Below are 72,089 nucleotides of genomic sequence, written 5' to 3'. Positions count from 1 at the left end.
AGAAGCTGGGTACACCTCTCAGTGTATATACACCAAGAAGCTGGGTACACCTCTCAGTGTATATACACCAAGAAGCTGGGTACACCTCTCAGTGTATATACACCAAGAAGCTGGGTACACCTCTCAGTGTATATACACCAAGAAGCTGGGTACACCTCTCAGTGTATATACACCAAGAAGCTGGGTACACCTCTCAGTGTATATACACCAAGAAGCAGGATACACCTCTCAGTGTATATACACCAAGAAGCTGGGTACACCTCTCAGTGTATATACACCAAGAAGCTGGGTACACCTCTCAGTGTATATACACCAAGAAGCTGGGTACACCTCTCAGTGTATATACACCAAGAAGCTGGGTACACCTCTCAGTGTATATACACCAAGAAGCAGGATACACCTCTCAGTGTATATACACCAAGAAGCTGGGTACACCTCTCAGTGTATATACACCAAGAAGCAGGGTACACCTCTCAGTGTATATACACCAAGAAGCTGGGTACACCTCTCAGTGTATATACACCAAGAAGCTGGGTACACCTCTCAGTGTATATACACCAAGAAGCTGGGTACACCTCTCAGTGTATATACACCAAGAAGCTGGGTACACCTCTCAGTGTATATACACCAAGAAGCAGGGTACACCTCTCAGTGTATATACACCAAGAAGCTGGGTACACCTCTCAGTGTATATACACCAAGAAGCTGGGTACACCTCTCAGTGTATACACACCAAGAAGCGGGGTACACCTCTCAGTGTATACACACCAAGAAGCTGGGTACACCTCTCAGTGTATACACACCAAGAAGCTGGGTACACCTCTCAGTGTATACACACCAAGAAGCGGGGTACACCTCTCAGTGTATACACACCAAGAAGCTGGGTACACCTCTCAGTGTATACACACCAAGAAGCTGGGTACACCTCTCAGTGTATACACACCAAGAAGCTGGGTACACCTCTCAGTGTATACACACCAAGAAGCGGGCTACACCTCTCAGTGTATACACACCAAGAAGCGGGCTACACCTCTCAGTGTATACACACCAAGAAGCTGGGTACACCTCTCAGTGTATACACACCAAGAAGCGGGCTACACCTCTCAGTGTATACACACCAAGAAGCTGGGTACACCTCTCAGTGTATACACACCAAGAAGCGGGGTACACCTCTCAGTGTATACACACCAAGAAGCTGGGTACACCTCTCAGTGTATACACACCAAGAAGCGGGCTACACCTCTCAGTGTATACACACCAAGAAGCTGGGTACACCTCTCAGTGTATACACACCAAGAAGCTGGGTACACCTCTCAGTGTATACACACCAAGAAGCTGGGTACACCTCTCAGTGTATACACACCAAGAAGCGGGCTACACCTCTCAGTGTATACACACCAAGAAGCTGGGTACACCTCTCAGTGTATATACACCAAGAAGCGGGCTACACCTCTCAGTGTATATACACCAAGAAGCTGGGTACACCTCTCAGTGTATATACACCAAGAAGCTGGGTACACCTCTCAGTGTATATACACCAAGAAGCTGGGTACACCTCTCAGTGTATATACACCAAGAAGCTGGGTACACCTCTCAGTGTATATACACCAAGAAGCTGGGTACACCTCTCAGTGTATATACACCAAGAAGCTGGGTACACCTCTCAGTGTATATACACCAAGAAGCTGGGTACACCTCTCAGTGTATATACACCAAGAAGCTGGGTACACCTCTCAGTGTATATACACCAAGAAGCTGGGTACACCTCTCAGTGTATATACACCAAGAAGCTGGGTACACCTCTCAGTGTATATACACCAAGAAGCTGGGTACACCTCTCAGTGTATATACACCAAGAAGCTGGGTACACCTCTCAGTGTATATACACCAAGAAGCTGGGTACACCTCTCAGTGTATATACACCAAGAAGCTGGGTACACCTCTCAGTGTATATACACCAAGAAGCTGGGTACACCTCTCAGTGTATATACACCAAGAAGCTGGGTACACCTCTCAGTGTATATACACCAAGAAGCTGGGTACACCTCTCAGTGTATATACACCAAGAAGCTGGGTACACCTCTCAGTGTATATACACCAAGAAGCTGGGTACACCTCTCAGTGTATATACACCAAGAAGCTGGGTACACCTCTCAGTGTATATACACCAAGAAGCTGGGTACACCTCTCAGTGTATATACACCAAGAAGCTGGGTACACCTCTCAGTGTATATACACCAAGAAGCTGGGTACACCTCTCAGTGTATATACACCAAGAAGCTGGGTACACCTCTCAGTGTATATACACCAAGAAGCTGGGTACACCTCTCAGTGTATATACACCAAGAAGCTGGGTACACCTCTCAGTGTATATACACCAAGAAGCTGGGTACACCTCTCAGTGTATATACACCAAGAAGCTGGGTACACCTCTCAGTGTATATACACCAAGAAGCTGGGTACACCTCTCAGTGTATACACACCAAGAAGCTGGGTACACCTCTCAGTGTATATACACCAAGAAGCTGGGTACACCTCTCAGTGTATATACACCAAGAAGCTGGGTACACCTCTCAGTGTATATACACCAAGAAGCTGGGTACACCTCTCAGTGTATATACACCAAGAAGCTGGGTACACCTCTCAGTGTATATACACCAAGAAGCGGGCTACACCTCTCAGTGTATACACACCAAGAAGCTGGGTACACCTCTCAGTGTATATACACCAAGAAGCTGGGTACACCTCTCAGTGTATACACACCAAGAAGCGGGCTACACCTCTCAGTGTATACACACCAAGAAGCTGGGTACACCTCTCAGTGTATACACACCAAGAAGCGGGCTACACCTCTCAGTGTATACACACCAAGAAGCGGGCTACACCTCTCAGTGTATACACACCAAGAAGCTGGGTACACCTCTCAGTGTATACACACCAAGAAGCTGGGTACACCTCTCAGTGTATATACACCAAGAAGCGGGCTACACCTCTCAGTGTATACACACCAAGAAGCGGGCTACACCTCTCAGTGTATACACACCAAGAAGCTGGGTACACCTCTCAGTGTATACACACCAAGAAGCGGGCTACACCTCTCAGTGTATATACACCAAGAAGCTGGGTACACCTCTCAGTGTATACACACCAAGAAGCTGGGTACACCTCTCAGTGTATACACACCAAGAAGCGGGCTACACCTCTCAGTGTATATACACCAAGAAGCTGGGTACACCTCTCAGTGTATATACACCAAGAAGCGGGCTACACCTCTCAGTGTATACACACCAAGAAGCGGGCTACACCTCTCAGTGTATACACACCAAGAAGCTGGGTACACCTCTCAGTGTATACACACCAAGAAGCGGGCTACACCTCTCAGTGTATATACACCAAGAAGCTGGGTACACCTCTCAGTGTATACACACCAAGAAGCGGGGTACACCTCTCAGTGTATATACACCAAGAAGCTGGGTACACCTCTCAGTGTATACACACCAAGAAGCGGGGTACACCTCTCAGTGTATATACACCAAGAAGCGGGCTACACCTCTCAGTGTATATACACCAAGAAGCGGGCTACACCTCTCAGTGTATATACACCAAGAAGCGGGCTACACCTCTCAGTGTATACACACCAAGAAGCTGGGTACACCTCTCAGTGTATACACACCAAGAAGCGGGCTACACCTCTCAGTGTATACACACCAAGAAGCGGGCTACACCTCTCAGTGTATATACACCAAGAAGCGGGCTACACCTCTCAGTGTATATACACCAAGAAGCGGGCTACACCTCTCAGTGTATACACACCAAGAAGCTGGGTACACCTCTCAGTGTATACACACCAAGAAGCGGGCTACACCTCTCAGTGTATACACACCAAGAAGCGGGCTACACCTCTCAGTGTATATACACCAAGAAGCGGGCTACACCTCTCAGTGTATACACACCAAGAAGCGGGGTACACCTCTCAGTGTATATACACCAAGAAGCTGGGTACACCTCTCAGTGTATACACACCAAGAAGCGGGGTACACCTCTCAGTGTATATACACCAAGAAGCGGGCTACACCTCTCAGTGTATATACACCAAGAAGCGGGCTACACCTCTCAGTGTATATACACCAAGAAGCGGGCTACACCTCTCAGTGTATACACACCAAGAAGCTGGGTACACCTCTCAGTGTATACACACCAAGAAGCTGGGTACACCTCTCAGTGTATACACACCAAGAAGCTGGGTACACCTCTCAGTGTATACACACCAAGAAGCGGGCTACACCTCTCAGTGTATACACACCAAGAAGCTGGGTACACCTCTCAGTGTATACACACCAAGAAGCTGGGTACACCTCTCAGTGTATACACACCAAGAAGCTGGGTACACCTCTCAGTGTATACACACCAAGAAGCGGGCTACACCTCTCAGTGTATACACACCAAGAAGCGGGCTACACCTCTCAGTGTATACACACCAAGAAGCGGGCTACACCTCTCAGTGTATACACACCAAGAAGCGGGCTACACCTCTCAGTGTATACACACCAAGAAGCGGGCTACACCTCTCAGTGTATACACACCAAGAAGCGGGCTACACCTCTCAGTGTATACACACCAAGAAGCGGGCTACACCTCTCAGTGTATACACACCAAGAAGCGGGCTACACCTCTCAGTGTATACACACCAAGAAGCGGGCTACACCTCTCAGTGTATACACACCAAGAAGCGGGCTACACCTCTCAGTGTATACACACCAAGAAGCGGGCTACACCTCTCAGTGTATACACACCAAGAAGCGGGCTACACCTCTCAGTGTATACACACCAAGAAGCGGGCTACACCTCTCAGTGTATACACACCAAGAAGCGGGCTACACCTCTCAGTGTATACACACCAAGAAGCGGGCTACACCTCTCAGTGTATACACACCAAGAAGCGGGCTACACCTCTCAGTGTATACACACCAAGAAGCTGGGTACACCTCTCAGTGTATACACACCAAGAAGCGGGCTACACCTCTCAGTGTATATACACCAAGAAGCTGGGTACACCTCTCAGTGTATACACACCAAGAAGCTGGGTACACCTCTCAGTGTATACACACCAAGAAGCGGGCTACACCTCTCAGTGTATACACACCAAGAAGCTGGGTACACCTCTCAGTGTATACACACCAAGAAGCTGGGTACACCTCTCAGTGTATACACACCAAGAAGCTGGGTACACCTCTCAGTGTATACACACCAAGAAGCGGGCTACACCTCTCAGTGTATACACACCAAGAAGCGGGCTACACCTCTCAGTGTATACACACCAAGAAGCGGGCTACACCTCTCAGTGTATACACACCAAGAAGCGGGCTACACCTCTCAGTGTATACACACCAAGAAGCGGGCTACACCTCTCAGTGTATACACACCAAGAAGCGGGCTACACCTCTCAGTGTATACACACCAAGAAGCGGGCTACACCTCTCAGTGTATACACACCAAGAAGCGGGCTACACCTCTCAGTGTATACACACCAAGAAGCGGGCTACACCTCTCAGTGTATACACACCAAGAAGCGGGCTACACCTCTCAGTGTATACACACCAAGAAGCGGGCTACACCTCTCAGTGTATACACACCAAGAAGCGGGCTACACCTCTCAGTGTATACACACCAAGAAGCGGGCTACACCTCTCAGTGTATACACACCAAGAAGCGGGCTACACCTCTCAGTGTATACACACCAAGAAGCGGGCTACACCTCTCAGTGTATACACACCAAGAAGCGGGCTACACCTCTCAGTGTATACACACCAAGAAGCGGGCTACACCTCTCAGTGTATACACACCAAGAAGCGGGCTACACCTCTCAGTGTATACACACCAAGAAGCTGGGTACACCTCTCAGTGTATACACACCAAGAAGCGGGCTACACCTCTCAGTGTATATACACCAAGAAGCTGGGTACACCTCTCAGTGTATACACACCAAGAAGCGGGCTACACCTCTCAGTGTATATACACCAAGAAGCTGGGTACACCTCTCAGTGTATACACACCAAGAAGCGGGCTACACCTCTCAGTGTATATACACCAAGAAGCTGGGTACACCTCTCAGTGTATACACACCAAGAAGCAGGGTACACCTCTCAGTGTATACACACCAAGAAGCGGGCTACACCTCTCAGTGTATATACACCAAGAAGCTGGGTACACCTCTCAGTGTATACACACCAAGAAGCTGGGTACACCTCTCAGTGTATATACACCAAGAAGCTGGGTACACCTCTCAGTGTATACACACCAAGAAGCTGGGTACACCTCTCAGTGTATACACACCAAGAAGCGGGCTACACCTCTCAGTGTATATACACCAAGAAGCTGGCTACACCTCTCAGTGTATACACACCAAGAAGCGGGCTACACCTCTCAGTGTATACACACCAAGAAGCGGGCTACACCTCTCAGTGTATACACACCAAGAAGCTGGCTACACCTCTCAGTGTATATACACCAAGAAGCGGGCTACACCTCTCAGTGTATACACACCAAGAAGCGGGCTACACCTCACTGGATAAATTCCATCCTGATATTTAATATTTTATTACTAAAATTTTTCGATATGAATTCCAGTATTCGAAATACGTCTTTGTATATAGTATTGTATACGTCTTATTGCAAACTCATCCAGCTTATCCAACGTTGTCCAGCTTATATCAGGTGACAACCTTATCAGTGTCCAGCTTATATCAGGTGACAACCTCATCAGTGTCCAGCTTATCAGTTGAAAATAATTATGTCATAGGATCGGATCCCTACATGTTTTTCTGTCTTAAACAATTGCTGCCATTAGCACACTTGCACCTTCCTCTGTGTCAGCGTTATTCCCAAAGATCTCTCCACACACTCACAACATGACCAACACAACAACAAGAGTGGAGGAGGAGGTGCAGAAGACCTTGACTGTCTCAGAAGGGTGTCGGGTGGCAGACTTAAAGCGCCAGTGCCTGGCTGGCTAGGGAATGTTTATGTGTATACATCTCACAATAATGAATAGTGTGTGTATGTTTACTCACCTAATTGTGCTTGCGGGGGTTGAGCTCTGGCTCTTTGGTCCCGCCTCTCAACTGTCAATTAACTGATATACAGATTCCTGAGCCTACTGAGTTCTATCATATCTACATTTGAAATTGTGTATGGAGTCAGCCTCCACCACATCACTGCCTAATGCATTTCATCTGTTAACTACTCTGACATTGAAAAAGTTCTTTCTAACGTCCCTGTGGCTCATTTGGGTACTCAGTCTCCACCTGTGTCCCCTTGTTCGCATCCCACCAGTGTTGAATAGTTTGTCCTTGTTTACCCGGTCAATTCCCCTGAGGATTTTGTAGGTTGTGATCATGTCTCCCCTTACTCTTCTGTCTTCCAGAGTCGTAAGGTGCATTTCCCGCAGCGTTTCCTCGTAACTCGTGCCTCTTAGTTCTGGAACTAGTCTAGTGGCATACCTTTGAACTTTTTCCAGCTTCGTCTTGTGCTTGACAAGGTACGGGCTCCATGCTGGGGCCGCATACTTTAGGATTGGTCTTACATATGTGGTGTACAAGATTCTGAATGATTCCTTACACAGGTCCCTGAACGCTGTTCTGATGTTAGTCAGCCTCGCATATGCCGCAGACGTTATTCTTTTTATGTGGGCTTCAGGAGACAGGTTTGGTGTGATATCAACTCCTAGATCTTTCTCTCTGTCTGTTTCATTAAGTACTTCATCTCCTATTCTGTATCCTGTGTCTGGCCTCCTGTTTCCACTGCCTAGTTTCATTACTTTGCATTTACTCGGGTTGAACTTCAACAGCCATTTGTTGGACCATTCACTCAGTCTATCTAGGTCATCTTGTAGCCTCCTACTATCATCCTCAGTTTCAATCCTCCTCTTAATTTTTGCATCATCGGCAAACATTGAGAGAAACGATTCTATACCCTCTGGGAGATCATTATGTGTTAATACATTGTTCACATCATGTGCTGTATAATATCTGCAATTTTGATCATTAAATTGATGATTGTCATAGATACTGGATAAGAGGTTTAGTTCTGGGGCTATACTTGTTTGCATAAAAGGGCTAGTTGCAGGAAAACACACATAGGCAATAAAGGCAATTACAAAATAAACAAATTTTGATATAAAAGGTGGGGAAAAATAAAAATATATACAAGACTATACAAGACAAACTCGAAACGAACAATAAAATGAGGTAGAGTGCCTAGAAGTACTCTCAGGTACACTGTAAGTAATAATTTGCATTTTGAGACACAGGCAAAGCCAGGGGTACAATGGAGTAAGGGAGTATGGCGAGGCTAGGCAACCTAGGTAATAATGAAAGCAAAGAAAAAAATTGAATAATAAACATAGGCAAATTTAATCTTAATGATAATTAACTATAAATAGTTTAGTTATGATCCTATAATTAATAAGAACTAAAACAAATGTTAATATACTCAATAAAGTCCAATAAATGACTAATATAAATTAAATTAAAATTTAAATTAAATAACAGTGTAACAAAGAGACTATGGTTACCTCCCCCGCACTAGGTGACAAGGGGGGTTAATTATGTTGAGTCATTGAGAGGGATAATGAGGTGAGACAAACCCCCATTGGGTGAGGAAAGTGTTGAGGTTATCCTCATTAGCAATTGTAAACATTTTACCTGCAGAAGTCTTTATCAGATAATTGTCTTATTATTTTTTCAAGCACATGCCATTTACACAAAAATTTGATAATTTTGTATTTACTAAATACTACGAAGATAAATTTACCCAAATAAAGAGCAACATTAAAAAACTTGGAGCACAATTTCACAAATATTGGGATCAAAGAAGATTTTAAATAACAAACCAACACTCCCGTCCAATAACGATGGTCAGCTTTCAGCCTCTGATTCTACTATTGAGTTCAATAGGTTCTTCTCTTCCATTGGGTCATCACTTGCAAATGATATTCCATCTTCCAGTACTGATGTTAAGGACTATCTTACAGGTAACTATCCACAGTCTCTGTACCTAAAGCCTAGTAATTCTACTGACGTTAATGAGATAATCCTTTCCCTTAAAACCAAGTCTAGTGCCCTTGAAAAGATACCAACTTTAATTTACAAAAAAAGCCTCCAGATCTTTAGCCCCTGCTATTGCATTGCTCTTCAACAAGTCACTTCAACTCCAAACCTTTCCAGATATTCTAAATAAAAAGTGAGAGTAACCCCTGTCCACAAATGTGGTGATCTCACAGATGTTAACAACTACAGACCTATATCACTCCTGCCTAACTTGTCAAAAATATTTGAAAAACTAATCTACAAGCAGCTTTACTCTTATCTAGCCAAACTCAATATACTTAGCTCGTGTCAATATGGCTTCAGACCCAAAAAAAAGCACTAACGATGCACTTATTAGTATGATTAACTTGATTCATGCAGCTCTTGATAAAAATGAGTTCCCTGTTGGGTTATTTGTGGACCTGCGTAAGGCTTTTGACACTGTCAACCACCAAAACCTTCTTCTTAAATTACATCATTATGGAGTCAGAGGACACTCCCTGCAATACCTCAAATCTTACCTTACTGACAGGCTCCAGTATGTTTCTGTGAATAATTCAATTTCTCCCACCCTACCCATCAACATTGGTGTTCCTCAGGGCAGCATACTTGGCCCTCTCCTCTTTCTCATCTACATTAATGACCTTCCAAATGCCTCCCAACACCTCAAACCAATTCTATTTGCTGACGACACAACCTTCATTTACTCCAGTCCTGACCCCCTTGCTTTAAATGCCACAGTAAATACTGAGCTAAATAAAGTCCATCTTTGGCTAACTGCCAACAAACTCACCCTTAACATTGACAAAACTTTCTATATTCTGTTTGGCAATAAATTCTCTAATCAAATAAATCTCAGAATAAACAATACCCAAATTTGTAACAAAATAGATGGCAAATTCCTTGGCGTTCTCATTGACCCCAAGCTGAATTTCCAGGGACACATTCTAAATATATCAAAAAAACTTTCAAAAACTGTTGGCATTCTTTCTAAGATCAGATATTATGTACCCCGCCCTGCCCTGGTGGCGTTCTATTACTCCCTCATCTATTCATATCTCAACTATAGTATTTGTGCTTTGGGTTCTACTACCCAAAATCATTTACGTCCTCTAATTACTCAACACAAAGCTGATATTAGGACAATATCCACCTCTGGCCCCAGACATCACTCGGTACCCTTACTCAAATCTCTGAATATGTTAGATATTAAGTCACTGCACATTCTCTCATGTGTATTATACATATATAAAATGCTAACTGTAATGCCAATCCTGACCTCAAAAGCTTCATTGAAGGTTGTAACAGAACCCATGAGCACCACACCAGAAACACATACAGTTTCGCACATACAGTTTAATATTGTCATCAAGGCTCGCAGAGGTCAATATTAAAGTCCCCTGCGATAATTAGATGGTTTTTGTTCAGTCTGTTATCTAGAATTAGGTTTCTAAGGGTTGAGTTGAATTCGGACACATCAGTGTTAGGAATTCTATAGACTGCACCCACAGACAGGACAGACTCGGCACCCTTGACTCTGAAACTAGCGAAGATATACTCCCCACAGCAGTCTCTAGTTCTAATTACTTTTAAACATATTAGTTCTTGTTGGTAGTAAAGAGCAGTACCACCACCTCTCTGAATTTGACGACAGTTGTGAATTGCCGAGTAGTTAGGCATGTTAAAGAGTTGAGTAGTATCCTCTTTTAACCACGTTTCAGTAAGTATAATAAAAGAGAATTTGTTGTCAATAGTTTCAATCAAGGCACTAACATCATCGAAGTGTTTACCTAGGGATCTAACGTTCAAGTTGATTACAGAGATATTGTGATTATGTGTTAATACATTATTTACATCATATGCTGTAAAATATCTGCAATTTTGATCATTAAAGTGATGATTGTCATAGATAGTGGATAAGAGGTTTAGTTCTGGGTCTATACTTGTCTGCATAAAAAGGCTGTTTGCAGGAAAACAAGGCAAGAATGGCATTTACAAAATAGAATTTTGATATAAAAGAAGGAAAAAATATATATACAAGATTATACAGAACAAACACAAAATAAACAAAAAAAGAAAAATGAGGAAGCTTACAAGGGGCTTACAAGTACTCTCAGGTACACTGTAAGTAATAATTTGCATTTTGAGACACAGACAAAGCGAGGGAGCCGGTCGGCCGAGCGGATAGCACACTGGACTTGTGATCCTGTGGTCCTGGGTTCGATTCCAGGCGCCGGCGAGAAACAATGGACAAAGTTTCTTTCACCCTATGTCCCTGTTACCTAGCAGTAAAATAGGTACCTGGGTGTTAGTCAGCTGTCACGGGCTGCTTCCTGGGGGTGGAGGCCTGGTCGAAGATCGGGCCGCGGGGGACACTAAAGCCCCGAAATCATCTCAAGATAACTCAAGAAGAAGAAGGGGTACAATGGAGTAAGGGAGTATGGCGAGGCTAGGCAACCTAGGTAATAATGAAATCAAAGAAAAAAGTTGAATAATAAACATAGGCAAATTTAAGCTAAAGATTATTAACTATAAATAGTTTAGTTATGATCGTATAATTAATAAGACCTAAAGAAATATTAAAGCACTCAGTTAATTAAGTCCAATAAATGACTAGTAAAAAGTAAATTAAAAATTAATTTAAAAAGTGTAACAAAGAGACTTAGGATACCTAGCCCGCACTAGGTGACAAGGGGGTTAATTATGTCGACTCATTGAGAGTGGTAATAAGGTGAGACAAACCACATTGGGTGAGCAAAGTGTTGAGGTTATCTTCATTAGCAATTATAAACATTTTACCTACTGAAGTCTTTCTCACTTTAATCAAGCCATCTCTGACGAAGCACTGATGAATCGCATCTGGGGTTTGATGACGGATTTGACGCAGGCGGTAGAGGAGTTGCTGTCTTTTTCTAGTCAATCACTCGTTGATGTAGATTCCCTGTCGTTGACATGCAGCTGTCCGGACAAGATGGGATTTCATGGACTGGGAAGCCAGCTTCAGGCGAATCTTCCGCTGGTTTTGTCCAGATGAAGACATTAACACATAACATTAGTGTTCTTATATAATAACACAAGAATGAAGTTAACTGCAGAATGCCTATTGGCCCATACGAGGCAGCTCTTAGCTATATCCAGCCAATCTCATAAGAACATACATGCTTGCAAAGTTACTACAAGCATAGCGTTTAGTGCAGTCACTGATATATATAAGGCCATACTCAACATACACTGGAATAATATGCCTTACAGCATATATACTGGAATAATATGCTACACAGCATATGGCATAACATGCATATAATATATGCCCATCACTGGCTTAATATACTACACAAACATTCTGTTGAGAAGATTTATTTGCTGCTAAAAATATGGAAAACCCCGTCGCAATAGTGGCGGGAGCCTGGGGCTTCCCGGGTGTGGCGTGACCTCACGGCCAGCACTGCGCGCCAGGAACCATCCCCTTCACTGCACCTCCATCACTGTTTATGTTACACACACCTAAATCTGCGTATTTATGTTTGTAGGTTAAATTAATATTTTAAAAGCACTACAATCATCACCTTCTGTGGTTAATTGTTCAATAAATCACTGAATTATATGTTTAAGTGATCTCTAACCCTGTACATGGAGGACAGAAGGAAATGTATATGGTGGTTAGGATTGTAAATGTGTAGCTACGTTTGTGGTTGAAAAAAAAAACTTCTTCTCACGTTTTCAAATGTGATATAATTGTGATACTGTGATATAACTGCGATAGTATCATATGTGTGATTGAGATTTTCTCACAAAATACCATTACATACAAAAATCTTAAATGGGTGAATATAGTTTACGAACACATATTAATAAAATGTAAATGAATATTAGGATGATGAGCGTCAAGTGGAAGTGTGTGGCATCCTTGTGAGTGGGTGTTGGGACCCACATATAACCACAGCGAGGAGTGATGGTGCCACCACACAGTAACTGGCACCCAGAGCAGGCACACTAGCAACACTCTCCTCCTGCAGGACAACAACAGCAAGATGAACCATCGTGTGGTAGTGAGTCTGGTGGTGGTGGGGCTGCTGGCCGCCTCCTTCACCCCACAGTCCCACGCCCAGGTCCTGGAGGGTCTGGCAGCGGCTGTCACCGGTAAACTTGCTGGGTGAGCAATTATCTTTTATAACTTGGTTTATTTCGTATGAAGAACAAACACACATACACGTGTATATATGTTCTTATATAAAGTGTCAGCGTGCATCACGTGTCAGCATGCATCACGTGTTAGTGTGCATCACGAGTCAGCATGCATCACGTGTCAGCATGCATCACGTGTCAGCATGCATCACGAGTCAGCATGCATCACGTGTCAGCATGCATCACGAGTCAGCATGCATCACGAGTCAGCATGCATCACGTGTCAGCATGCATCACGAGTCAGCATGCATCACGAGTCAGCATGCGTCACGTGTCAGCATGCATCACGAGTCAGCATGCATCACGAGTCAGCATGCATCACGTGTCAGTGTGCATCACGTGTCAGCATGCATCACGAGTTAGTGTGCATCACGAGTCAGTGTGCATCACGAGTCAGCATGCATCACGAGTCAGCATGCGTCACGTGTCAGCATGCATCACGAGTTAGTGTGCATCACGTGTCAGCATGCATCACGAGTTAGTGTGCATCACGTGTCAGTGTGCATCACGTGTTAGTGTGCATCACGTGTCAGTGTGCATCACGTGTCAGTGTGCATCACGTGTCAGTGTGCATCACGTGTCAGTGTGCATCACGTGTCAGCATGCATCACGAGTCAGCATGCATCACGAGTCAGCATGCATCACGTGTCAGTGTGCATCACGAGTCAGCATGCATCACGTGTCAGCATGCATCACGTGTTAGTGTGCATCACGTGTTAGTGTGCATCACGTGTCAGTGTGCATCACGAGTTAGTGTGCATCACGAGTTAGTATGCATCACGTGTCAGTGCATCACGTGTCAGTGTGCATCACGTGTCAGTGTGCATCACGTGTCAGTGTGCATCACGTGTCAGTGTGCATCACGAGTCAGCATGCATCACGTGTCAGTGTGCATCACGTGTCAGCATGCATCACGTGTCAGCATGCATCACGTGTCAGCATGCATCACGTGTCAGTGTGCATCACGTGTCAGCATGCATCACGAGTCAGCATGCATCACGTGTCAGTGTGCATCACGTGTCAGTGTGCATCACGTGTCAGTGTGCATCACGAGTCAGCATGCATCACGTGTCAGTGTGCATCACGTGTCAGCATGCATCACGTGTCAGCATGCATCACGTGTCAGCATGCATCACGTGTCAGTGTGCATCACGTGTCAGCATGCATCACGTGTCAGCATGCATCACGAGTCAGCATGCATCACGTGTCAGTGTGCATCACGTGTCAGCATGCATCACGTGTCAGCATGCATCACGAGTCAGCATGCATCACGTGTCAGTGTGCATCACGTGTTAGTGTGCATCACGTGTCAGCATGCATCACGTGTCAGCATGCATCACGAGTCAGCATGCATCACGTGTCAGTGTGCATCACGTGTCAGCATGCATCACGAGTCAGCATGCATCACGAGTCAGCATGCATCACGTGTCAGTGTGCATCACGTGTCAGTGTGCATCACGTGTCAGCATAAATCACGTGTCAGTGTGCATCACGTGTCAGTGTGCCTCACGTGTCAGTGTGCATCACGTGTCAGCATGCATCACGTGTCAGCATGCATCACGTGTCAGTGTGCATCACGTGTCAGCATGCATCACGAGTCAGCATGCATCACGTGTCAGTGTGCATCATGTGTCAGCATGCATCACGAGTCAGCATGCATCACGAGTCAGCATGCTTCACGTGTCAGTGTGCATCACGTGTCAGTGTGCATCACGTGTCAGCATGCATCACGTGTCAGCATGCATCACGTGTCAGTGTGCATCACGTGTCAGTGTGCATCACGTGTCAGGATGCATCACGTGTCAGTGTGCATCACGTGTCAGTGTGCATCACGTGTTAGTGTGCATCACGTGTCAGTGTGCATCACGTGTCAGTGTGCATCACGTGTCAGTGTGCATCACGTGTTAGTGTGCATCACGTGTCAGCATGCATCACGTGTCAGTGTGCATCACGTGTCAGTGTGCATCACGTGTCAGTGTGCATCACGTGTCAGTGTGCATCACGTGTCAGTGTGCATCACGTGTCAGTGTGCATCACGTGTCAGCATGCATCACGTGTCAGTGTGCATCACGTGTCAGTGTGCATCACGTGTTAGTGTGCATCACGTGTCAGCATGCATCACGTGTCAGTGTGCATCACGTGTCAGTGTGCATCACGTGTCAGTGTGCATCACGTGTCAGCATGCATCACGTGTCAGTGTGCATCACGTGTCAGTGTGCATCACGTGTCAGCATGCATCACGTGTCAGCATGCATCACGAGTCAGCATGCATCACGAGTCAGCATGCATCACGTGTCAGTGTGCATCACGTGTCAGTGTGCATCACGTGTCAGCATGCATCACGTGTCAGTGTGCATCACGTGTCAGTGTGCATCACGTGTCAGCATGCATCACGTGTCAGCATGCATCACGTGTCAGCATGCATCACGAGTCAGCATGCATCACGAGTCAGCATGCATCACGTGTCAGTGTGCATCACGTGTCAGTGTGCATCACGTGTCAGTGTGCATCACGTGTCAGTGTGCATCACGTGTCAGTGTGCATCACGTGTCAGCATGCATCACGTGTCAGTGTGCATCACGTGTCAGTGTGCATCACGTGTTAGTGTGCATCACGTGTCAGCATGCATCACGTGTCAGTGTGCATCACGTGTCAGTGTGCATCACGTGTCAGCATGCATCACGTGTCAGCATGCATCACGTGTCAGCATGCATCACGTATCAGTGTGCATCACGTGTCAGTGTGCATCACGTGTCAGTGTGCATCACGTGTCAGTGTGCATCACGTGTCAGCATGCATCACGTGTCAGCATGCATCACGTGTCAGTGTGCATCACGTGTCAGCATGCATCACGTGTCAGCATGCATCACGTGTCAGCATGCATCACGAGTCAGCATGCATCACGTGTCAGTGTGCATCACGTGTCAATGTGTATCACGTGTCAGCATGCATCACGTGTCAGCATGCATCACATGTCAGCATGCATCACGTGTCAGTGTGCATCACGTGTCAGCATACATCACGTGTCAGTGTGCATCACGTGTCAGCGTGCATCACGTGTCAGCATGCATCACGTGTCAGCATGCATCACGTGTCAGCATGCATCACGTGTCAGCATGCATCACATGTCAGCATGCATCACGTGTCAGTGTGCATCACGTGTCAGCATGCATCACGTGTCAGCATGCATCACGTGTCAGTGTGCATCACGTGTCAGCATGCATCACATGTCAGCATGCATCACGTGTCAGTGTGCATCACGTGTTAGTGTGCATCACGTGTCAGCATGCATCACGTGTCAGTGTGCATCACGTGTCAGCATGCATCACGTGTCAGCATGCATCACGTGTCAGTGTGCATCACGTGTCAGTGTGCATCACGTGTCAGCATGCATCACGTGTCAGTGTGCATCACGTGTCAGTGTGCATCACGTGCCAGCATGCATCACGTGTCAGCATGCATCACGTGTCAGCATGCATCACGAGTCAGCATGCATCACGAGTCAGCATGCATCACGTGTCAGTGTGCATCACGTGTCAGTGTGCATCACGTGTCAGTGTGCATCACGTGTCAGTGTGCATCACGTGTCAGTGTGCATCACGTGTCAGCATGCATCACGTGTCAGTGTGCATCACGTGTCAGTGTGCATCACGTGTTAGTGTGCATCACGTGTCAGCATGCATCACGTGTCAGTGTGCATCACGTGTCAGTGTGCATCACGTGTCAGCATGCATCACGTGTCAGCATGCATCACGTGTCAGCATGCATCACGTATCAGTGTGCATCACGTGTCAGTGTGCATCACGTGTCAGTGTGCATCACGTGTCAGTGTGCATCACGTGTCAGCATGCATCACGTGTCAGCATGCATCACGTGTCAGTGTGCATCACGTGTCAGCATGCATCACGTGTCAGCATGCATCACGTGTCAGCATGCATCACGAGTCAGCATGCATCACGTGTCAGTGTGCATCACGTGTCAATGTGTATCACGTGTCAGCATGCATCACGTGTCAGCATGCATCACATGTCAGCATGCATCACGTGTCAGTGTGCATCACGTGTCAGCATACATCACGTGTCAGTGTGCATCACGTGTCAGCGTGCATCACGTGTCAGCATGCATCACGTGTCAGCATGCATCACGTGTCAGCATGCATCACGTGTCAGCATGCATCACATGTCAGCATGCATCACGTGTCAGTGTGCATCACGTGTCAGCATGCATCACGTGTCAGCATGCATCACGTGTCAGTGTGCATCACGTGTCAGCATGCATCACATGTCAGCATGCATCACGTGTCAGTGTGCATCACGTGTTAGTGTGCATCACGTGTCAGCATGCATCACGTGTCAGTGTGCATCACGTGTCAGCATGCATCACGTGTCAGCATGCATCACGTGTCAGTGTGCATCACGTGTCAGTGTGCATCACGTGTCAGCATGCATCACGTGTCAGTGTGCATCACGTGTCAGTGTGCATCACGTGCCAGCATGCATCACGTGTCAGCATGCATCACGTGTCAGCATGGGCGTAGTGGGTTACCTGGTTTGTGTGTCTTAATACTTCCATAGGCATATCCTAAGCCATATATATATATATATATATATATATATATATATATATATATATATATATATATATATATATATATATATATATATATATATATATATATGTCGTACCTAGTAGCCAGAACGCACTTCTCTGCCTACTATGCAAGGCTCGATTTGCCTAATAAGCCAAGTTTTCATGAATTAATTGTTTTTCGACTACCTAACCTACCTAACCTAACATAACCTAGCTTTTTCGGCTACCTAACCTAACCTAACCTATAGAGATAGGTTAGGTTAGGTTAGGTAGGGTTGGTTAGGTTCGGTCATATATCTACGTTAATTTTAACTCCAATAAAAAAGAATTGACCTCATACATAATGAAATGGGTAGCTTTATCATTTCATAAGAATAAAATTAGAGAAAATATATTAATTCAGTAAAACTTGGCTTATTAGGCAAATCGGGCCTTGCATAGTAGGCCGAGAAGTGCGTTCTGGCTACTAGGTACGACATATATATATATATATATATATATATATATATATATATATATATATATATATATATATATATATATATATATATATATATATATATATATATATTAGTATATTTTGGTAGCAGTCTTTCCTGTAGACATATATTAATAAATATGACCGAAAAAGTAAGATTAATAATTCTAACACGAATTTTCTCAATCTTTCGTACATTTCTTTACACTGCTGGTGGTAATTCAAAAATCAATTCTCCAAAATTCATTTTTATTTCTAGTCTGACGCGACACTTGAGCGCGTTTCGTAAAACTTATTACATTTTCAAAGACTTTAGTTTACACATACACAACTGAATAGAACTTACACATCTCCGATTTGTTTATATCTACATTTGAGTGAGGTGGATGGGGTGAGGTGGTATGAACACGAAACAATGGGTATTGAATGGAAGTGATTGTAGAAAGCTTTCTACAATCACTTCCATTCAATACCCATTGTTTCGTGTTCTGTCTTGTGTTGATGAATTTAATACCCTATTAATACCACCTCACCCCATCCACCTCACTCAAATGTAGATATAAACAAATCGGAGATGTGTAAGTTCTATTCAGTTGTGTATGTGTAAACTAAAGTCTTTGAAAATGTAATAAGTTTTACGAAACGCGCTCAAGTGTCGCGTCAGACTAGAAATAAAAATGAATTTTGGAGAATTGATTTTTGAATTACCACCAGCAGTGAAAAGAAATGTACGAAAGATTGAGAAAATTCGTGTTAGAATTATTAATCTTACGATCATTGGTGCAAGTCAAACACTTCTTCGAATTCCTCTCAAGTTGGACTAGTGCCCAAGACGCAATAGGCATTTCCCCTCTGAATCGCATATATACATACATACATACATACATACATACATACATACATACATACATACATACATACATACATACATACATATAACAATATGAAAAACTATTAACAGACTGTGGCGGAACGGTGAGGTAGAGCTCCTGGGCCACTACTGTAGCTACAGCGTGACGCCCACAATTCGGCGGTGGCAACTGTACTTCAGGGGCAGGATGTGGTGCCCAGGCTGGACCTCCATCAGGGGGGAAGGTACACATTCTCCATTTATTTTATTACACTTGTAAATGAAACTTAACTATGATATTCCTCTTTTGCCATGAAAATCAGATTGTTTTTATTGTTATTATTATTGGTACTTGTGTGATGATTGTGGAATGCAACGATTGCTAAAGATATGTTTTATTATGGAATGAAAAGTGTTCCTTTGCTGCACTGCGAATGCAAAATATATAAGAGTAATGTTATAACAGAAATTAGCATTCTGTAAGCCTAGACAATTTGTTTAATGTATTATGTCTTCGGTTTTTTGGACTTACACAGTATCAATGCAAATAATATTCCTTTTTGTGAAACAAGTGACTGCTTATTAGAGCTAGTATTCAAAATTTCTTATAATGCAATAATAAGCTTATTGGGATGTGGGTAATTCTTTGTCTTATAAGCCAATATGATAAAAATACATGATTGGAATATATCCCTTTGGAAATATATAGTCAACCCAGTCTTAAGATATAGGAAGAGTTTAATTTATAAGTTTTTACCTATAAATTAATAATTTTCTTATCTTAAATGTAGTTACATATAATTATATGCAACGATCATATAATTGTACAAAACGTGTTGAATTTGTCCCTTAACTTTGAAAGGTTTAATTTACAGCATTAAAGTATACTGTTTCATATTTACACATGATTGGTTTGGTATTGCAGCGATGACGAGGAGCAATTCAGGAGTGCAGGGAGACACTACAAGGGACTTCGTCACTAAGGCCCTCAATGCCGGCCTCATCAGTCAACAAGAAGCCCAGGCATGGCTTGATGGGTAGACACCAAGACTGGCCGCAACGAGCTCACACGCTCTTGTGCCAACCCGTCCTCTTAAAAATAACGTCACTTTTGGCTGGTATGCGCACTATGGCCAAATTTAGACGTAATTTGAAATGAAATCGACTCGCAAAAGTGACGTACTGTTCCGTTTTCTGTTTGAGTCGTCCGGCCCTCCTTGGACAGCTTAGAAGAGGAACTTTCAATTTACATTTTTCATAACGTTTTGAAACTTTATGAGAATTTCCTGCCCGCCTAACCTATCAGAGGACCCTTAACTTACTGTTGTTGAAAAAAAAAATCCCAAATTTATTTTCAATTTATTTTCATTTTCAAATTACGTCCATATTCGGCCATACGGGCAAACGGCTAAAAGCTACGTTCTTTTTAAGAGGACAGGTTGAGCTCGTGCAGCACCGAGCTCACACGCTCTCGTCCCACACCCAAGCTCATCGACTCCGCCCACATTCAGAGCGCCGCACTGTAAACACTCACCCCACATCGGAGCTCTCTGCTCGCGGCCTCACTCAGCTCTCTGCCCTGCTCCAGGCTTCGTCTCAGCTTCTACAACACTTCAATCAAACCGACTGCTGTAACCAAGACATAAATAAATATAAAAGAACACTCATCTCTGTGTCTTCCACGCTCTGTGGGCGGCAGTGGACCCCCTACCATTCCAACCCTGTGGGCGGCAGTGGACCCTTACCGACCCTGTGGACGGTAGTGGACCCCCTACCATTCCAACCCTGTGGGCGGCAGTGGACCCTTACCGACCCTGTGGACGGTAGTGGACCCCCTACCATTCCAACCCTGTGGGCGGCAGTGGACCCTTACCGACCCTGTGGACGGTAGTGGACCCCCTACCATTCCAACCCTGTGGGCGGCAGTGGACCCCTACCGACCCTGTGGACGGTAGTGGACCCCCTACCATTCCAACCCTGTGGGCGGCAGTGGACCCCTACCGACCCTGTGGACGGTAGTGGACCCCCTACCATTCCAACCCTGTGGGCGGCAGTGGACCCCTACCGACCCTGTGGACGGTAGTGGACCCCCTACCATTCCAACCCTGTGGGCGGCAGTGGACCCCTACCGACCCTGTGGACGGTAGTGGACCCCCTACCATTCCAACCCTGTGGGCGGCAGTGGACCCCTACCGACCCTGTGGACGGTAGTGGACCCCCTACCATTCCAACCCTGTGGGCGGCAGTGGACCCCTACCGACCCTGTGGACGGTAGTGGACCCCCTACCATTCCAACCCTGTGGGCGGTAGTGGACCCCTACCGACCCTGTGGACGGTAGTGGACCCCCTACCATTCCAACCCTGTGGGCGGCAGTGGACCCCTACCGACCCTGTGGACGGTAGTGGACCCCCTACCATTCCAACCCTGTGGGCGGCAGTGGACCCCTACCGACCCTGTGGACGGTAGTGGACCCCCTACCATTCCAACCCTGTGGGCGGTAGTGGACCCCTACCGACCCTGTGGACGGTAGTGGACCCCCTACCATTCCAACCCTGTGGGCGGTAGTGGACCCCTACCGACCCTGTGGACGGTAGTGGTCGCCCTACCGACCCTGTGGGCGGTAGTGGACCCCCTACCGACCCTGTGGACCCCATATCGACCCTGTGGACGGTAGTGGACCCCCTACCGACCCTGTGGGCGGCAGTGGACCCCCCTACCAACCCTTTGGGCGGCAGTGGACCCCTACCAACCCTGTGGGTGGTAGTGGACCCCTACCGACCCTTGGACGGTAGTTGATGCCCTACCGACCTTGTGGGCGGTCGTGGACCCCATACCGACCCTGTGGGTGGCAGTGGACCCCATACCGACCCTGTGGGCGGCAGTTGACCCTCTACCAACCCTGTGGGCGGCAGTGGACCCCCTACCAACCCTGTGGGCGGCAGTGGACCCCCTACCAACCCTGTGGGTGGTAGTGGACCCCTACCGACCCTTGGACGGTAGTTGATGCCCTACCGACCTTGTGGGCGGTCGTGGACCCCATACCGACCCTGTGGGTGGCAGTGGACCCCATACCGACCCTGTGGGCGGGTGTGAACCCCCTACCGATCCTGTGGGCGGCAGTTGACCCCCTACCAACACTGTGGGCGGTAGTGGACCCCCTACCGACCCTGTGGGCGGCAGTGGACTCTATATACTAATCCTGTGGGCGATACTGGACCCTATACTCATCCTGTGGGCGGCAATGGACGCCATACACATCCAGTGGGTGTTATTTATTTATATATATACAAGAAGGTACATTGGGTTTGTGAGAATACATTGGATAGTACAGTATTTACATTCTTGTAAAGCCACTAGTACGCCCAGCGTTTCGGGCAGGTCCTTAATCTAGCAGATAATTTTAAGTAGGTAATTTCAATCAGAATTGATAAATGATAAAGATACATTACAAGAGAAAAATGAGATGAGAGAGATAAGTAAGTATATTAAAGCACATTGTTATTGGACCCCATATTTTTTCTGTGGGTGGTTGGAGCCCCATACCCATCCTGTGGGTGGTTGTGACCCCCATATGCATCCTGTGGGTGGTAGTGGACGCCATACACATCCGGTGGATGGTATTGGACCCCATACCCTTCCTGTGGGTGGAAGTGATCGCCATACCCATCCTGTAGGTGGATGTGACCCCCATACCTATCCTGCGGGTGGTATTGGACCCCTTACCCACCTAACAGGTGGTATTGGACCCTATACCCATCCAATATTTAATATAGTAGACACCATACCATGCTGTTTGCAGTAGTTTACCCCATAAACATTCCCACGTAATATCGTTTTCTGTTAGCGTTCCTACAAAACATTCTTTAAAGATTTTTAAAGCACAAACTATGGTATAAAATATTGATTGGTGAAGCACTGTTATTCTATGTAATAATTTATAGTGCTTATTATAATTTACTAAGAACAACTAATATTTCTCAAAACAAAACTACGAGTCTTCAATAGGATATAGCTGATCTGTAATATTATAAGAGCATGGACAATAGAAGGTAAATTTCACAACCCATGTGGGACATGAAAACTACAATTTTCATTATAATTGAACCAATCACGACTATTATGCTATCTACGTTGATGGACGGGTACTGTGAGATGTAAATTGGTACGTGAGAAAGAGTTTGGGCCTTGGTAAAAAAGGTAACTGGGAATATATCACATATGTACTAAATCACATTCAACATATTGACTTTAAGCATTAAGTCATATATGTGCTGTCTTGTGTGAGAACGGGTTGCAAGTAGAATGCGCATTTTTAATCAAATCTAACATAACTAGCCAGAAAACGTTAAAGATTTGTAACGGTTCTATTGTTACGTAAAGTATGGTGACAAATAAACACAGACACTAAGATACTATATATATATTTGGTCGAATATACAGAAGTACACAGGTGATACGTTAATGTGAGTTGAGCGCACTGAGCGTTGGTACAGTATCTCGCAAGTGTCTGCTCTAGACCACACTTGAAAGTAGACTCTGGTTAATGTTTGATTGATGATTGATGAAGATTAAGCCACCCAAGAGGTGGCACGGCATGAATAGCCCGTAAGTGGTGGCCCTTTCGAGCCATTACCAGTATCAAAAGATGATACTGGAGATCTGTGGAGGCGCAACTGCACCTTGCGTGACGGGAGATGTCTCCCGGACCAAGTGGTGACCAAATGGTCGATTAATGTTTGCTATCCTGCTGCTTATATGCCCGGGCAACGCCTCACGTACCTTGTTGTCCGGGCAACGCCTCACCTCATTCATCTCCAAAGGTTGACAGGAATATTAACAAAGCATTTGGAGCGAGTATATTATTGGGATAATCTACTCGCTACAGAACTCCCCCTCCCAGGGGATGAAAGGAAAAATACTTGATCAAGGAACTTAGCTGGTCGGTGAATTGTACGCCCTGCTCGCGTCCCATAACCATCAAAGTTAACTTCCTCCTCTTCGCTGATGTCATCTAACTGGGGTCGTAGGGTGGGAGGTCGCACAGGATCGTCCGTCGTCGTAGGATCAGGTTGTGGTGCGGCTGATAACTGGGGTTGTAGGGTGGGAGGTTGTACAGGATCATCCGTTGTCGTAGGTGGCGGCGCTGCTGGTAACTGTGGTCGAAAAGTGAACTGCGTAGTCGGCGGATGTGTCTCTGGATTTAGCAGTGTCGCAGACGTTTGAGACGAAGCCTGGAGCAGAGCAGAGAGCTGAGTGAGGCCGGAGTCGTGGAGCTCTATGTGGGAGAGCGTGGCGGCTCGATTGAGAATTGTGTGTCTAAACTCGGGGAGCGAGAGCGTGGCGGCTCGATGCGGTCGTAGTCTGCTGTCTGCTCTGTGTCGAAGCTGTAGCATCTTGGGTTGATTAGGACTGTACACGCTGAGTACTACATTGTTGACTGTGGAAATTGTAGTCTGGTACTAAAAGATGTAGGCAGTGTGTGGACAAGCTCGGTGTAGCAGGAGAGAAGAATGTGCATAATTGTTGCGTCCTCGGGTCGCTGGTGGAGCATTTAGATCCGGGGCGGATGGGCTCGGGCACCAGGACATTAGGAGGTAATGTAGGCACGTAATTAGGACAACGAGGTAATCACATCTAGAGCTGAATTGTCCTGAAGGCGACGAAGTGTCGGAAACGCAAGCTGTAAGTCCTGTACTGCGCAAAGGGCTTGAGTCGGCCGAGTATCAAACTGCAGTGAACGTGTAGATGAATCTGATGACAGAGCAGCTGTCGTGGGCGTAGGACAAGCAGTGCCCTGGCAGCGACGGAGAGTCGGCAGGACAAGCTGTAGATCCAACATGATGTAATCATTGATGAGGCTGTCAGATGAGTGAGTAACGATCGTGGAGCAGCAAGCCGTAGTAGATGAAAATGCAGAGATGGACGCGATGAAAATCATAGCTGTGGAGAGGGTGTTGGCAACGTTCCATGACAGGTGGCTGCGGTCCACAGCAAGCAGCAGCAGTGGAGGTCCAGTGAGAGTCCATGTTGTAGTCCATCGTGGCTGGGTATCGTCGAAACTCTCTGGGGTCACCAATGTAACGGTTCTATTGTTACGTAAAGTATGGTGACAAATAAACACAGACACTAAGATACTATATATATATTTGGTCGAATATACAGAAGTACACAGGTGATACGTTGGTGTGAGTTGAGCGCACTGAGCGTCGGTACAGTATCTCGCAAGTGTCTGCTCTAGACCACACTTGAAAGTAGACTCTGGTTAATGTTTGATTGATTGATTGATAAAGATTAAGCCACCCAAGAGGTGGCACGGGCATGAATAGCCCGTAAGTGGTACAATTTTTTTTTTTTCCCCAGTGTTCTGAGGTTGCATTTAACCATCAAGCTGTTATCGTGGGGGAGGATACTGCTTCACAGTCTTTATGAGGTTGTCCAGCTGCTGGACACCTTTGTTGACCAGGAGAGTGGCTGTGTTGATGGCTTCAGGGTGGCCACTGCATGATTCAGGAACTCTTAAAGCTCTTCTAAGGTCATTGGTTGCTTCACATTCCAGAAGATAGTGAAGTAATGGCTTTTCTGTGACAGTTTGGCAGAAGATGCACTCTCTCTGTCGGGGTTCACCAATCTCCCAGTTGCATCTGTAACCTAGACGTAGTCTATATAGCCTAACTGCTATTTCCCTGTGGATTCCTTTTGGGATATTTAACCTTTCTAATTTGGTTGCCTGAAGATACCATGTTGCAGATGGCGAACCTTCAGCTATTCTCTGGTGTAGGTAGGCTTTGTTGAGATGTGAGAGTTTTTTGGTGATGATGTTTTTTATGTTCTCTAGGCTGGGTTGAATTGTTTTATGTATCACTGGATGACGAGTTGCCAATTTAGCAATTTCATCAGCTTTTTCATTTAATGGGATTCCAATATGGGATGGGATCCAGTTTAAAGTTATGTTGAGGCCTTTGCCTTTAGCGACTGCTCCTTGATACAAAATGGTGGTAATTATTTTCACATTATCTTTCCACTGTTTTTGTCCTAGTATTTGAAGTGCAGCTTTTGAGTCTGTGTGTATGATTGCATTTTGAGTGTTTTGTGCAATCACATATGCGAATGCCTGTTGTATGGCGAACAGCTCAGTTTGGGTTGATGATACTAGTCCTCCCAGTCTCCAATATGCCTGAACGCTGGTCGTGCAAAGAGCAGCGCCAGCACTCTCATTTTCTGTGTCCACCGATCCGTCTGTGAAGATGTGGGTGGCTCCTGCTACTGCTATGCTATACATTTGCTCTTCTATTATGCGCTTTAGGATTGTCGGATCATAGGCAGCCTTTTTCATTGGGAGACTTTCTATTACTATTTTGAAAGTAGGCTCTTCCCACGGCGCGAAAGGAGTGTAATTTGGGTGTGGATGATCACCCTCTCTATCAAGAATCATGTTTTTTAAATGTAGTCTGTTTAGGACTTTTCCTGCTCTTGCAACCCAAGAGTTTCCATTGTTTTGGCCTAGTCCAACCACCAAAGCCTGCCGTACTGGGATTGGATCAGAAGAAATAATTATCTTACTGATAATTGTAGCTGTCCTTTGTGATATTCTTTCTTGTAGAGAGGGCAAACCCGTCTCCAGTCTAAGAGTTTCCAGCCTGGTCCACATGGGGGCTCCCAGTGCAGCTCTCATAGCATTGTTTTGGGCAACTTCAAGCTTTTTCCACTGTTGGTGTGATAGATTTGTGAGTGCAGGTGCGGCATAATCGATCACTGATCTGACTGCCTGTACATAGTATGTGCGAAGGACTTGCAGATTGGCTCCTCCAGAAAGGGAGGTTAGCGACCTGAGGATTGCCGTCCGGGCCGCAGTTCGCTCTCTCAAGTATGTGACCTCAGCATTAAAATTCATGTGTGTGTCCAGGATGATTCCTAGATACTGATAGGTGTCGACCCATTCTATTGGTTGACCCTGTACTGTGAGTTGGATGTTGGGCTTCGCTATTTTTATGGGCATGGCCTTTGACTTTGAGGGGTTGAGTTTGATCCCAATCTGTTTTGCCTCTTTACTGATGCAGTCTAAGCATTTGGGTGCAAGGCGCGCCGCATCCCTTCCTTTTATGATGATGACAAAGTCGTCCGCGTAGTTTAGCAGCCTGCAGTGATGTGGGAGTTTCAACCTCATTATTCTTTCCATTAAACAGTTGAAGAGAAGAGGGCTAAGAATACCTCCTTGCGGTGTACCATTTTCATGTCTTTTGTACTCAGAGACTGTGCCATGAAGTTTTACTCTTGCTTCTCTGTTTATGAGACAGTTTTTGGTCCAGGAGAGCAGGTTGCCTCTGACCTCTTTGTCAATTTATTTATTTATTTATTTATTTATGCATATACAAGAATGTACATAAGGAATGTGAGGATACAAATATGGTAATTACAGTCTTGTAAAGCCACTAGCACGCGCAGCGTTTCGGGCAGGTCCTTAATCTAAGAAAATTTTAAGGAGGTAAATACTTGCAAAGTTTATAGACAAAAAAATGAAAACAGCTAAATAGAAAATAGAAAAACTAAATACTATAGAAATACTAAATACATAGAAAACTAAATACTATGAAGATAAATTTACCCAAATAAAGAGCAACATTAAACAAACTTGGAGAACAATTTCTCAAATATTGGGATCAAAGAAGTCTTTAAATAACAAACCGACTCTCCTGTCTAATAACGATGGTCAGCTTTCAGCCTCTGATTCTGCTACTGAGTTCAATAGGTTCTTCTCTTCCATTGGTTCATCCCTTGCAAATGATATTCCATCTTCCAGTACAGACATTAATGACTATCTTTCAGGTAACTATCCACAGTCTCTGTACCTAAAGCCTATTAATTCCACTGACGTCAATGAGATAATCCTTTCCCTTAAAACCAAGTCTGGTGCCCTTGAGGAGATACCAACTTTAATTTACAAAAAAGCCTCCAGATCTTTAGCCCCTGCTATTGCTTTGCTCTTCAACAAGTCACTTGAACTCCAAACCTTCCCAGATATTCTAAAAAAAGCGAGAGTAACGCCTGTCCACAAATGTGGTAATCTCACAGATGTTAACAACTACAGACCTATATCTATCCTGCCAAACTTGTCAACAATTTTTGAAAAACTAATCTATAAGCAGCTTTACTCATATCTAGCCAAACTCAATATACTTAGCCCTTGCCAATATGGCTTCAGACCCAAAAAAAGCACTAACGATGCACTTATTAGTATGCTTAACTCGATTCATACAGCTCTTGATAAAAATGAGTTCTCTGTTGGGTTGTTTGTGGACCTGCGTAAAGCTTTTGACACTGTCAACCACCAAAACCTTCTTCTTAAATTACATCATTATGGAGTCAGAGGACACTCCCTACAATACCTCAAATCCTACCTTACTGACAGGCTCCAATATGTTTCTGTGAATAATACAATTTCTCCCACCCTACCCATCAACATTGGTGTTCCCCAGGGCAGCATACTTGGACCTCTCCTCTTTCTCATCTACATTAATGACCTTCCAAATGCCTCCCAACACCTCAAACCAATTATATTTGCTGACGACACAACCTTCATTTACTCCAGTCCTGATCCCCTTGCTCTAAATGCCACAGTAAATACTGAGCTAAATAAAGTCCATCTGTGGCTAACTGCCAACAAACTCACCCTTAACATTGACAAAACCTTCTATATTCTGTTTGGCAATAAATCCTCTAATCAAATAAATCTCTAAATAAACAATACCCAAATTTGTAACAAATTAGATGGCAAATTCCTTGGCATTCTCAGTGACCACAAGCTTAATTTCCAGGGACACATTCTAAACATATCAAAAAAAGTTTCAAAAACTGTGGGCATTCTTTCTAAGATCAGATATTATGTACCACGCCCTGCCCTGGTGACTCTCTATTACTCCCTTATCTATCCATATCTCAACTATGGTATTTGTGCTTGGGGCTCTACTACCCAAAATCACTTACGTCCTCTAATTACTCAACACAAAGCTGCTATTAGGACAGTATCCAATTCTGGCCCCAGACACCACTCGGTACCCCTACTTAAATCTCTGAATATGTTAGACATTAAGTCACTGCACATTCTCTCATGTGTATTATACATATATAAAACGCTAAACTATAATGCCAATCCTGATCTCAAAAGCTTCATAGAAGGTTGTATCAGAACCCATGAGCATCACACCAGAAATAAATACAGTTTTGATATTCCTAGAGTACGACTTAATCAAACTAGAAATGCTCTACAAATCAAGGGGCCCAGAATGTGGAATGACCTTCCCAACCATGTTAAAGACTGTACCTCTCTCAACCAGTTTAAGTTAAAAGCGAAGCTATACCTAATAAATTCCCTGTAACCTACCTTACCCTTCTATTGTCAACCAATGTCTGTTTTTTTCTTTAAAGAGCGCTGTTTTTCGACATAATTGTATTTGTGCTGCTTTTTCATCTATGTTTTCATTTCTTGTTTTCATTCTACTCATTATGCTCAATTAGTATTAAGCTTGTCATTTAAGTTTATCATGCCCGAAACGCTTTGCGTAATAGTGGCTTTAGGCATTGTATGTACTAGCTATACCTATAAGTTAAACAATCCTTGTAAATATTTATTGTATGTATGTACCTTACCTAAATAAAATTGTATTGTATTGTATTGTATGACAAAGTCGTCCGCGTAGTTTAGCAGCCTGCAGTGATGTGGGAGTTTCAACCTCATTATTCTTTCCATTAAAAAGTTGAAGAGAAGAGGGCTAAGAATACCTCCTTGCGGTGTACCATTTTCATGTCTTTTGTACTCAGAGACTGTGCCATGAAGTTTTACTCTTGCTTCTCTGTTTATGAGACAGTTTTTGGTCCAGGAGAGCAGGTTGCCTCTGACCTCTTTGTCAATTTATTTATTTATTTATTTATTTATGCATATACAAGAATGTACATAAGGAATGTGAGGATACAAATATGGTAATTACAGTCTTGTAAAGCCACTAGCACGCGCAGCGTTTCGGGCAGGTCCTTAATCTAAGAAAATTTTAAGGAGGTAAATACTTGCAAAGTTTATAGACAAAAAAATGAAAACAGATTACATGGAATGAAAAAAAAAGATGAGAGAAAATTATAGGTACAGTATATTAAAGCACATAGGTAGCTATGATTGATTCCAATGACAGCTTAAAATGGTAGTTGACAACAAATTGGTAGGCACAATACAGCAGAAACAATATAAGATTGATTGCAATGACAGCTTGAATGGTAGTTGACAAAAATTGGTAGTCACAATACAGCATATGGCTAGCACATAAAAGAAGACAGCAATGAACACAATGATAAGGTTGTTTGATATTACATAAAAATTAGGTGATTGGGTAACACTAGGTACAGAGCAAATTTAAAGCTCAGTGTAGGAAACTAAATAGATGAAGTTAGGTACTTTTTGGTTTTGCTTTTAAATAAGGCAAAAGTTTTACAGTTTTTCAATTCACTAGGGAGTGAGTTCCATAGACTAGGTCCCTTAATTTGCATAGAGTGTTTACACAGATTAAGTTTGACCCTGGGGAAATCAAAGAGATATTTATTTCTGGTGTGGTGATAATGGGTCCTATTACATCTGTCCAGGGAGAGTTTCAGAGCATGGTTTGCATTTAAGAACAGGGTTTTGTAAATGTAGTTGACACAAGAGAATGTGTGGAGGGAGTTAATATTTAGCAAGTTTAGGGATTTAAACAAGGGAGCTGAGTGTTGTCTGAAAGCAGAGTTAGTTATTATTCTGATAGCAGATTTTTGCTGTGTGATGATGGGCTTAAGGTGGTTTGCAGTGGTAGACCCCCATGCACAGATACCATAATTAAGATAGGGGTAGATTAGTGCATAATATAGTGAGAGGAGAGCAGAGTTAGGAACATAATATCTGATTTTGGAGAGTATACCAACTGTCTTAGAGACTTTCTTAGTTATGTGTTGAATGTGGGTGCTGAAGTTGAGTCTCTTGTCTAGGAATAGGCCAAGAAACTTGCCATCATTTTTATTACTGATGTTAATGTTGTCTATCTGTAGCTGAATTGCATTTGATGATTTGCTTCCAAATAAGATGTAGTAAGTCTTTTCGATGTTTAATGTTAGTTTGTTCGTTGACATCCATAAGTGGACTTTTTTTAATTCATTATTCACAACATTATTTAGTGTATGTGGGTTGAGGTTTGAGTAGATAAGGGTAGTATCGTCAGCAAACAATATAGGTTTGAGAATATTAGAGACATTAGGCAGATCGTTTATATATATAAGAAATAGAAGAGGTCCTAAGATGCTGCCCTGTGGCACTCCAACGGTAATTGGTAGAGTGGAAGAAGTTGTATCATTGATGGTTACATATTGGTGTCTGTCACTAAGATAGGATCGGATGTAGTCAAGGGCAAGGCCTCGGATTCCATAATGCTGGAGTTTAAGTAAGAGGTAGTTGTGATTAACAGTATCAAAGGCTTTTCTTAGGTCAATGAAGAGTCCAATCGGAAACTCATTTTTGTCAAGGGCTGAGTAGATAATGTCAAGGAGACTAATGATTGCATCATTGGTGCTCTTTTGGGACCGGAAGCCAAACTGGCAGGGGCTGAGTATGTCGAATTTTACGAGGTAGGAATAGAGCTGTTTGTAAATAATTTTTTCAAATATTTTTGATAGAATGGGTAGATTTGATATTGGTCTATAATTGTTTATGTCCGCCGGATTGCCTCCTTTATGGACTGGCGTTACTCTTGCTGTGCAAGTTGCTGTACTCTTGCTCAATGAGGCAGCAGAGAATAGCTGGGGCGCTAGCCAGTTCAAAAGCTTTTTCGAGGTCCAGGAATATCAACATTCCTGGTCTGTCATTCAAGTGGGCTAACAGAGTTGTAATACATTCCACTGTGCCAACCCCTCTTCTATAGGCATACATATCATGGTGCAGTTTAGGCATTTTCCACTCCAGTCTGTTGAGTGCCATTCTGTCAGCCGTCTTGGCTGCACAGCTTTGGAGAGAGATGGGCCTGGGATTAGCTGGATCTTTGGGTTTTGAGATCGGCACTATGTCTGCTCTATTCCAAGCAGAAGGTCTAGTTTGAGAAGTCCAGGCTAAATTAATTAACCTTAGGTATGCAGCGTCTCCCTCTGGGCCGAGGTTTCTAATCATTTTATAGGTTATTTTGTCGGCTCCAGGGGATGTATCCTTGGAGTTTTTCTTAGCCCGATTGAGCTCATCCAGTGTGAAGGGGGCATTAGTGTCAGAGACTTCTTCACATGCTGTAAGGATTCTGTGCCACCTTTCTTCCTCTAGTCCGGTCTGTACTGCTAATACATCTGGTGGAAGTTGATTGCTGGCTGCTCTCTCTGCAAACCTGGTTGCCAGTACTTCGGCTTCCTGTTGAGGATCCTTGGGGTGTGGGGCTTTAGGTGTTTTATTCCCTTTGGCCCGGTGAATTTGCTGCCACATCTCTCCGAGAGACGTGTGTTCATTCAGGTGTGAACACCATTCTAGCCACTTTTGTTCTTTTATTTGTCTGGTCTCTCGATGTACATGTTCCTTGACCTCACAAAGTAAGATCCTGTTGCGGTCACTTGGCTGCTTTTTGTATAGCTTTCTTGTTCTATTGAGTCTATGGTTGAGTTCTTTGACACGTTCGCAATAGTACCAATGATCTTTATGGTGTCCGGTGGACTGTTTTTTCAGTGGGATTGAGTGGTTGGCTGCACTTTGAATCGCTTTGACAAATTCTTGTTCTGCCTGATTAATGTCTTCGGGAAGATCATAGTTTCTTTGCCACTCTGAAATGAGGTTTTGAAATCGGTCCCAGTTTGCTAAAGCAAAGTTCCAGGCTTCAGATGGAGGCGGAGGTGGGGTGGGTAAGTCTAAATGAAGATCAATTTGGACCCCATAGTGGTCGCTTGTGAGTGTGGGCTCAACTGACCATGTTGCTGCATCTCTTAGGGATGGCTGAAACGAAGGTTAGGTCTAATCTGCCTCCTTGGATGTGGGTAGGTTCATTCTTGTTTAGGATTTGTATTTCTGGAAGCTGGTCCAGTAGATGTGTAATGTGTATGCCGGCTTCATTTGTTTTGTTCGAGCCCAGTGCCAATCGATGATGGGCATTAAAATCTCCACAAATGATTGTGTTTGTTGTTGTCGCGTGTCCAAATAACACAGAGAGATCCATTTCGGCTTGTGGAGACCTGTACACATTGAACACTTCAAGTTTGTCGTGTCTTAGCTCAATGGTGACTCCCATTACCTCTGTCCCTGCTCCACAATTGGGTGGGCTGGTTATGGATTTGGAGATCAGGTCACATTTTACATAGATTGCACATCCCTTGGATTGCCCATTGATCCATGGAAGGAAGAAGCCTCGATAGCCTGAGATTTTAGGTTCTAATCCGGCTCGAAGCAAGCTCTCCTGTAGAATCAGGATGTCTATGCCTTTGGTTGCTGCTATGCATTGCAAGTGTTGCAATTTAGTGCGCAGTCCTTGCGCATTCCATTGCAGGATCTTTAGAATTCTAGGTTCTTGGAATGTGCTGATAATTCCGTGGTATCCATGGAGTCTGATGAACACGCCATGGAGGTTGCAATTGGGGTATAGGTTCTTAGTGGTCCTGAAATTGCCTCATCAATGTCGCTTTCCGACGACCTGGACTCTATCTGCTTTTTATGGGGGTGCCTCTTGCCCTGCTGTCTTGACGGTGTGGATATTACATCTTCGAATTTTTTGAGCTTGTGCTCAATTGTCTTCCGAGTCTCTGTGGTTTGCTTGATTCCATGTGAAGACAGCAGACTTTCGATTAACTCAGTGACCAAAGTTTTGAGCATTGGCCAGAGAGCGTTCAGTTCAGTGGGAGCACTATTTAATGTTGTGCAGGTTGAGGGCCTAGTGGCTTTTAGACCCTTCTCGGTGGTAACTTTGGCACTGGAATTGCTACTCCTATTGGCCCCAGTGTGCTTGCTGGATGAAATGGGAGGCCGACTGCTTTGAACATGAGTCTTGTGTCCTCCATCTTTCTTTTTGTCCTGTACTGTCTTCTCACCCTTCACCATGGCCGATGGTGAAGGGCCGTGTGCCCCCTCTTCCTGAATGGGTATACCCCACGCGGTTTTAGTGGGCATGGGAGCTGGTATTCGTTTTGGTGGAGGTTTCGGCTCCGCTGTTGGCGTGGTGGGGTTCGTTTGAAGCCTTTTGAGCCTTTCAGGGCATTTCAAGTTCCAGGCATGATGTGCCTTGGAACAATTTGGGCATTTTGCCTGAACAGGGTGGTTTGCCTTGAATTTATCAATACATGTTTTTGTATCATGGGGCTGGCTGCAGACTCCGCACCTCACTGGGCGTTGGCAGCCATCTTTGTGATGCCCAAATCTCTGACATCTAAAGCATCTTAGGGGTTCTGGGGTGTAAGGCCTGTGTTGGAACACGCCCCAGATTCCAAGGTCAAGTTTTTCCGGGATCCGTCCTCTTACTGTGAGAAGGACTTGTCGAGTTTCTTGTTTTGTTCGTACTTGGCATCTCTCTGCTGACACCACATAGTTCAGCTTTTCGAGATGGCCAAGGGCCATATGCAAGGGATAGTGGAGGACAATGACTTTACTTATTTTATCCTCTGGTTTCAGTTCCTCACATTTTGCGTAATTTTTTAGAATCGTAGCGGCCGACTCGTCTTTTGGCCTCAGAATGTATTCTCCTTTGAGATTAGGTTTTGCTCTGACCTGGAGCTGGGGGTACTCTTTTTCCAGGTCCACTACAGTAGCGTAGGAAGACTTACCTTCCGTGTGCTGCACTTTGAAGACCGGAAACGTAGATCTAGTCTGAGGCGCTGGGAGAGCTGGAGAAGCTGGAGAGATTAATGGGCGATGGGTCGTCATGGAGTGGCTTGTCCGGTTAATGTTTGATTGATGAAGATTAAGCCACCCACAAGGTGGCACGGGCATGAATAGCCCGTAAGTGGTGGCCCTTTTAAGCCATTACCAGTATCAAGAGCTGATACTGGAGATCTGTGGAGGTGCGAATGCACCCTGCATGACGGGAGATGTCTCCCTTATGAATGTGTTAAGATGAAGATGAAGCCACCCAAAAGGTGGCACAGGCATGAATAGCTCGTAAGTGGTGGCCCTTTTGAGCCATCACCAGTATCAATAGATGATACTGGAGATCTGTGGAGGTGCGACTGCACCCTGCGTGACGGGAGATGTCTCCCGGACCAAATGGTGACCAGATGGTGGGTTAATGTTTGCTATCCTGCTGATTATATGCCCGGGCAACGCCTCACCGTGTTGTCCGGGCAACGCCTCACGTACCTTGTTGTCCGGGCAACGCCTCACCTCATTCATCTCCAAAGGTTGACAGGAATATTAACAAAGCATTTGGAGCGAGTATATTATTGGGATAATCTACTCGCTACAGATTATTTAAAAATACATGGTTGGAAGTTAAATCAACTCCATAGAACAATATTTTTGTTATAGATACTAATCGTTATTTGTTGGTATGCGTTCGCTACTTAAACTATCATGTACTGTATTTATGTAAAATCTCCCTGTTTCTTCGGACATGGAACACGGAACCTTACACGCTCTCTGATTTACTGTTTAATAGAGATTCACAAATAAGCTTATGATTGTATACGTTATCAAAAAGGCAGTGACAAAGTCAATTTTGCATTTTAATCACAGAGCTTAGATCTTAGTGAGATAGGAAAGATATTCATATTTTAAAGAAGGATTTTTGAACCATCGCTCTCCCTATCGATAGAAACTAACTTTTTTTTTTGTTATTATTAACTAGCTTAGGTATACACAGTAATGTGCTGCTACCCTATTCTATATGAAAGATTACACAGTGTATATCAAAAACTAGCTATAAGTTCATTAAATATTCCCATCTCACAGGATGGTTAGTTATACATGGAATCAGGGGATAAAATACCAGCCTCAATAAAAAAAAATCAACTGTGACTAACAAGAACACCACTTACGGGCTATTCATGCCCATGCTACCTTTTGGGTGGCTTAATCCTCATCAATCAATCACAAGAAACAAGGGATACATCTCCCGTCACGCAGGGTCCAGTCGCACCTCCACAGATCTCCAGTATCATTTATTGATACTGTTAATGGTTCAAGAGGACTACCACTTACGGGCCTACCTCAAGGTAACAATCAGGTGAGAACATAAAATCACATAAAATAGAGCCTGATCTATTAGCCTCCGTTAGCAAAATCCGGGTACAGCATAAGAATATCTTCCAATATTCCTAAGTGTATGAAGTAATTACAGAGTTCAAAGTACCTTATACCATTTGGTCTGAAGTCACTTATAACAGGGCAATCACAGATATAGTGTTGGTGAGTATGTCCCAGCTCTTGTTCACATAGTTTACAATTGGAATATTCACCATTGGGGGCTATTCATTACCTGCAGCCACCTGCGATACATATCGATATCCTAGCCTAATTCTGGCAATTACAATGTCACACTGTCATTGTGACACTAGTGGAAGTTGTTTACTTAGTTTAGTTCATTATTTATGCACCCCATATATCATCTTGTGGGCGGTAGTGGAAAAGGTTACAGAGGCACATAAACATGTCATAACTCTTTATACTCTTGCTTTCTGGCTTTTGTGTGTCAGTGACTGCTCTTCTGTCTTCCCTAATTTCCTAAAATATTGCGGCTTTGACAGAAGAGATTGGAATGCCCATATCCCACTCAACTTCAGGCTTATCACATTCAGTTTTAGCTGCCTTGTTTGTGTCATCATGCTGAACAACACCTATATGAGAAGGTATCCATACAAATGAGACTTTGAAACTCCTACTGTTTGCAATAATAATGTTGTTTATAATGGAAGTTACAACTACAACCTTTTGAAGATCAATGCTAATTTTATTTAGATAATGTAATAAACGAAAGTTTTCTATGTCAACAGAAAGGCAGAAATATAAGCTACACTTTAAATACTTGTCATAAATATAACTGAAGTGAAAGCGAAGATATATGCATTTGATACTGTACAGTTTCTTGATGGCTTGCTCTAAGAGTGTGAAGCCCTTTACACCAGCCTATAAATTGTGTAATTTATTTCCATATATGCTAATTAACCTTAAAATCTATATGTCAGAAGGAAGGAAGATGTAGACGTTAATGTGACAACATTTCAAGAAATATCTCTCTCTTAATTTAAAGTTAAATAATACAATCCTATCGCCGGTGTCCGGACACATGAAAGCTACTTAGGTATCAGTGGCCAGCCAGGTGGAGATCACAGGCTCTACAATACTGATAAATTATGTAATTCACAGAGATACGTTGATAAATATTAATGTTTTATATTTTATTAAAAATACAGATATATACTTTGTTTCATACGTTAAATGCAACAATATTTCAGTATATATTATATAAGCATAGTATATATAATTCAGTATATACAATATATACTGTATGAATTCCTGCCTCCTCAACTGTATGAATTCCTGCCTCCTCATACCCTTAATCACTAGACCTACTAGAATCACTGATAGCACTGCCACGACTCTAGATCACATCTGGACCAACATAACCTCTCCGCTTACTTCAGGTATAATCACCGATAGCACTACAGACCACTACCCCACATTTCTCTTAACTAACATTAGCAAACCACCTCTAGAAACAAGGGAGTTAAGCTTTAGGCTGCACAATGAAACTGCTATAAACAATTTTATAACTGCTGCTGATAATGTCAACTGGGAGTCCGAATTGGGTAACATAGGGGACATCAACCTAGCAGTGCAATCTTTTCTACAAACAACTCTTAGCCTTTATAACACCCACTGTCCTAGGCTTACAAAACAAGTCACAAGCAAAAGGCTTAACAATCCTTGGCTTACAAAGGGAATACTGAAATCCATTAACAAAAAACACGACCTTGAGAAGAAGTATAGGTTAGGAATTGTCTCCAAAGAATTCTCAAAGAATTACTCATTATTGCTAACTAAGATAATTAGACGAGCCAAAACTAATTACTACGAAGATAAATTTACTCAAATAAAGAGCAACATTAAACAAACTTGGAGCACAATTTCACAAATATTGGGATCAAAGAAATCTTTAAATAACAAACCGACTCTCCTGTCTAATAACGATGGTCAGCTTTCAGCCTCTGATTCTGCTATTGAGTTCAATAGGTTCTTCTCTTCCATTGGTTCATCCCTTGCAAATGATATTCCATCTTCCAGTACTGACATTAAGGACTATCTTACAGGTAACTATCCACAGTCTCTGTACCTAAAGCCTATTAACTCCACTGACGTCAATGAGATAATCCTTTCCCTTAAAACCAAGTCTGGTGCCCTTGAGGAGATACCAACTTTAATTTACAAAAAAGCCTCCAGATCTTTAGCCCCTGCTATTGCTTTGCTCTTCAACAAGTCACTTGAACTCCAAACCTTTCCAGATATTCTAAAAAAAGCGAGAGTAACGCCTGTCCACAAATGTGGTGACCCCACAGACGTTAACAACTACAGACCTATATCAATCCTGCCAAACTTGTCAAAAATTTTTGAAAAACTTATATACAAGCAGCTTTACTCATACCTAGCCAAACTCAATATACTTAGCCCTTGCCAATATGGCTTCAGACCCAAAAAAAGCACTAACGATGCACTTATTAGTATGCTTAACTCGATTCATACAGCTCTTGATAAAAAGGAGCTCCCTGTTGGGTTATTTGTGGACCTGCGTAAAGCTTTTGATACTGTCAACCACCAAAACCTTCTTCTTAAATTACATCATTATGGAGTCAGAGGACACTCCCTACAATACCTCGAGTCCTACCTTACTGACAGGCTCCAATATGTTTCTGTGAATAATACAATTTCTCCCACCCTACCCATCAACATTGGTGTTCCTCAGGGCAGCATACTTGGCCCTCTCCTCTTTCTCATCTACATTAATGACCTTCCAAATGCCTCCCAACACCTCAAACCAATTCTATTTGCTGACGACACAACCTTCATTTACTCCAGTCCTGACCCTCTTGCTCTAAATGCCACAGTAAATACTGAGCTAAATAAAGTCCATCTTTGGCTAACTGCCAACAAACTCACCCTTAACATTGACAAAACCTTCTATATTCTGTTTGGCAATAAATCCTCTAGTCTTATAAATCTCAAAATAAACAATACCCAAATTTGTAACAAATTAGATGGCAAATTCCTTGGCATTCTCATTGACCACAAGCTGAATTTCCAGGGACACATTCTAAATATATCAAAAAAAGTTTCAAAAACTGTGGGCATTCTTTCTAAGATCAGATATTATGTACCACGCCCTGCTCTGGTGACTCTCTATTACTCCCTTATCTATCCTTATCTCAACTATGGTATTTGTGCTTGGGGTTCTACTACCCAAAATCACTTACGTCCTCTAATTACCCAACACAAAGCCGCTATTAGAACAATATCCAACTCTGGCCCCAGACATCACTCGGTACCCCTACTCAAATCTCTTAATATGTTAGATATTAAGTCACTGCACATTCTCTCATGTGTATTATACATATATAAAACGCTAAACTATAATGCCAATCCTGATCTTAAAAGCTTCATAGAAGGTTGTAACAGAACCCATGAGCACCACACCAGAAATAAATACAGTTTTGATATTCCTAGAGTACGTCTTAATCAAACTAGAAATGCTCTGCAAATCAAGGGGCCCAGAATGTGGAATGACCTTCCCAACCATGTTAAAGACTGTACCTCTCTCAACCAGTTTAAGATAAAAACTAAACACTACCTAATAAATTCCCTGTAATCTACCTCACTCCTCTATTGTCAACCCATGTCTGTTATTTTCTTTTTTTTTCTTTTTTTTTAATCAACACTGTTTGTCAACCTATTGTATTTGTGCTGCTTTTTCAGTCATGTTCCCCCTTTTTTTTTATCTTTATTTGTATTTGTTCTCAACATCTTTTATTCTTTATGCCCAATTAGTATTAAGTTCTAGATATTAATGTTTTTCTTGCCCGAAACGCATTGCGTAATAGTGGCTTTAGGCATTGTATGTACTAGCTCTATCTATATATCAATCCATTAATGTAACATCACTTGTATGTATATACCTTACCTGAATAAACATCTGAATCTGAATCTGATATAATAAGAGTGTCAGACCACGGAGGAAGAATTGTAACAGGAATTTCCTTTAGTACTTTCTTATATTAATACAGATTCAGATTCAGATTCAGATGTTTATTCAGGTAAGGTATATACATACAAGTGATGTTACATTAATGGATTGATATATAGATAGAGCTAGTACATACAATGCCTAAAGCCACTATTACGCAATGCGTTTCGGGCAAGAAAAACATTAATATCTAGAACTTAATACTAATTGAGCATAAAGAATAAAAGGTGTTGAGAACAAATACAAATAAAGATAAAAAAAAAAAAAAGGGGAACATGACTGAAAAAGCAGCACAAATACAATAGGTTGACAAACAGTGTTGATTAAAAAAAGAAAATAACAGATATGGGTTGACAATAGAGGAGTGAGGTAGATTACAGGGAATTTATTAGGTAGTGTTTAGTTTTTATCTTAAACTGGTTGAGAGAGGTACAGTCTTTAACATGGTTGGGAAGGTCATTCCACATTCTGGGCCCCTTGATTTGCAGAGCATTTCTAGTTTGATTAAGACGTACTCTAGGAATATCAAAACTGTATTTATTTCTGGTGTGGTGCTCATGGGTTCTGTTACAACCTTCTATGAAGCTTTTAAGATCAGGATTGGCATTATAGTTTAGCGTTTTATATATGTATAATACACATGAGAGAATGTGCAGTGACTTAATATCTAACATATTAAGAGATTTGAGTAGGGGTATCGAGTGATGTCTGGGGCCAGAGTTGGATATTGTTCTAATAGCGGCTTTGTGTTGGGTAATAAGAGGACGTAAGTGATTTTGGGTAGTAGAACCCCAAGCACAAATACCATAGTTGAGATAAGGATAGATAAGGGAGTAATAGAGAGTCACCAGGGCAGGGCGTGGTACATAATATCTGATCTTAGAAAGAATGCCCACAGTTTTTGAAACTTTTTTTGATATATTTAGAATGTGTCCCTGGAAATTCAGCTTGTGGTCAATGAGAATGCCAAGGAATTTGCCATCTAATTTGTTACAAATTTGGGTATTGTTTATTTTGAGATTTATAAGACTAGAGGATTTATTGCCAAACAGAATATAGAAGGTTTTGTCAATGTTAAGGGTGAGTTTGTTGGCAGTTAGCCAAAGATGGACTTTATTTAGCTCAGTATTTACTGTGGCATTTAGAGCAAGAGGGTCAGGACTGGAGTAAATGAAGGTTGTGTCGTCAGCAAATAGAATTGGTTTGAGGTGTTGGGAGGCATTTGGAAGGTCATTAATGTAGATGAGAAAGAGGAGAGGGCCAAGTATGCTGCCCTGAGGAACACCAATGTTGATGGGTAGGGTGGGAGAAATTGTATTATTCACAGAAACATATTGGAGCCTGTCAGTAAGGTAGGACTCGAGGTATTGTAGGGAGTGTCCTCTGACTCCATAATGATGTAATTTAAGAAGAAGGTTATGGTGGTTGACAGTATCAAAAGCTTTACGCAGGTCCACAAATAACCCAACAGGGAACTCCTTTTTATCAAGAGCTGTATGAATCGAGTTAAGCATACTAATAAGTGCATCGTTAGTGCTTTTTTTGGGTCTGAAGCCATATTGAACCATTCCATTCCGAACCATTCCTTCTGAAGATGTATTAATATACGAAAGTACTTAGAGCATTCTATTGTGGTTTTAATATTGAACAATTATACATATACGAAACAGACAAATCTGGTGTCCGAAATAGTAAAAATATTAGTGTGCGATGTGATCAATGTAAGGGGGATATTTGGTGTGCCTCGTATCCCCTACAACAACAAGAAGTTCGAGAGCGATGAGGCCGCCACCTACTAGCTTCAGGATGTCGTCGAATCTAAATCAACAATATACTACCGCCGCTACTTTCTCGGAAACGTAAGTACCTGCCGCTTTACTTCTCTCACCCTGCCTAGCCTGGCCTGGCCTGACCTGGCCTAGCCAGACCTGACCAGACCTGACCTGGCCTAGCCTTACCTAGCCTAGTCTGACCTGGCCTAGTCTGACCTGACCTGGCCTAGCCTTACCCAACACTAATCACCACACGTGACAGCCCAAACGAATCGCAAATAAGTACACGTAACAAGTCATATGCCCGGACACTCTTTCACCTTGGGGACTGAGTGGTAACTATTGTATAGAAGAGCCGGCTCCCTGAGAGTGGTAAGAGGGCGTGATAAGAGGCTAACGTGTGGTCTTGAAGGAAGTCGATAAAGCAGGCAATTTTCAAAAGGGCAGCATAACGAGCAGACAGGAATGGACAGACAGTCGGTTATCCCATAATAGCTCTGCCTTTCCTTTCAAAAGGTTTTAACTTTAGTTAAAAAAAAAAAATAATATTGTCATCTTTATTATTGTCTTTTTTTTCTTTTTACTCCCATGTTCCATAGTACACTGGCTTTGCCTGTGTCCTCTAGTATTAACTTTATTATCTAGTGTTCCTGAGTGTATCTCTAATTAAACTACCTCAGTTTGTTTTAGTGTAACTTTAGTATTCAACTATAGTGTACTTATAATAGTATAGTAAGCAAGCTTTTCATCTTATAGATTTCATAATTGCTTTTTTACTTTTTTGGTCATCTATTGTTATTAATTATTCTAGTTAATTTTTTACATTCCTAGTTCCCATTAAGTTTGTTTTTTTCTTTTTACTTAAAATTACCATTAAGTTTATATTACTTTAGAATTTTTATTCTACTTTTTCTTTGTTTTCTATTTTGTAATTTGCCATTCTTGCCTTGTTTTCCTGCAAACAGCCTTTTTATGCAGACAAGTATAGACCCAGAACTAAACCTCTTATCCACTATCTATGACAATCATCACTTCAGTGATCAAAATTGCAGATATTTTACAGCACATGATGTAAACAATGTATTAACAGATAATCACAATATCTCTGTAATCAACTTGAACGTTAGATCCCTAGGTAAACACTTCGATGATGTTAGTGCCTTGATTGAAACTATTGACAACTAATTCTCTTTTATTATACTTACTGAAACGTAGTTGAAAGAGGATACTACTCAACTCTTTAACATGCCTAACTACTCGGCAATTCACAACTGTTGTCAAATGCAGAGAGGTGGTGGTACTGCTCTTTACTACCACCAAGAACTAACATGCTTAAAAATAATTAGAACTGGAGACTGCTGTGGGGAGTATATCTTCGCCAGTTTCAGAGTCAAGGGTGCCGAGTCTGTCCTGTCTGTGGGTGCAGTCTATAGAATTCCTAACACTGATGTGTCAGAATTCAACTCAAACCTTAGAAATCTAATACTAGATAACAGACTGAACAAAAACCATCTAATTATCGCAGGGGACTTTAATATTGACCTCTGCGAGCCTGAACACCCTACTGCTGTTAGCTTCCTCAACTGTATGAATTCCTGCTTCCTCATACCCTTAATCACTAGACCAACTAGAATCACTGATAGTACTGCTACGACTCTAGATCACATCTGGACCAACATAACCTCTCCACTTACTTCAGGTATAATCACCGATAGCACTACAGACCATTACCCCACATTTCTCTTAACTAACATTAGCAAACCACCTCTAGAGACAATTAAGGGAGTTAAGCTTTAGGCTGCACAATGAAACTGCTATAAACAATTTTATAACTGCTGCTGATAATGTCAACTGGGAGTCCGAGTTAGGTAACATAGGGGACATCAACCTAGCAGTGCAATCTTTTCTACAAACAACTCTTAGCCTTTATAACACCCACTGTCCTATGCTTACAAAACAAGTCACAAGCAAAAGGCTTAACAATCCTTGGCTTACAAAGGGAATACTTAAATCCATTAACAAAAAACACGACCTTGAGAAGAAGTATAGGCTAGGAACAGTCTCCAAAGAATTCTCAAAGAATTACTCATTATTGCTATCTAAAATAATTAGACGAGCCAAAACTAAATACTATGAAGATAAATTTACCCAAATAAAGAGCAACATTAAAAAAACTTGGAGCACAATTTCACAAATATTGGGATCAAACAAAATTTTAAATAACAAACCAACACTCCTTTCCAATAACGTTGGTCAGCTTTCAGCCTCTTATTCTGCTATTGAGTTCAATGGGTTCTTCTCTTCCATTGGGTCATCCCTTGCAAATGATATTCCATCTTCCTGTACTGATGTTAAGGACTATCTTACAGGTAACTATCCACAGTCTCTGTACCTAAAGCCTACTAGTTCCACTGATGTCAATGAGATAATCCTTTCCCTTAAAACCAAGTCTAGTGCCCTCGAGGAGATACCAACTTTAATTTACAAAAAAGCCTCCAGATCTTTAGCCCCTGCTATTGCATTGCTCTTCAACAAGTCACTTGAACTCCAAACCTTTCCTGACATTCTAAAAAAAGCAAGAGTAACCCCTGTCCACAAATGTGGTGATCTCACAGATGTTAACAACTACAGACCTATATCAATCCTGCCTAACTTGTCAAAAATATTCAAAAAACTAATCTACAAGCAGCTTTACTCATTTCTAGCCAAACACAATATACTTAGCTCTTGTCAATATGGCTTCAGACCCAAAAAAAGCACTAACGATGCACTTATTAGTATTATTAACTTAATTCACGCAGCTCTTGATAAAAAGGAGTTTCCTGTTGGGTTATTTGTGGACCTGCGTAAGGCTTTTGACACTGTGACACTTTGTCAACCACCAAAACCTTCTTCTTAAATTACATCATTATGGAGTCAGAGGACACTCCCTGCAATACCTCAAATCTTATCTTACTGACAGGCTCTAGTATGTTTCTGTGAATAATACAATTTCTCCCACCCTACCCATCAACATTGGTGTTCCTCAGGACAGCATACTTGGCCCTCTCCTCTTTCTCATCTACATTAATGACCTTCCAAATGCCTCCCAACACCTCAAACAAATTCTATTTGCTGACGACACAACCTTCATTTACTCCAGTCCTGACCCCCTTGCTCTAAATGCCACAGTAAATACTGAGCTAGAGAAAGTCCATCTTTGGCTAACTGCCAACAAACTCACCCTTAACATTGACAAAACGTTTTATATTCTGTTTGGCAATAAATCCTCTAATCAGATAAATCTCAAAATAAACAATACCCAAATTTGTAACAAATTAGATGGCAAATTCCTTGGCGTTCTCATCGATCACAAGCTGAATTTCCAGGGACACATTCTAAATATATCAAAAAAAGTTTCAAAAACTGTTGGCATTCTTTCTAAGATCAGATATTATGTACCCCGCCCTGCCCTGGTTACTCTCTATTACTCCCTCATCTATCCATACCTCAACTATGGTATTTGTGCTTGGGGTTCTACTACCCAAAATCATTTACGTCCTCTAATTACCCAACACAAAGCTGCTATTAGGACAGTATCCAACTCTGGCCCCAGACATCACTCGGTACCCTTACTCAAATCTCTGAATATGTTAGATATTAAGTCACTGCATATTCTCTCTTGTGTATTATACATATATAAAACGCTGAACTGTAATGCCAATCCTGACCTCAAAAGCTTCATTGAAGGTTGTAACAGAACCCATGAGCACCACACCAGAAATAAATACAGTTTTGATATTCCTAGAGTACGACTTAATCAAACTAGAAATGCTCTACAAATCAAGGGACCCAGAATGTGGAATGACCTTCCCAACCATGTTAAAGACTGTACCTCTCTCAACCAGTTTAAGATAAAAACTAAACACTACCTAATAAATTCCCTGTAACCTACCTCACTCCTCTATTGTCAACCCATGTCTTATTTTTTTTTTCTTTTAATCAACACTGTTTGTCAACCTATTGTATTTGTGCTGCTTTTTCAGTCATGTTCCCCTTTTTTTTTTTTTTTTATCTTTATTTGTATTTGTTCTCAACACTTTTTATTCTTTATGCTCAATTAGTATTAAGTTCTAGATATTAATGTTTTTCTTGCCCGAAACGCATTGCGTAATAGTGGCTTTAGGCATTGTATGTACTAGCTCTATCTATATATCAATCCATTAATGTAACATCACTTGTATGTATGTACCTTACCTGAATAAACATATTTATTTATCATTTATTTATTTATAATGTGTAATACGCCCCGCACAGCATGGGTGGAGTGGGGGGGGGGGTTGTAGTAGGGCACAGTATGGTGATGGTGCGGGTGAAGTACACACCCACTGAATTCCTGCCATCAATAATTGTTTTCATAACCATTAGAACAATGGCATCCCTCCAGCCACCATCCTTCCACTGACCCCCTCCTCTGGTCCTCCACCTCAGACAATAACCCCACACACCCCCTCTCCCTTCCAGACATCAGCATGTCAAAATCAGTACCATAATGTGTTTAAACTATTTAAACTAAGTCATTGTGTATCTCAAGGTATCTTAATTCATTTGAAAGTGTACATGTGCATTCGTTCATATACTCGCCTAATTGTGCTTGCTGGGGTTGAGCTCTGGCTCTTTAGTTCCACCTCTCAACCGTCAATCAACAGGTGTACAGGTTTCTGAGCCTATTGGGCTCTATCATATCTACACTTGAACTTGTGTATGGAGTCAGCCTCCACCACATCACTTACTAATGCATTCCATTAGATATAATCATATATGATTACACATAATCATAATCATTCTATACACATAATCATATATGTGTACGTCAACGTATACATACATGCGTATATATACCTCATATTAAAATACTGATAAACGAATGACCATGAACAAATTAATTTATAATTGTAGCATTATATATAATTTTAATAGACTAATTACGTGTTTATACATTTGAATGGTCCAGACAGGTGGCCAGCCTTGGACATATACACTTCTGGTAGGCACAATGACCTCATGTTAGACCCTTGATAGATTATGTGAGAGAGAGAGAGAGCTGGGGCAGGGAGGTGCGTGCCCCAGGGAGATAATCCATGCCCATGCCCCGCCTCGAAGTCAGTTCTCGAGTCACACCAAGAATAACAATCGAGCAAGTTGTCCTGACCAGGATGTGGCATATTAGGGAGGGTTGAGGAATAGGAAGCCTGTCTGGTAGGGCTCTTGGCAAGCAGCTCTCCCTCAGTCTACCTATCTATATGGAAGAAATGTATCTAGGCCCTCCTCCCCCCTGCCTATTCTCTCTACCCCCCACCTTTCTTTCTTCATTTCCTCCCTCCTTCCCTCCCCCTCACTGGTGAGAGAGTAGGAGTGTGAGAGTGGTTAGAGAACTCGTAGTTCTCACGCTCGTGAAATTGTCTGCGACCCTGGAGGAGTAGAGCGGAGGGGGGGTGAAAGTAGGTGACGATGGAGGAGTAGAGGGGAGCATTATATGCAGTGAACGTAGGTGTCTATGGAAGAGTACATCATAGAGGAGGGTGAAAGGAAGGTGACGATGGAGGAGGAGAAAGGAGGGGGGTGTGAAGGTAGGTGATGATGGAGGAGTAGAGGGGAGGAAGGGGGCAAAGGTAGGTGTCTATGGAAGTGTACATCATAGAGGGGGGTGAAGGTAGGTGGCGATGGAGTAGAGCAAAAGGGGTGGGGGTTGAAAGTAATCCTGAGTTTAATTTTTTAGTTATATATAGTGACACCTCGACTTACGAATGAATATTTATGAACTTTTCGGGTTACGAGCCTAATTTCTTCGAAAAATTTGAATCGGGTTACAAACTTTGCCTCGGGAAAGGAGTTTGTTGATATACGTATGGGCTGACCTAGCGCGTGGTGACATGGTGATCGCGCCTCAGTTTACCAGTGTCTCCTGCCTAGTAAGTATTGCGCCTGAATTCTTTGTAAAGCATTTCATTTGTTTTGGGATTTTTGGCTATTTGAACATAAAATTTGTTATGATATATCTTGCCATGAGTCCCAAGAAAGCCAGTGGTAAGGTTCAAGCCAAAAAAACACATGTGAGAATGACCATAGAGGAAAAACAAGAGAGCATTCATAAACATCAAAATGGTGCACAGGTTGTTGAACTAGCTAGGCAGTACAACAAATCTATGTCAACAATATGCACTATACTTGCTAAGAAAAAGGACATTATGAGCATTAAAGTGGCAAAAGGCATATCAACAATCCCGAAACAAAGAACACAAACACTTGAGGATGTTAAAATTTTTTTATTAATTTGGATACACAATAAGGAGTTAGCAGGTGATAGCATTTCAGAGGCCATCATTTGTGAGAAACCAAGGCATTTGCATGAAGACCTTTTAAAGAAAACCCCTGGAACGAGGGGGAAAAAGATGAATCAAGTTTGAAAATGTGAAAAGTTTGTGTGACAATAGAGCCTCGTAGAAAACTTTTGCTGTGGTCATTACCTGGTGGAATGCACCCAGGATGGAGTATTAGGGCTATACATCTTTTAAATCATAAAAGTAATAAACATTTCCCATCAACCTTACAAACAATATTAACCTATTTTCATGTATTTCCCCCATGTGCATTTTAACAAAGTTGCTAAATTGCCTTTATCATTCTGTAAAATTTCAATTACAGTACTGTATGTATAATTTTGTTAGTATAAATGGACTGAATATTCTGAAATTGCTATTAATTTTACAATTTCAGATTCAAAGGTGGCCTGGACACCCAATTTGGTCAGACAGGTGAAGAGAGCATTTAGGATATTTCGAAGAGATGAAGATGGTCGCAATTGTGTTCGAAGAGGCAAACGCCCCCCTTTGCTCCTGACATTATGTTCAACCATTGACCTCTGCACACCTAACACAAGGTAGGTTGAAAACTCCTCCTTTATGTCATTGGTACATTAGCCAGAAACTATGGGCTCATGTAGGAATATCCCTTAAAAAAAAAAAAAGTGGCCCCCAACAATGCATCCTCCAAGTCTGGAGGATGAGCAGGAGCATTGTCGAGAAGCAGGACCTTGAGTGTCAAACTTTTCTCTTGCAGATATTTTTTGATGGCAGGGCAAACCACTCTATATCACAGTTTTTCTGCACGTTATATATTTTTTAAAACTCTTGGATTTTCGGAATGATACACGAGCAAGGGTTTAATTTTCAAATCGCCACACAGCACAAGAGTTAGCCTATCCTGACACAAGTTAGCCCAAGTTAGCTTGTGTCCGGGCAGTGACGTCTCCTCTTGGGTAATGTATGTCCTCTTCGGCAATTTTTTCCAGAATAGCTATGTCTCCTCACAATTAAACACTTGTTGTGGAATATATCCATCAATACAGCACAGTGTACAGTACAACCTCGATTCAACGTACCCCGATTCAACAAATCTCCGGCTAGTTCGCACACTTTTCAGGCCGAATTTACTCACCCGGTTCGACGAACAATGGTTCGCCGAAGCGAGGGATGTTCGGATTTGCTTACGATGTCCAGACAGAGTTCACAGACTGGTGGAAAACTTTCCCATTCTATAACAGATAACAATTAATAATTCTCTCATATGACAAGTTGGATCACACAAGTGGACCACACAAATGGACCACACATGTGGACCACAAGTGGTCCACAAGCTTACGATTTTGGGACAGAGTTCACAGAGTGGTGGAAAACTTTCTCATTCTATCACAGATTACAATTAATAATTCCTTCATAAGAAGTTGGATCACACAAGTGAACCATATGAACCAAACACCAGCCAAAATGGTCCACACAAACACCAGCCAGTGATCCACACAAGTGAACAACTGAGTTTCCATGATTTTCGTTCACTGATTTGGGTCACACGTATCTTTGTACATTAATTTAAAGGATGAAGCGTGATTACCTAGCTACATGTGGTAAAATCTCCTTATAGACATTTTCTGTGATGAAACAAGATGAGTGAGGGTGGACAGATAAGAGAATACTATACTGTAAACCTCACTTTACAGTGAGGTTTCACTCACTTTCGTCTGTGTGTCGTCATAGTTCAGTGACCCATGACTTTTGAAAGTTTCATATTAATAAATAATTTCTAAAACCAGTGTTTTAATAGCTTTTTATTATCCTAATTAAACTAAACTAAATAAAACCAAAAATATGCTGTAACATGATAGACATCTGCTCTTTGAGAAATTACTGTATGTTATTGGAACAACTCTAGCGTGAGTGGACGGGTCTAATCCCTGTACACACACCATGCGTTTCTCGTTTCAATTCGTCGCCACAGTTCAGTGACTACGGCTTCGAAATAATAAAATTAATAAATCATTTAATCAATGGTCATTTAACAGATGATGAGATTATACAAAATGTTACTGGCACTGTTGACGACGACGGAAGGGAAGATGAGGATGAGAATGATAGCAGTTTACAATCTGCTTCGTGTGCTGATGCATTGTTCTATGTTGAAAAACTCCTTGATATTGTTTCACAAACTGACAATCCAGAGCTACCAGGCTTTTATGAACACCTAAGGACGATGAAAGATATTTGTCTCAAGGACATGACACAAAGAAGGAAACAAATGAAAATGAGTCAATATTTTTCACGAACTAGCAGCAAATCAACCAGCACAGCCGTACCCAGCACCAGCACAGCCGTTCCCAGCACCAGCACAGCCGTACCCAGCACCAGCACAGCCGTACCCAGCACCAGCACAGCCGTACCCAGCACCAGCACAGCCGTACCCAGCACCAGCACAGCCGTTCCCAGCACCAGCACAGCCGTACCCAGCACCAGCACAGCCGTACCCAGCACCAGCACAGCCGTACCCAGCACCAGCACAGCCGTACCCAGCACCAGCACAGCCGTACCCAGCACCAGCACAGCCGTTCCCAGCACCAGCACAGCCGTACCCAGCACCAGCACAGCCGTTCCCAGCACCAGCACAGCCGTACCCAGCACCAGCACAGCCGTACCCAGCACCAGCACAGCCGTACCCAGCACCAGCACAGCCGTACCCAGCACCAGCACAGCCGTACCCAGCACCAGCACAGCCGTACCCAGCACCAGCACAGCCGTTCCCAGCACCAGCACAGCCGTACCCAGCACCAGCACAGCCGTACCCAGCACCAGCACAGCCGTACCCAGCACAGCCGTACCCAGCACCAGCACAGCTGTACCCAGCACCAGCACAGCCGTACCCAGCACCAGCACAGCCGTACCCAGCACCAGCACAGCCGTACCCAGCACCAGCACAGCTGTACCCAGCACCAGCACAAAAGCAGCTGAAGCCAACACAGCAGCAGCGAGCACCAGCAAAGCTGATGCAAACATCTAAAAACATCGTGTGTGAAGTGAACAATTAGAATAAGTGTTAAATTTAAGTGTGTACATAGTGTTAAAATTAAAGTTGCAATAATTCTAATGTACAATAGTTTTCAAGAACTGTATTGTAGTACTCAACATACAGCAAAACCACTTTTAATAATACAGTGCTAACGGCTTAATGCACTGCAGTACCTATTTACTGTAGAGCATTCACAACTTCACAAAACTTCAAGATGGACATAACTCTAACAATAAGGTAAATACATGAATTACAGTATTTTTAGTATAGTTAAATATAGGTACAGTAAGTAATATGATACAATGCATTTTTATTGTGTAAAAGAAAAAAAAAAGACACTGACGCAAACGCCTCTTGAAGGTCACCTCTTGCAACGAATCCAACGCTCCAACGAACTGGGGGTGGTCCCATATAGTACGTTGAATCGAGGTTGTACTGTATCTACAAAATTTTATTTTTTTACTTATATATAGTGTCACCTCGGCTTACGAATGAATATTTATGAACTTTTCAGGTTACGAGCCTAATTTCTTCGAAAAATTTGAATCGGGTTACAAACTTTGCCTCGGGAAATGAGTTTGTTGATATGCGTATGGGCTGACCTAGCGCGTGGTGGCATGGTGATCGCACCTCAGTTTACCAGTGTCTCCTGCCTAGTAACTATCGCGCCTGAATTCTTTATAAAGCATTACATTTGTTTTGGGATTTTTGGCTATTTGAACATAAAATTTGTTATTATATATCTTGCCATGAGTCCCAAGAAAGCCAGTGGTAAGGTTCAAGCCAAGAAAACACATGTGAGAATGACCATAGAGGAAAAACAAGAGAGCATTCATAAACGTCAAAACGGTGCACAGGTTGTTGAACTAGCTAGGCAGTACAACAAATCTATGTCAACAATATGCACTATACTTGCTAAGAAAAAGGACATTATGAGCATTAAAGTGGCAAAAGGCATATCAACAATCCCGAAACAAAGAACACAAACACTTGAGGATGTTGAAAAGTTTTTATTAATTTGGATACACAACAAAGAGTTAGCAGGTGATAGCATTTCAGAGGCCATCATTTGTGAGAAACCAAGGCATTTGCATGAAGACCTTTTAAAGAAAACCCCTGGAATGAGGGGGAAAAAGATGAATCAAGTTTGAAAATGTGAAAAGTTTGTGTGACAATAGAGCCTCGTAGAAAACTTTTGCTGTGGTCATTACCTGGTGGAATGCACCCAGGATGGAGTATTAGGGCTATACATCTTTTAAATCATAAAAGTAATAAACATTTCCCATCAACCTTACAAACCATATTAACCTATTTTCATGTATTTCCCCCATGTGCATTTTAACAAAGTTACTAAATTGCCTTTATCATTCTGTAAAATTTCAATTACAGTATACTGTATATAATTTTGTTAGTATAAATGGACTGAATATTCTGAAATCACTATTAATTTTACAATTTCAGATTCAAAGGTGGTCTGGACACCCAATTTGGTCAGACAGGTGAAGAGAGCATTTAGGATAGTTCGAAGAGATGAAGATGGTCACAATTGTGTTTGAAGAGGCAAACGCCCCCCTTTGCTTCTGACATTATGTTCAGCCTATTGACCCCTGCACACCTAACACAAGGTAGGTTGAAAACTCCTCCTTCATGTCATTGGTTCATTAGCCAGAAACTTAGGGCCCATGCAGGAATATCCCTAAAAAAAAAAAAAGTGGCCCCAACAATGCATCCTCCAAGTCTGGAGGATGAGCAGGAGCATTGTCGAGAAGCAGGCCCTTTAGTGTCAAACTTTTCTCTTGCAGATATTTTTTGATGGCAGGGCAAACCACTCTATATCACAGTTTTTCTGCACGTTATATATTTTTTAAAACTCTTGGATTTTCGGAATGATACACGAGCAAGGGTTTAATTTTCAAATCGCCACACAGCACAAGAGTTAGCCTATCCTGACACAAGTTAGCCCAAGTTAGCTTGTGTCCGGGCAGTAACATCTCCTCTTGGGTAATGTATGTCCTTGAAGTAGAGGGGGGTAGAAATAGCCTAAGCTACTCTATCCCTTTGAGATGTATTTATTGCTTATCTCAATAAACATACTTGAACTTGAACTTGAACCAAGGTGATCCTAGAGCACTAAGGGAGAGATTGCCTCTCCAGGGAGGCAGCGCTCTTTATATAGTCCGGCGGTGATGACTCATCCAGTGTCAACACGAGGTGGACATCTGGTCAACTAGCAAACTGCTCGTTGTGGCTGGCGGTGCCTTTGTGTTGAGCTGTACCACTGTCAGTTGAAGGCGGCTAACTGCTTGTTTGTGGGGACAAACTGCCAGTTAGCAGTGGCGCCCGGCTTACCTCTGAGTCGTACCAGGCCGTGCCAGGCCCTGGGGGGCATGGAGAGGTGGCAGGACTGATGACTCTTCTGGGCTGGTGTAGATGTATACTTCCAGTGCAGAGGCATTGAAGGTGAAGGGAAAAGGCAGTTCCACTGCTATGCAGGGGATTCACGTGACACTTGTGAAGCCACAGAAAGTCTGGAGGCCCTACTGAAGCCAGTCCAAGTATTAAATAAAACCCCTGAAGTACGCCGGTGAAGGGTGAAGCAAGACCGTATGCCCCAACTTCAAGCACACACAGAAAATCACGTTTTGGTCCCGCCTCTCAACTGTGTATTTGAAGTTGGGGCGTATGGTGTTGAACTGCTTCAGCCTTCACCCGAGTGCTTGTAGGTCTTACGTAAGACGTTGACTCAAGGAGGGGCCTCAAAACTTGCTGTGATTTATGGGGAAATTCGGTTGTAAGACTTTTACAAAGTCAGTAATATACTGTGGTAGAGTATGCAGCTGCCAGTGCCTTGGGCAAGGGTTTACGTCGCCTCACAGCTCCAGTGGATTTTCTGCTTGGTGTATATCAGGTTGTGATTTTGTGTGTGTACCGTATTGTTATGATCGCCGTCTGGTAAGTCCTTTCTGGCCTCAAGAGTCATTTTTACCCACCTAGAAAGATTGCAGATGGCCAAAGCAGTTATTTAAGTTAAGGGACAAGTCTTAAACAGAATTTTGCATAATATTTGACTGTAAAGGGGTAAATTGAGGTAGATTGAAAAACTATTCTTCTACTCCTTCTACTCTTCGCCATCTTGATGCTTTGCACCATACTGGGTTGCGTCTCGGCTCTGGTGGCTTTCGTTCGACTCCCGCCCTTAGTTTGTATGTTGACACTGGCTTTCTCTCTCTTCAGGACTGCCGTGATCGCTACTGTCTTCGCTATCTTGCGCGGTCCTTCCAACATCCTTCCTCTCGCCTCTTGTGCATTGACTTTTCCTCCTCCTGTGGTTCCTGTTCCTCTTCATTGTCTCCCACTTTCTGTCCAGTTATCTCGCTTACAGGATTCTCTTTCTGTTCATATTTCTAATGTTTCTCCTCGTATTGTTCCTTCATTACCTCCGTGGAGAGTCCCCCTTCCCAAGTTTTGTACGTCCTTGACTTGTATTACTAAAGCCTTTACCCCTCCTACAATTCTGAAAAGCCTCTTCCTTGAGCACTTTTCTTCGCACTCCCACTCTATTTCCATCTTCCCTGATGGGTCTAAGTCTGCGGATGGTGTGGGCTACTCTGTTGTTTTTCCTGACCGTACTTACATGTGTCGCCTCCCTTCGGAGGCTAGCGTCTTTACGGCAGAACTTTATGCTATTCTCTATGCTCTTCGTCTCTTGCTTTCTCATTCTCTTTCCTCCTTTGTGGTTGTAGTTGATTCTCGTAGTGCCCTCTTGGCTCTAGGGTCCTTTAATCCTGTCCATCCGGTGGTCATTGAGATTCAACATTGGCTGTTTCTTATTTCTAGTAAATTTAAATCAGTAGAGTTTTGGTGGGTTCCCAGCCATATTGGTGTTTCAATGAGTGTGCGGATGCTGCCGCTAAGGAAGCTATCCGTTCTTGTCCCATCTCCCGTAAAGGTATTCCTTATTCCGACTTTTATCCTGTTATTCATTCTTCCCCGTTGGCAGGGTTGTTGGTCCTCTGTGGTTGGTAACAAGCTGTGTACTCTCAAACTTAGTGTCCCCCCGTGGCCTTCCTCCTACCACCGTAACCGGCGGTGGGACACTGCTTTGGCACGGCTGTGGGTTGGTCATACCCGCTTAACCCACGGTCACTTAATGGAGCGCCGCCCTGCTCCTTATTGTCCGAATTGCGTTGTCCCTCTTACAGTTGTGCATATCCTTGTTGAATGTCCTGACTTCCAGGATGAGCGTGTGTCTTGCTTTCCGACCATCCCTCGCAGTCACTTGTCCCTCGATAGAATTCTTGGTGATATTTAGCGCCCTCTGATTATTTCGCACTTTGATGGTGCTACATGGCCTTCCCGGTTTGGGGCCTTCTTTTGGTAATTACCTTACCTTCATTGTTGTTTCATTTTAATGTGGTAGTTGTGATATGGATTGTTCTGGCTCACGTGCAAGGTCTTGGATTTTTGTCTGTTTTATATTAAGAAATTGCCAGTCTTGTTACTATTTGTAGAGTTAGAGATCTGCATTAAGGCCTCAATATTATTCTTTATTTTTTTTATAACATGTTATCAGCAATTTTTGTGGTTGGTAATATTTAGATTGTCAGTGATGTATATGACAAGGGTTAAGACCCCTTGTGGTATGACAGCATTTTTCCCAGTCATTTCTTTAACAAATGAAAGGGTCTTCATAACCATTCTTTTGTCCTTTCTACCATGTACCTGTTTGTTGCTTCTTGGTACTTTGGCTATTAAAACAATGGCCTTTGGTAATGTTGCAATTACCATTTCTAAAAAAATGAGCAGGTTCATTAGGCAGGGTTTGTTTTTAGCAAACAAAGTTTTACAAAAAAAAATTCCATTCCTTCAGGACCTTGCAGATGTTAGGTCAAACTAATTGACAGTAATGTTTTGCCCTTTCAAACAATGGTTTTAATCTAGGTAAAATATTTCAGAATATCTGAAGTTTGGCAGACAAATCATTTAAGAGCTTTGATTAAATTTAAGTTACCAGAATTTGTGAAAACCATGTTGTATAGATGCTTAGTGTCACTTTCCTAATGTTTTGTAAATTTAAATGATCTTTAGTTAATTTAATCATAATTTGTACAAAGCTTAGGAGTTGCATAGCTTTAAATTTACTTTAAAATATGGAAACTAAAATATTGACTCAAGTTTCTTCCACTTTAATATTTCAGACTAATTTGCAATATTTGTTAGTTTATGTAAATTGAATAGGTAGTCCACTTTTACATCTCTATGCATTTTGCATGCACCTATGTAACAAGTTACAAATAGGTGTAAATTTTACCAAGTATTTATTTTCAAAGTAAAAAAATTTAAGATGTTTAAACATTGCATCAATAGTAGTAAACAATTTCCAGCATAATTTCAGGATAAGGTATATAAAGTAGTTTCATTAAAATTGTTTTATTAAATAAGTTTTACATATAGTACTTATAATACATCTAATATTTATTACTGTTTCAGGTTGTGGGACAGATGCTCCTAGATGAACAGAAGATCCAAAAGGCCAAGACAACTCCAGGGACAAGCGCCTGTGAAAGAAAAAAACATTAAACAGGGACACTACTTTTATTATCACCAATGCACAATAAGCACAAAAAATCCTAACAGCCTATCTTTTAAGAGGCTCAGCAAGGCCTATCCCTTCCTCTGATTTTAGTGCAGAGCTTGTTCCCTGAATGGGTGCATTACATCCACCACTTTAGTGCCATCAACACATTGTACATATGCTTTACAGAAAGCACTGTACAATGCATGCCAGGCACTAAAGTTTTAGATGCATCCACCCATTCAGCAAACAAGCCCTGTGAGAATTAACAATGTAACCATTGTTAAGGGTCCCTAAACCTATGCAAATCTAGTCCATCTATTAGATGGGTAGTAGAGCAAAGCTCTGAAAAAGCCAAGCCAGGGACATCTGCAGGACTGCCTGGTCCCCTTTTATGAAATGGGGTAGGATCAGTACAAACTGCATCATCCCTGTGGGTTGTAACAGTAGGACACGGTTACACACCTATAAATAGACTAGATAAGAGAATTAAGATTAGGTCATTGATATAGCTAAATCATCAAATTCAAACTCTCCCACTTTTGTAGATTTCCTTTTGCAGAGTAATGGAGCCTCACTCCAAGCCAGTCCATGCATCATAATCACCTTCACCTGAAAAATATTTCAACAAATTAATTTCAGATTTAAAGCCAATCTTGCTTTACTTTACAAATTCAAATGGAAAAAATTTCTTTAAGGAATTTACCTTTCAGAATTTACATTCTGGAAAACTATATAAATTTAAAACCAAGCTAAACTAAACATTGATTATTTTTTTTACTTTCAAGGGAAAAATACCATCACTTAGAACAAAACTTTTCCTGTCATTAACTTTGACTCATGATTACACTTAAGTGTTATACATTTATAGATTAAAGCTTATTTAAAAAACATTTAATGTTAACTAAACAAGATTTATATTTCATTAAAATTATTAATAAAACACCCTCAACTATGCTGTTTAAGATCTAATGCCCCACATTACAATTTTCACAATTTCAACATACCATTCTATTCAATACATTCCTGAAAGGACTAAACTTGCAGATATGGTACCCACTAGCCTAAGCCTAGACTTCCATACCCTAATATTTAATAGGTTTTTAGCAATTAACCTGTACCCTCTAATTCCAATGTACACAACACTACTTACTGTAGATCTGCAAGTATTTTCCTGCAGCTCTTTGTTGCCAGCACCTTCCACAACCTGTCATGTGACCAGTAAATATTACTAAAAAGTTATTTGCATAGCAATGTTATTGTGTTCATACCTGTACCACCAGTTTAACAGTTGCCGTTTTAAATGGCACACTAAGTATCTTGTTGTCCCATCTTTACTACAAACAAAGCTATAGTCATTTCAAGTCAACATCCTATACAAATTTTATTTTCCAACAACTTTAGTCATGAACATTTTTCTGGAACATTGCAAACAAACTAATTTAACAACCATGTATAACATTTGAATAAAAGCAATACAAAATTTATATATACAAATTATTATTCTTTTGCAACCACTGCTTACTACTAGGGGCACAAATTTATTCTGTTGAATTATGTACCAAGCTTTTTAGTCTGAAAATTCATAATTAACCCAACTATACTACCAAGACAATGTGATTTACTAAATTTAGTAATATTTTTACACTAGCAACTATACAAGGCCATATTTTCTCTAGTTATCACCACACTTCTGCAGGTGTAAGGTTCTATCTCCCCCATCTGCAGCACTTATGACCACACTTGGTCTTTATTATAAATTTCTTTATGAACCTGATACAGTACTGTTAATGGATTACATGTTGTGGGAACAATTTAGCTACAGTTCTGCCAAAGGAATGATTAACACACCATGCAAGCCAACTAATATTAAAGTTAGAAGAATGGGTGGTGTGATGGTTATGTTATGGTTGAGTAACATGGTACAAGAGGGCAAGTAGTTGCCGAGCAAGTATGCCAATTTCAATTTCTAGCAAACTGGCAGATACAGCAGAAGTGCACACTTTCTCCATGGATTCTAATGTCACTAAAGTTCCTACTATTGAGTTACTGGCCACCATTCACTAATGACTAGGGGAAGTTAGCTCAGAGCATCTTTGATGTGCTTTGATGGCAACGAAAATGTTGCCCCCCCCCCCCCCCCTTCAAAAGTTAAGCTTGTCTACAGCATTTCTTTTTTAATTAACTATGTAAGGGGGAGATTCTGAATAGCAAGTGCCAATAGGCACTGCCACTGGCTTATGGCAAAAGATTCTTTAGCAATAGAACTATAAGCCACACTTTCTCCCCCCCCCCCCTTCCTCCCAACTGTTCAGTGTCAAAAGGGAGGGGGGGGGGTGTCCATTTACTGTACCACTTACATTTTAGTGTGGGCTTCATCCACTATTCTGATGTTAGCTGGAACATTTGTGCCAGCTGCTGGTTTGAAAGGGAGCCATACCATGTGCCAATTCAGGAAGCTTTCCACGTTCCTCACTGCATGTCAGCTCAGGACCTCACTACCATGTTGGGAGGCAGTTGAAGACTAACCAATCAACATCCCAGGCTGGAGAGCAGTGCCAGCTCGGGGAGAATTTACCACCTGCAAAAAATTTAATACTCTTAACAATCTACACCATCTATCTCATCTTTACCTAGCCCCCAAACCTTACATTTGTCAGCATTAAACTGCATCTGGTAGTCTTAACCATTTCAAACCTATATAGGGCATCGGTATTTTTTATTTGCCAATTCTGCAACTATTGCAGTCTAAACCATAATCTTGCGAATAACCGAGGTCCAAGGAGAGCTTTTAGGCACTACTTACAATTCTCCCAACTTAACCCCATTTATACTAATTTCCTTTGGTATAGCCATGACCTAATCAACTTCAGTCAGCATTCCCAATGATCCGAGCCCCTATCAATTTTGCGCCACTATCAAAATCTCTGCTGAAGTCAAGAAGGTACACAAAATCACAAACCTTATCACCATTTCCTCAACTATGAAACCTAATCCATGAACATTTAGTAATAAAACTATGCGATTCATGTATCTAAGTCATGTTTCTCAAAAAGAGTAGAGAAATGGCACTTGTAATGTTAGATTCTAGTAACTTTCCTCACAATAGACTAAGCTAATTGGTCACTAACTTAAGCGTTAAAGTTAACTCAAACTTTTCCTTTAAAACTTGCTATATTAGGAACTTTCCACGACCGGCCTTTACCCGACATAATTAAATAGGGTAAAAACGGTATATTAAATGCAGTAAAACTACGGTAAATTCAATATGATAAACTTGCATTCTTTAAGCATGGGCTGCATAGTAAGTTTACTAAACTATATGTTAACCACCCTGGCAAACCACTTCGTTCTATTCAATTTCTTTATTTAATCACTTTGTCCGGCTAGAATTTTTAGATTAGATTAAAGGAACACCCTCCCTGGTAACGGCTGAACTAGTTAACCAAATACAAATATTTAGGTAAAATACTTTCATAAAACCCGTCTACTTCCCCCACCAGTAGACTTGTTCAGCTAAAGGCATAATGTAATGTTCCACTTTAGTAAATAAAGACTTAAAAAAACACTACCCCATCTGTGTAGTTACCGGTTACCTGACATTCTACGCTTAAAATAACCCATCTATTCCCCATAATTGTTCGATATAACTTACCTCTCACCCGCTGGTCGAGTACACAGCAGTATATATCCTCCTCCATCACTCACCGCGTGGATACTATTTCACTCTGGCCGCAAATTGCCTCAAATCACCTACGTTGTCCATAAACATATATAGAAGAGCAACTGACCGTAACACCCGATAGCGATCATCACATAACGTGGGAACATTAGTAGTACTGCTGTCATAACATAGATGGCGCCAGGACAAACGGTAATTCCTATGGACTCGCCTATAGTTATGCGTAGGGAATTGAGCTTCAGCTGTTTGGTCCCGCCCCTCAGCTGTATTCACCTAGTTGTACTCACCTAATTTGTGCTTGCAGGGGTTGAGCTTTGGTTCTTTGGTCCCGACTCTCAACCGTCAATCAACAGGTGTACACGTTCCTGAGCCTATTGGGCTCTATCACATCTACATTTGAAATTGTGTATGGAGTCAGCCTCCACCACATCACTGCTTAATACATTCCATTTGTTAACTACTCTGACACTGAAAAAATTCTTTCTAATATCTCTGTGGCTCATTTGGGTACTAAGTTCCCCTTGTTCGTGTTCCACCCGTGTTAAAGAGCTGTCTTTGTAACTATCAAAATGCATATATCTTTGCTTTCACTTCAGTTATATTTATGACAAGGGATTTAAAATTTGCCTATATTTCTGCTTCTCTGATGACATTAAAAACTTTCGTTTATTACAGTATCTACATAAAATTAACATTTATCTTCATTAGGTTGTAGTTCTCATCAATAGGGAGAGCGTCGGTAAAAATAAAAAAAATTGTTTAAATATATGGCCCACTGCCTTTTGACGAAAGGCGGTGGAGTTTCTGACGGGGGAAGGAAGAGACAATTGCGCATCGCGTCCCGCAGGCGCGGTGCGGCCAGCCTGGGTGGCATAAAAGGCGCGGGAAGTCAGGTCCCGCTCTCACTCCCTCTCCCGACCAGGTCCAAGATTCATCTTGGCCGCTTGCAAAGGGGGGGAGGGTGGGGTTTTGCGAGGGCAGCGGCGAGGGCGGGCGGAGTGAGGCAGAGCCCCATTGTGCGCCCGTATTTATACGGCCCCAAACTGCCCGCGCAACGCCGCGGGACGCGCTGCGCAATTGTTTCTTTCTCCCCCGCCAGAAAAATCCCCGCTTGTGAAGCAGTGACCATTTTCTGACCAGGGGGAGAAAGATACTGGCAGTATGGGGCGTTAAAGTTTATTGAGGATTAAATTCTGCAGAACATGTAAATATATAAAGTTCAAATATAAAGTAAGTAATTATATAAAGTCTATATTAAACACGGTTTATATTATAGACTTATAACAAAGTTGATATTATATTAAACTTAATATTGAACATGTAAATATATAAAGTAAATATATAACGTTTATATCAAAATATATAAAGTAAATATATAAAGTAAGAATTAACAGTAACAATTCCAAGTCCGAGGACTAGATTTAACTTAAAAGGTACACCCGTAGTAAGTATGAGACCTTAGCCTATAGTGACATGGAAACTAATTCTGCAGAAACCTAAAGGTTAACTGGTACTAGAATTAAGGCCGAGTGCAAATGTGTAGTAATTATATAACACTAGGATATAACAGGCAGGACACAAAGAAATAACTAATAAGTGAGAGACCACATAACACGTAATGTACCCGGCCAAGAGGCCGTAAAAGACCTAATGGATAAGGAGAAGGGGGTGTGACTACAAGTAGGGCTTACTAGCACCTAGACTGGGCAAAGTATTAGTGCCCGACCGGCAGCACTTTCTCCAGCGCCCGGGCAGCTGGGCTACCCCCGGGCTACTGCTTCGCCTACCACTCGAGGGGACCCGGCTGCACTTTCACCTCATGTTCATTCAAGCACTACTGCCCACGCTGCCGAAGGAGGCACCCTGCCTACAACCCATGCCCTCCAGCTCGGCCTCGCGACGAACCCACACAGGAAAAGCGCCCACGTCGCCACCCGCAAGTTACGGCTTCGAGGAGCTAGGCTGGGCTCCTTCTGGTTACGTCTCTCTCTATATGGTCTAGGCGGGGCCCTCAGCCGCCTGTAGAAGAGCTTGCAGAACAGTACTATCGCGGTAGGCAGGTGCGAGAGTGACGTTTCCTTCCCAGTCGGTAGCGTAATTGCTTGGCCACCCTGAGGTTTCCCTCGCGGCCAGCGGGCACTCGCCCTTCGGGGGGGGGGGGGGTTCCGGCCTGCTGGCCTGCGGGGTGGGGGTGCAGCGCCCGTCCCCAAGTGTTCCGCTGTCCGCAGCTACTACTTTGACTTTACAGACATTCTACTAGTAAGCCCTACCTTGTCAGGTAATTCCTTCCTTGGCGGCTCGGCCTCTGGCCTGGGGTTATTTTCTTCTCCAAATACATATCAGGCTTCCCCAGTCACTATGTTTTCTGCCGCCTGATTATTCTCCAGCTAGGGTTTCCCTTATGTTTTTCTGACCAGGGGGAGAAAGATACTGGCAGTATGGGGCGTTAAAGTTTATTGAAGATTAAATTCTGCAGAACATGTAAATATATAAAGTAAGTAATTATATAAAGTTTATATTAAACACGGTTTATATTATAGACTTATAATAAAGTTGATATTATATTAAACTTAATATTGAACATGTAAATATATAAAGTTTTCAAATATAAATTAAGTAAATATATAACGTTTATATTAAAATATATAAAGTAAATATATAAAGTAAGAATTAACAGTAACAATTCCAAGTCCGAGGACTAGATTTAACTTAAAAGGTACACCCGTAGTAAGTATGAGACCTTAGCCTATAGTGACATGGAAACTAATTCTGCAGAAACCTAAAGGTTAACTGGTACTAGAATTAAGGCCGAGTGCAAATGTGTAGTAATTATATAACACTAGGATATAAAAGGCAGGACACATTAAAGAATAACTAATAAGTGAGAGACCACATAACACGTAATGTACCCGGCCAAGAGGCCGTAAAAGACCTAATGGATAAGGAGAAGGGGGGTGACTACAAGTAGGGCTTACTAGCACCTAGACTGGGCAAAGTATTAGCTGCGGACAGCGGGACACTTGGGGACCGGCGCTGCACCCCCACCGCAGGCCAGCGGCCGGAACCCCCCCCGAAGGGCGAGTGCCAGCTGGCCGCGTGAGGCACTCAAAGTAGCAGAGCAACAACGTCCCGTCTGACGTAGGATGTGAGCACTACTCTTCCGCCTGCCGTCTGCCATTATTTCTGATGTGGCGAGCCCGTCCCGAGACAGCTGGGTGCGGGGCGTAGTCATCTGAAGTCAAGCCTAGCGCCGAGAGGGCAGCGCGTAGGATCCTGGAGAAATCTCGCCTGGTGACAGGAGCGCTTGTAGGATCTGTGCTTGTAGGATCCGAAGAGTGTTGATTCCTGACCATGTAAGCGATACCTGGTCCAGTCGGAGCGTGCGTCGATTTTTTGTCGCGTAGCTCACCTCCCCCGGGCTGAAAGATATAAGGCAGTAAGGGTGGGCAGAAGCGGCGTGCAGTGTTATCGTGACAGGCAAGAGCACAGACGAGAGGGAAACCCTAGCTGAATCAATACGGAGACGAAAAACGGGGGAGGGAGCCCGGCAGCAGGAATTAAGAGAAACCTTAATTAACAATCCTGGATGAATAAAGAGCATCCGAATAATTATACTGTAGCAATGAAGGGGGCTAACAATTCTAAGAATCTTCCAGCAAACGGAAGGGGGAAGTACCTTTGCTAAGAGCAAAGGAGGGAGAAAACCAGTAGGAGAACAGCAAGGAAGCACAAAGCAACTATAACAGGGTAATACGAATCACTATAAATCTTGAATATAAACAATACATATACCAAGAACGGGTATAACAACTAAGCAACATATACATAAACAATAAAATGGAATAAGAACCAATTCTTAAAGCCAAATCTATAACATGCTTGTGTCCTAAGCGGATGTAGAATGTGAGCGGGGAACATTACCCTTGGTCTCTATCCCATCTCTGCCTCCAGACGGGTGATTGGGCTGGATAGAAGCCAAGGAGTCTGCCTTAAGTGGCCGCTGAGTGTAGTCTTGTGTTGTCAATGAGCGTCTGCGTGCCGCAGCTAGTGCGCCGTGAACTTCGGCAACATCTTTAGAACAGGAGCAAAGTGAAATCGACGGCAGGGAGCTGCCATTCAGTAACTGTAATAAGGATAATAATAAGAATACAATGTCGTAAATAATCGTACAATGAAGAATACAATGTAATATCGTAAATAACCGATGACGGCAATTGCCGCAGAATGGAAGCAATTAAGAAAGCAACGCCAAACCATAATAACCATTTATATTTTAATAAAATAATACTGGAATGACAGTAACGATACGGAATAATATTAATACTACCATATAGCCCAGCAAATAAAGGGAAGATAATAGTATTAACGTAGGCCCTGGGCGGCTGCATCCCGGCACCGCTGCGTGCGTTGTAATGGTGATCAGAGGAATATCCGGCTCGCGTTCTCTTCCTCGCCGCAGTAGGGTGTGGAGGGGGGGGGGGTTCCGGCTTGTCGTGGCTGCGAATAAAGGGAACAGAAGAAGCCGGCGTTGAGCGCCAAGCGGGCAGAGCGCAGTGGAAGGAATAGCGGTTGGAGGTAAGGGCCCCTAACCTAATGATAGATGAGGTAAAATTAAATAGAATACTATTACGTAGTAGGAAACAACAATGGCGAAGGAACAAGAAGAGTAAAATAGCCCAGAAGGCCGGATGGCCAAAGAACGTTAGCGACCGTATGGCCTACAGCATGCTGGCTGCGCTGGCCAACAACAAGCTGGCCGACGTCCTGCTAACCGACTGGCTTGAGCTTGCCGAAAGGAAGGCCGAATGGCCAGTTTTTGCATGACACCGTGCGCGAGGCCATGCTAAACTTCTCGGTAGCATCCAAATGTAACTTAATGTACTGTCGATACGATGAAGAATGGGTGGTCAAATATAATGCACAATATTCAGAATATAGAATGTGGGAACGAGTGTAATAGGACGAAATAACTGGAGGAAAAAAAAAAAAATTGTGGGGGGGGGGGGCCCACCCGAATGCACTGCAACTAGCGTACCCTAGCTGAAAATAACTTAAAGGCACAGAGGCAAAACAATAGATTAATACAAATCTTAATTGATAGTCCCTTAATAACAAATTGAACGTGAAACTTAAACAAAGAGTAAATTGCGGGAGAAAAATTTGCCGTAATAAATACAAATCAAATTGCGAGTCCAACAATAACAAATTTAACAGAACGCAGACGTAGGAGGAACCAAGGGGACGTTTCCCACAGTCGAGCCCGCCCGGCTGGGGGGTGGGTGGGGGCGGAAATGACAGAGGGCCGAAGAGAAGATAACGTCGCCGAGGCGCGCTGGAAGGCACACAACCCGGTCTGAGAAAGGACATAGGCCCAAAAGCGAGAGGCGATAACGTAGAATGGGATGGAAGAATGCGGAAGTAAGCGGGCGAGACCGAGTAAACAGGGAACCAGGGGGGGGGGGGCAACCGATAAGCCGCGGCTCGCGCACCGCTAGCCATACCTAAACATACCTAGACAGGAAGGGGAGAAGCATAAAGGTAACCCAGCAAAAGACTAGTAATTAGTAATTAGTAACTCTGCAAATAGCACATCCTGGCTGACTTTACTTAATAATTTACTTAGTAACTCCGCAAACAGCACATCCTGGCTGACTTTACTTAATAGTTTACTTGGTAACTCTGCAAATAGCACATCCTGGCTGACTTTACTTAATAATTTACTTAGTAACTCTGCAAATAGCACATCCTGGCTGACTTTACTTAATAATTTACTTAGGAACTCTGCAAATAGCACATCCTGGCTGACTTTACTTAATAATTTACTTAGTAACTCTGCAAATAGCGCATCCTGGCTGACTTTACTTAATAATTTACTTAGGAACTCTGCAAACAGCACATCCTGGCTGACTCTACTTAATAATTACATAGTAACTCTGCAAATAGCACATCCTGGCTGACTTTACTTAATAATTTACTTAGTAACTCTGCAAATAGCGCATCCTGGCTGACTTTACTTAATAATTTACTTAGGAACTCTGCAAACAGCACATCCTGGCTGACTCTACTTAATAATTACATAGTAACTCTGCAAATAGCACATCCTGGCTGACTTTACTTAATAATTTAATTAGTAACTCTGCAAATAGCACATCCTGGCTGACTTTACTTAATGACGTAAGGCAAGGAAAATGAACAAACATACTGAACACAGCAACGCAAAATTAAACATGCGACATGAGCAAAGCATCAACTGTCGGAGTAAATTAAGGTAGGCTGTTTGGGAAAAGGAATCCGTGGTAATCTGAAAGCAGGAGGCATGTTAGTGCTGAAATGTAGAACGTAATTAAGAGGAAGGGCAAGGCATGTCGCGAGATGTCTGCCAGTATAAAATAAGAAACCTTCCATATAAGCGTATAAAATCTTAATTTACATTGTCTTAGGAAGGCAAAGAACGGGATATCATTAAATATACGACGTTCCCGACGACGCTTCGACGCCGCCATCTGCTGGAGTGTACCGTGCCCCAGGCAACGTGGGGGCCACCCCCCTGTCCAGGTCACCTGAATAGGGGCAAGTCATGGCACGTGAAGTCTGCAGGTACAAAATAAGGGTATACAATCGGCGTGCATATATAACCATTTTTACATTAAGAGAACGGAGGGGAAGCATAACATAAATATAACCTGATAAGTAACGTGAATAAACTGCAAGAGCCAAGCGTAAATACTGTAACCACTGAGGAAACTAAACTGCAAAGCTAAGCATAAACTACTGTAACTACCGATGAAACTAGGCAAAAATGCAGGGCCAGGAGACGTGAAGCTAAAATAAGGGCCCGCGAATACTGCAAATAGCACATCCTGTCTGACTTTACTTAATAATTCTTAGGAACTCTGCAAATAGCACATCCTGGCTGACTTTACTTAATAATTTACTTAGTAACTCTGCAACTAGCACTGGCTGTCTGACTTTACTTAATAAATTACTTGGTAACTCTGCAAATAGCACATCCTGGCTGTCTTTACTTAATGACGTAAGGCAGGGTAAAAGTGGGCAAGCATACTGGACACAGCGACGCAAAAATAAACATGCGACATCAACTGTCGGAGTAAATTAAGGAGGCTGATTGGGAAAGAGAGTCCGAGGTAACCTGAAACAGGAGGCATGTTGGCGCTGAGATGTAGAACATAATTATGAATAGGGCAAGGCATGGCACGTGGTATCTGCAAGTACAAAATAAGGGTATACAATCGGCGTGGATATATAGCCATTTTACATTAAGGGAACGGAGGAGATGCATAACATAAATATAACCAAATAAGCGACGTGAATAACTGCAAGAGCCAAACGAAAGTACTGTAACTACTGAGGAAACTAGGCAAAATGCAGGGCCAGGGAACGTAAAGCAAATTAAGGGCCCGCAAATACTGCAAATAGCACCTCCTGGCTGACTTTACTTAATAAATTACTTATAACTCTGCAAATAGGACATCCTGGCTGACTTTACTTAATGACGTAAGACAAGGAAAAGTGAAGAAGCATACTGTAACACAGGGAACGCGAAGATTTGGACGTGCGACATGTACAAGGCTACGAATGCCTGAGTAAAAAGTTAGGCTGGTGGCAAAGTGAATCCGAGGTGATCTGGAAGCAGAGGCATGTCAGTGCTGAAATGTAGAACATAAATATGAATAAGGGCAAGGCATGTCGCGAGATGTCTGCTAGTACAAAATAATAAACCTTCCATATTTTCTCACACCAAGTGTGAGAAAGTCTTAATTTACAGTGTCTTAGGAAGGCAACGAATGAGAATCATTAAATATGCGACGTTCCCGACGACGCTTCGACACCGCCATCTGCTGGAGGATACCGTGCCCCAGGCAACATGGGGGCCACCCCCCTGTCCAGGGCACGGCCCCTGGAACTGGACGCCGAGGACTTAACGGACATAACGAAGTCATCCTGGATTGCCGGCGGCAACGCCGAACCCAGGGCCTGTGGAGCGTACCGTTAGACGTAAACCTGCCGGCGTCGTCGAGCTGATCTCGGGTCCTTGCTCCAACGCCGGCGTCTCCCTCCGACGAAGAAGAACAACAGACGACACAGGCGAACGAACGCTGAACTTACGACGTAGGAGGAATCCCTGCTACACCGGACGGGCAGGGCGCTTAAGACAAACATACCAGGCTACACCGGCCAGGCGGGAGCGCCTGGGAACCAACTTGCCGGCAACACCGGCCAGACGGAGGACATGTGGGAACGGTCCTGGCTACCCCCCAGGCAAGCAGGGCACGTGCCTGAGGGCCTGGACGGCGGAAAGCTTGAAATAACACACCGGGCAACACCGGCCAGACGTACGTCTGGGGACTACATGCCGGACTTACACCGGCCGACGGACGTCTGGGGACATCTTGATCGGCGCCACTCGGGGAAGACGTACACGGGGGCCCCCCGGACCACCGAAGGGCCTGGGGCTAACACCCCGGGCAACACGGCCGGGCGGGACGTCAGAGGGCGACGTGCCTAGCAGAGAGCACACCACACACGGCAAGGACCCCGTGGCCTACCAACCACGCTACCAACCATACTGTATATATACAGTATACAGTTATATTATACTATTATACCATTATAGTATTATAATATATATTATTACATATTATATTATACCGGCCGATGGACGTCTGGGGACATCTTGATCGGCGCCACTCTGGGGAAGACGTACTTGGGGACTCCGGGACACCGGAGGGCCTGGGGCTAACACCCCGGGCAACACGGCCGGGCGAGACGTCCGAGGGCGACGTGCCTAACAAGAGCACACCACACACGGCAAGGACCCCGTGGCCTACCAACCACGCGCTGCCACACGGCATTCTCAGGGCCTAGACGAAAAGGGGGAGGGGGGGGGGCCGCACACAGGGGCGGCCGTACGGGCGCAAGGCAGCCCGATCCCCGACATGGGAAGCCGTGGCGCAAAGCCACGTGGATTAGCACCCAAAAGGGGACAGGAAGGGCAGGACACAGCCCAACCATGCGCGCCACGGAACGCCGTGCCACGTGGCAGCACGACCAGGCGTGTGCCCCGTAGCAGGCCCGGGCGGAGGGCCGGACCTGGCCACGAGTCGTCGCCAGGGGCGACGCTTGTCCGCTCAGGGAGACCCGACCCCTGGGGACATCCCAGGGAAGCCGGCAGACCGGCAACAGGGAACACCCGAGGGAAAAACAGGAAGGACGCAGAAGCACGCCCTGCCGGCCAGGCACGTGACGGTCCGGCAAGGCATACATGGGCCCCAAGGCGGGGCCCGCCATAGGGCCGCCCACGCCTGGCCACGTGCCGCCGCCGCCGAGAACATGCGCCCCGGGCGTAGGACCGAACCTGGCCACAATCCGTCGCCGACGGCGACACATGTCCTCGGACAAGGCGAAACCTGGCCCCCTGGGACACCCAGGGAACCCGGCGGGCCGGCGACAGGGAGCCCCGAAGGAAAGGCGGGAAGGACGCCGAGGCACGCCCAGACGACCAGACACGTGGTCGATGGCGGCGAGGGAAGGGCCCCAAGGCAGAGCACAAAGGGCGTAGGGCCCACCACGCCAGGCCACATGGCGACGCCGGCAAGGGCACGCCTGGCCGCCGACGGGGGGCCCCGGGCAGGGCGCGCGCCTGGGCACGCCGCGCTGCGGCGCCCCTTGGACACGGACGGGCACGGCTGGACAGGGCCCCACATGAGAGGAGACCAAACGCAGGCCACTAGGGACGCGGCCCGGGGCACGCCGACCCTAAGCCAGCCACGCGACCAGCACGGCACGGGGGCGCCCGGCACAGGCCCAAGGAGGGCGCCCCAGCTCTCCGGGAACAACAGCAGAGAGCCCAAAGGACTAACTAAGGCGGCACACACGTACCGCGAGGGGATGGCGCTAGGCACACGCCACACTGGGGGAGGACCTGACTAGAATTGAACAGAAAACCTCACCTTTGGTTTAAAAGTGTAGGGCAGGAGGGCCCTGCCGGAACAGTCTGGGGTGTCGAGGGCCCCAGGATGTCCGTGAGAGAGAGGTCAGGTACCGAGGCAGCTGGCATGTTGTCCATCTCGTGCGAAGTCGGGCGGCCGGGGAGTGGTTGCGAGGGCAGCGGCGAGGGCAGGCGGAGTGAGGCAGAGCCCCATTGTGCGCCCGTATTTATACGGCCCCAAACTGCCCGCGCAACGCTGCGGGACGCGCTGCGCAATTGTTTCTTTCTCCCCCGCCAGAAACATCCCCGCTTGGGACTCAAGCAGTGACCATATTTTAAACAAGGCTTCTTGGCCGACGCTCTCCCTTTCGATGGGAACTATGACCTTTTGAAAATCAATGTTAATTGAATCTATATATTGTAAAAAACGAAGTTTTTTATGTCATCAGAAAGACATATAAGCTGCATGTTAATACTTTGGTATAAATATAACTGAAGTGAAAGTGAAGATATATGCCTTTTTATAGTTACTTGATGGCTGGCTCAGGGAGTGTGAAGGCCTGCACACAAGCCAATCAATTTTATAATTAATGTACATATATGCAAAGTAACGTCAAAGGTTTTTATTTCAGAATAAAGACAGATGTAGACGATAATGTAAATACATTTCAAGGAAAACATATCTTAAATGAAAGCAAAGATATGGTCAAATAAATAGGCAATACCACACCATCGCCAGTGTCTGGACACATGAATATTCGCATTAGGTAGGTGAAAGGAAATGTACCCAACCATTTCCATTTACGCGACCAGTTTCCGTTCTTATGTTCTTACTTACATTTATTGAAATTTATCATCATCATCATTTACAGAAATAAATTAACATAAAAATGTAGTAATTTTAATACACAAAACAGAAGTAGATATGTATGTAAATTATGACGCAGGATAGGATCACTATTGCAGAACTATTCGCATACTTTGCGTCATTATATACAGTACTGGAATTTAAAAAAATCTCGGAATTCAGAGATAACACCATCATTGGTGTCCAAGAAAAGTGTAAGTACTTCATTTATAATGATGTGCTGCCCGAAATTTTAGTGAAGTATCTAAAATTTCCTTACTGTAAGTAATTCATGCAAATGATTGTAAAGCCGTCGCCCAGTTGGGTGGGTGTGGAGCACATGACTGTTAAGCTGCCGCCCAGTTGGTTGGGTGTGGAGCACATGACTGTAAAGCTGCCGCCCAGTTGGGTGGGTGTGGAGCACATGACTTAAGCTGCCGCCCAGTTGGGTGGGTGTGGAGCACATGACTGTAAAGCTGCCGCCCATTTGGGTGGGTGTAGAGCACAT

General features: G+C 43.4%; 1 protein-coding gene and 2 long non-coding RNA genes across 4 annotated transcripts; 2 read left to right on the top strand and 1 right to left on the bottom strand.

The window, feature by feature from the left end:
• The first annotated feature begins 12,566 nt into the window (after positions 1-12,566).
• Positions 12,567-20,852, top strand: LOC123773776 (anti-lipopolysaccharide factor). The gene is made up of 4 exons (XM_045767708.2): positions 12,567-12,612; positions 12,960-13,239; positions 19,301-19,434; positions 20,115-20,852. The coding sequence occupies exons 2-4, from the start codon at positions 13,118-13,120 to the stop codon at positions 20,228-20,230; spliced, it is 372 nt and encodes a 123-aa protein (XP_045623664.1). The 5' UTR covers positions 12,567-12,612; positions 12,960-13,117; the 3' UTR covers positions 20,231-20,852.
• Positions 20,853-41,988: 21,136 nt separating this feature from the next.
• Positions 41,989-58,590, top strand: LOC138356398 (uncharacterized). 2 transcript variants are annotated; one of them, XR_011224462.1, is made up of 4 exons: positions 41,989-42,240; positions 48,910-49,072; positions 52,990-53,153; positions 57,019-58,590. It is a non-coding gene; the product is annotated as an uncharacterized lncRNA (long non-coding RNA). The 2 variants fall into 2 exon arrangements; XR_011224463.1 differs by having other exon boundaries at positions 41,996-42,240; positions 52,998-53,153.
• LOC138356399 (uncharacterized) lies at positions 57,588-61,014 on the bottom strand. The gene is made up of 4 exons (XR_011224464.1): positions 60,759-61,014; positions 59,464-59,684; positions 58,257-58,310; positions 57,588-57,715 (listed from the first exon to the last, which is right to left on the bottom strand). It is a non-coding gene; the product is annotated as an uncharacterized lncRNA (long non-coding RNA).
• Positions 61,015-72,089: the final 11,075 nt, after the last annotated feature.

This window comes from Procambarus clarkii, chromosome 72 (assembly GCF_040958095.1).
Source record: "Procambarus clarkii isolate CNS0578487 chromosome 72, FALCON_Pclarkii_2.0, whole genome shotgun sequence".
NCBI lineage: Eukaryota > Metazoa > Arthropoda > Malacostraca > Decapoda > Cambaridae > Procambarus > Procambarus clarkii.
This window is presented reverse-complemented; position numbering and strand designations above follow the sequence as displayed.

What these genes read in the sequence shown, in the direction of transcription:
- LOC123773776 (XM_045767708.2), top strand. Translation starts at nt 13,118, where the DNA reads ATGAACCATCGTGTGGTAGTGAGTCTGGTGGTGGTGGGGCTGCTGGCC. An exon ending in GTCACCGGTAAACTTGCTGG is followed by an intron (nt 13,240 to 19,300) that starts GTGAGCAATTAT and finishes AACTATTAACAG; the next exon opens with ACTGTGGCGGAACGGTGAGG. An exon ending in GACCTCCATCAGGGGGGAAG is followed by an intron (nt 19,435 to 20,114) that starts GTACACATTCTC and finishes TTGGTATTGCAG; the next exon opens with CGATGACGAGGAGCAATTCA.